At 48.0% G+C, this 51992-nt stretch overlaps 2 protein-coding genes and 1 non-coding gene across 7 annotated transcripts; 2 read left to right on the top strand and 1 right to left on the bottom strand.

Moving 5' to 3' along the window:
• Positions 1-14211: 14211 nt before the first annotated feature.
• Positions 14212-19806, top strand: Atp6v1g1 (ATPase H+ transporting V1 subunit G1). Its single transcript, XM_021160185.2, has 3 exons — positions 14212-14435; positions 18163-18263; positions 19525-19806. Exons 1-3 carry the CDS (start codon positions 14354-14356, stop codon positions 19696-19698), a joined length of 357 nt encoding a protein of 118 aa, XP_021015844.1. The 5' UTR covers positions 14212-14353; the 3' UTR covers positions 19699-19806.
• A 278-nt stretch (positions 19807-20084) lies between these two features.
• Positions 20085-51782, top strand: Tmem268 (transmembrane protein 268). Of its 5 annotated transcripts, none has more exons than XM_029476255.2 (11): positions 28263-29716; positions 29818-29976; positions 30243-30326; positions 31770-31961; positions 34551-34660; positions 37391-37498; positions 38852-39001; positions 43164-43274; positions 45358-45438; positions 45723-45902; positions 49197-51782. In XM_029476255.2, exons 4-11 carry the CDS (start codon positions 31853-31855, stop codon positions 49374-49376), a joined length of 1029 nt encoding a protein of 342 aa, XP_029332115.1. In that variant the 5' UTR covers positions 28263-29716; positions 29818-29976; positions 30243-30326; positions 31770-31852; the 3' UTR covers positions 49377-51782. The 5 variants fall into 5 exon arrangements, with proteins under 5 accessions (XP_029332116.1, XP_021016181.1, XP_029332115.1 ...); XM_029476254.2 differs by having other exon boundaries at positions 29818-30042; XM_029476256.2 differs by lacking the exons at positions 28263-29716; positions 29818-29976 and adding an exon at positions 20085-28027.
• On the bottom strand, positions 36584-36690 carry LOC115031072 (U6 spliceosomal RNA). Its single transcript, XR_003836637.1, has one exon. It is a non-coding gene; the product is annotated as a U6 spliceosomal RNA (small nuclear RNA).
• Positions 51783-51992: the final 210 nt, after the last annotated feature.

Here is a 51992-nt window from a genome sequence, read left to right as displayed (position 1 = left end):
GCAATCCCACACCCCTTTGGTGAGAGTTTCTAGTCCCTAGCCTAAGAGGTCTAACAGAAACCAGTCTAAGACTTTCAGTCCAAAACAAGATAAAGCCTACCAAGGAGGAGTTATTTTGCAGTGACTTTCTTCTTCTGGAGATTGTTCTGAAAGTTGGTACCCTGTGAAGTAACATAGAGAAGGCTGGCGACACAGGTGGTAGATGAATTTTCTAGAACACAGACACACAAAACAAGTTTATTGAAGTACACTGCAGGACAGAAGCTGGCAGGTTCACAGAGGGGACCACATGAACGAAAGGAGTGGAAGCTCTTTTATCACAGTCAAGAGGAGTGTACTTTGGTTTTTCTCCTGTGCTATCTGTGCGGATCATTCAGGAGTCAGGCAGGCAGGCAGTTGTCTTGCAGGCTTATGAAGTAATACATTCCACAGCCTGCTGTTTTTTTTTTCAAAACTGCATTGTGGTGAGGCACCATAGTATGGCTCCAGATGTCTGCATATAGCATCATACATCACTGGGTGTCCTGCTTCAGGTAGCATGGCCTGGTTGTTAAAGTGTAGGGATTTTGTTTTTATTCTTTCCCTTTTGTCTCTGTAGTTAATACCTAACCACTATGACCACCCTGTGACCTTGAGATGGCAAGTGGAAAAATGAAAAGCCAGCCCTGCAGAGGGAGGAACAGGAAGGTTGGAATGATTTCTGGAAGGGGTATGTAGTCAATGCACCATTAGATCTTAAGAAAACTGTAATTCATTGTCCTTGAAGGAAGGAGATATTGGGGAATACACGAAGAGGTGGTGGCCTTGAGACAGGCAAAAAAAAAAAAAAAATCCACTCTTTTTCCTTCACTGGATTAGATAAAAATGACCAGTGCTTAACATGGGACAGTGCTCAGTACATATTTGTTAAATGATACATAAAATGTACTTGAGAGAATGAACAATACAGTGTTTAATGTTAGTTTCTAGAACATAGTGAAGTCTCACCAAGATGTGTAGTTTTGTCAACTTGACACAGCCTAGAGGGGTTGTCAACATTCATTGACCTGTGGCCATATCTGTTAGGGATTCTCTCTCTCTCTCTCTCTCTCTCTCTCTCTCTGTGTGTGTGTGTGTGTTTGTGTGTGTGTGTGTGTGTGTGTGTGTGTGTGTTTGGAGATTTTTTAAAAAAAAGATTTATTAAATTTATTAAATCTGTAGTTGTACAGATGGTTGTGAGCCTCCATGTGGTTGTTGGGATTTGAACTCAGGACCTTCAGAAGAGCAGTTGGTGCTCTCACCCGCTGAGCCATCTCGCCAGCCCAGGGATGGTCTTAATTAAGTTAATTGTTGTGGAAAGATGCAGCCCACTATGGGCAGTATTATTTCTTAGGCAGGAGGTTCTGAACTGTAAGAGTCTTAAACTGAATCGAACATAATCATTCAGAACAGCAAGTGAGGGTGCGTGTAATTATTTTTCTCTGCTCTAGATTGTGGATGTGACGTGACTCACTGTTTCAAGTTCCTGATACCCTGACTTTCCCCTCAGTAATGAACTATAACATGAAATCATGAGCTAAAGTAAACCCTTTCTCTTCTAAGTAGATTTTTGTATTGGGTATTTTATCACAGCAACAAAACTGGATGCTGGGTGTGGTGGTACACACCTTTAATCCCATCACTTGAGAGGTGGAGGCAGGTGGATCTTTGAATTTGAGGTCAACCTGATCTACACAGCCGGTTCCAGGTCATCGAGGTCTATGTAGAGAAATCCTGTATCGAAAGAACAAACAGCAGAAAAAGAAAAGAAGCTAGAACACTCACCCAGGGTTTCTGCCCCTAGGGGATTATCACATAAGCCGGTGGTAGACTGTCTTCTCTCCTTCCTTCTAAGCAGCAGGACATCCCAGTGGGATCCCTGCTCTGATCCTGTCCCTCCAAAGCATGCCTATCCCCACCACCTTACCTAGAGAAGATGGAACTGATCCATATCTTCCCCAAGGGATCCCAGAAAAGGACCGAGTGTGGGAGTGACTTGGACTGGGGGCAATGCACTGCTTCCATAGGGTGGCCACCTGTTTCCTCCCTAAGATCAAAACACAATTAGAGAGCCAACCCGGCATGTCTAGAAAAGTTCTACAACTGAACTTCTGTTTAGTCAGGCGATTGCCTAACTTTCCACTTAGTAACAAAGTGGGAGAGAAGAAAACCTTTAGCGATGGTGCCTCTAATGTGGCTGACTTGATACATCTGAAGGGAGGAGGGAGGGGTGAACTCATGCCTCTGTTTCTAGAAGGGGAGGGGGATTTTTTTCCCTTCCAGACAGGGTTTCTCTGTGTAGCCCTGGCTGTCCTGGAACTCACTCTGTAGATCAGGCTGGCCTCGAACTTAGAGATCTGCCTGCCTCTGCCTCCTGAGTGCTGAGAATGCACTACCATACCCACCTTGGGGGCGGGGGGGGGTGGGATTTTACCTGCTACTGAGATCTGACTCAAACCATTTGTCTGCTTTAGATCTCCTAGAGGGGCCTATGATTAAAACTTGAAGACCTCTCTGTGGTTCTCTGTCACAAACTAGGAAGGATCTGAAGACTTCATCCTTATGAGACTCCACAGACTAGAGGCATAGTGCTACAACACTTCATTTAGGATGTCAGTTGAAGAAGTATTAAAAAAGTATAGCAAAGTAAAAACAAAATTTGAGGCTTTTGGGCCCAGGCTTGGGAGTGTAGCCTTTGTGGCTTAGTGCTCCAGGTACTGGTCATAAAACAGATAGCGACATTCCTCCACCTACCCGCTTCCTGGGTTCAATTCAAAGAATGGCACCCTGACCATTACTGGAACCTGCAATGCAAATGTGCTATCTTTAGGGGCTCTTAGATTGTTAGAGGCTCTTAGAAACTGTCTTGAGAGATAACCTGACACTTGTGACTTTATACTTCCTTGTGACTCTTAACTGGTATTTTTGGTATTTTCCAACAACGCCCTCCCCACCTCCATGAATTGTGGTTTCTTCCTTTAAATACCCCCTTACTCAGCTACTCGGCGCGCCATGGTCCTCTACCCCTGCGTGGTGTATGACCATGGGCCCGAGAACGCTCTCGAATAAAAATCCTCTTGCAGTTGCAGCAAGACCGTTTCTTGTGGGTGATTTTGGGGTGTCGCCTCTCCTGAGTCAGAACGTGAGGGAGTCCTCACGTTGTGGGTCTTTCATCAGTCACAAGTCCTGGGTCTCTAAGCTACCTACATGTCTGTCCCAGTTGTTTATGGATTCAGGTAATTTTTCTGTGAACTCTTCCTCCTTTTGGTTCAGTAATATGCTGGAATGAGACACACAACTAAGGAAATTTTTATATACTACTAGAGTTTATTATAAAAGATATAAATGAATAGGCTGAGGTAAATAACATGAGGTCTGGAATGGTGTTGGGTACTGGAACCTCACTCCCCATAGCATCAGGGGACGAAAACACAAGGATGCATTTACCCTCCTGAAATCTTCTAGATCCTACTGTTTAGGATTTTTGTGTGTGAGTGCATCTCTGTGTGTTGCATGAATAGTGTGTACTTTACCACTTGTGTGTGTGGGTGCACATGTCTGTGTATGCATTCACAGAAGCGACATCAGAGAAGGACATCAGACATCTTTCTTTATCAGGATCTCTTAGTGATCCTGGAGTTAGGCTGACAACCAGTAAGCCCCAGTGATCCTCTTGTCTCTACTGCCACAGCACCCAGGTTGCAGGAGGCACACACGTGGGCGTGTCCACCAGCTTTCTCTACAACTCTGATGTGTGTATGCTGAGTGTGGGTTTGTATTCACATAAGTGCAGGTGAGGCGTGGGTATCAGGAGCCCAGGTCGACACACCTGATGCTTGCCTGGGTTCTGGGGATCAACTCAGGTTCGTTGACAGAGCAAGTCCTTTACTGATTGAGCTGTCCCTCCAGCTCCATAAAGTGATTCTTCGGCATACCAAAGCCTCTCAGACCCTTAGGAAATTTCAAGGGATTTAGGAGCCCCATGCCAAGAATCAGAGACTAGACAAAGACCAAATACATTCCTATTATACCACACTTGTTTCTCTGAATATTTATGGAGGAGACTTAGCCTTGTGGAATACAGACAGGCTTGCCAGAGCTCAACCAGCAACTCTCTGAGCAAACTGAGAATGCGGTACCCTGTGGAAGCAGTTTTGTTCCATCCAGGAGGGCGTATACACCAGTACCCTCTGTCACCCTCCTGCCCCCGCCATGGCCCCGAAGTATCGTGGTCTCCTATAGTGAGATATCTTAATTTGCCTTCTCCTTTGAGCAAAGCTTTTAAATAGTTGGCTGTGAGAGTTTGAGGACACATGGAGAAATGAATGGACCCCCTTGACCCTCAGAATAGCTAGGAAAGGTTTGGACACATCCAGAGCTTTGGATCTGTTGCCTTGGATCGTCAGTGTTCCACCAAGGTGAGTCTTTTCCAGTAAGTTTTAGAAGTGCTGCTCCTGTTTAGTGGTTAAGTCTCACCGTACAGTTCTGTTCATTCATTGAGTTCAGCACAAGGAAAACATGCCCTTCTATCTGGAAGGGATGAGACTGAAGCAGGTACCCCTTTGGGTAGATTGGAGAGAAAGTGCTGCAGGTTTGCTGGGTACTTGCAGCCTTAGGGAGCATATGCTGCAGAGGATGCTGGGTGCCGATTGTCTCCCACAGGTGTGCAGGAAGGACCAGCATCCCTGGGCAGCTTCCTCTCTAGAAAGCTCCTTAAGTGCCTTTGCTGGTACAGTCACTTCTGCTGTAACATGGTATATGTGGTAAAATTATTGTGTGCCATAAAACTGTGCAATTAAAAATGACAGTTTTGGGGGAAATGGATTTAGGACACATTAAAAAGAAAAGGCAAGAGGGTTGAGTGGGTAGTTTAGTGGCAAAGTACATGTTTAGCATGAAAGGCAATCCCCAACACACACACACACACACAAACATACGGTAGGGTATCTTTAGTATTGCTGTAAAGAGACACCATGACCAAGGCAACTCTTATAAAGGCAAACATTTAAACTAGGTACAGTCCATTATCATCCTGGTGGGAAGCGTGGCAGTGTGCAGGCAGACCTGGTGTTGGAGTCTAAGAGTTATACATCTTGGTCTTAAGACAGCCAGGAGAGGACTGTGTTCCACAGGCAGCTAGGAGGACGGTCTGAATCAAATTGTCCCATCTCTGCAGTGACACACTTCACTTCCTCAACAAGGCTATACCTCCTCCATTTTGGTCGCACCTCTAATAGTGCCATTTCCCATGGGCTAAGCATATTCAAACCAAACCATCACAGAGGGATTATAAAATCAGTAGTCATTTTACATATTCAGTGGTTAAGAAATACAAACACCACAGGAAATATGTCACTTCATTTTGGAGAAGATTTGAAGTCTGCCTGTCCCAAAAAGAAGTAGAGTCAGGATGAAGTCAGGATGGTAGGTGTCACACTAGGTGTAGACAGATGTGGCTCATAACACACATGGAGAACCAAGGCAGTGGAAAGAGTTTCCCAGTGTTCGTCCAAGAGGCATATGCTTCAAATGATGATGTCAGCTTTCACTGGAGAATGATGACCCCAAAAGACAGAAATGGGGAGAGGAATTCTCTCTCCTTTCTCCATTGCAGACCAGTTCACTGCTGACAGCTACATCTTCTGGGTGATATAGGTAAGCCTCGTGAATGCCCCATACTCTTGACCCTTGGAAGGATGAACTGTCAACTCCAGACTCCTGTTTGTTGTCACACAAATGATGAGCTGAGTTGCTTTGTCTGCCCCAATCAATCGGAATCAAAACACTTCTAATCACACTTTGGTTACTCTTCTCTCCTCCAGAGTCCTGACCTTTGGGGGCCACCCTCAACCCAAGGCAGCATCCAGTTTCCATAGGGACACTTTCCAGAGTAAGCTGACTTTCTCTGGTCCACTCAGCAACCACCACAGCAACCGCTTCCCTCCCTTCTCACACTTGTTTCTTCTTAGTTGTGTTTACTTGTCTCTAAAGGGAAGGCTGGGTTTGCTGAGGCTTCTGATGCTTACAGCCTTATGCTTGAGACAGTCACCCTTTGCAACAGCCCTTCTGCCTTCTTCCCCCCTCCTGTTTGCAAAGTGTGCTTGGCGTAAAGGTTGTCATGAACTAGATTTTTGATTTGACACAGCACATCTCAGTTTGACTGCATGCATCTTTCTGCTTTTCCCTAGTGTGTCTCGTGGGTGAAATCACACAGAGGCAAAGACAACATCTGTAATGTGCTCAAATTGTTCTCCAGTATACTAATGACATTAGAAAAAATTTGCATATTCAAATCAGAACTGAGTTTAGATGTTTAATTCAGACATTCTGGACTTCAGAGGTAAACTCAACTCCTTTAACTTGCTGGGTCTCAATATTGAGGTTGCTTTATTTGTTTGCTTATTTGTTTTTTCTTTCTTGTTATTATTGACCTAGGGCCTTCCCTATGTAATCTAGGCTATCTTGAGATCATAGTGTAGCTCAGGCTGGCCTCAAACTGGGACTCTTTCTGCCTCAGAATCTCGAATGTCAGCATCACAGGCATGCTAGGTCTTTCATATTTCTAAAGAAGGATGCAAGGGAGGATTTCATAATATTCTTGGAAGCACATGACCTTTTGATTCTTTCCCATCCTTATCTGGATCTTCATAGATGCCGTTTCCCACACAACTTCTGCTAGAAATTGATTACACATCCGTAAAAGCCACAGACACTCACAGTGTGAAAGAAGTTTTAAAACCACTTGATCCAACACCTCATGTTTCAAAAGACCAAAAAGGGGTACTGCTGACCCCATGTACCTCTAGGCAGATTCAGGCCCTGATTCAAAGTGGAAAATCTAAGAGCTTGCTGCACTCAGGGTTTGGTTCTGCACGGACTCCAATGAATCATACCCAAGAGAGGTGGAGCCACGGTCTAAGAGGCAGAAGGATGTGTTTGGTGGCCTCTTGAATGGCCCCAGTCTTTTCTTCTAAAGCCAGTATGGTTAGGGTGTTACTCAGTGGGAGAGTGCTTTCTTAGCAAGCATGAGGTCCTCTATTCTACGCCAGCATCCACAAAAACAAGTCAAAATACATATACAAACAAAAGCCTTAACACCAACCACCAACTGCTGCTCTCATCTAAAACAGAGGCAGGTTCATGCCTAGGGAAGGCTGACTCTACCTCTCTCATTTGGTAATTTTTGCCTCTGTCCCAGTCAGTGATGTAGATTATAAATGGGCAGACTACACACTCTAAAGTGATACTCCTTAGAGAGTATTTTAATCTATCCAAAACCCAGACAGACACAGCAGGGAAATGTGAAAATATCTCTGCTTCATTAGAGGAATTTTATAGCTTGCTTAAGGTTGCCATGGTGACCAGCAGACAGGAGCTATTTGTAGATTCAGGACCTGTGGAAGATTTCAGGTAAGGGACAGGAGGAAGAGGTTTATTGACAATAAGCTATGTAGGTACCAGATTGCTCAACGTATGTTGATTTGACTTAATACAAATACTCGTGAGTGACTGGTATCCTACTATCTTATTTAGAGCTGAGGATACTGAGGCTCAGAGGTACTAACTGACAAGTCACAAAACAGATCAGGGTTTGTGTCTGTGTGACTCTGGAGCTTTTCGTGAGTTGAACTTTTTAAGATATGAGGAAGCAGAAGCTGGCCCAAACGGTGTTAGCCTTAAAAAGTTGTATCCCAGAGCTCGTGTCTCTAGCTGCATATGTAGCAGAAGATGGCCTAGTTGGCCATCACTGGGAAGAGAGGCCCCTTGGTATTGCAAACTTTATATGCCCCAGTACAGGGGAATGCTAGGGCCAAGAAGCAGGAGTAAGTGGGTAGGAGAGCAGGGCACGGGGAGGATATAGGTAACTTTCGGGATAGCATTCGAAATTTGAAATGTATATAAAGGAAATATCTAATTAAAAAAGTGCAAAAAAAAAAAAAAAAAGAAAGAAAAGAAAAGTTGCACATGCTTTGGACTACCCCAAAGAAACACAGCAAGAAGGAGAGTCTCAGAATTATAACCTTTTTAGAATTCTCACCATTCCCAGGATACATCTCACCTGGTCTCTAACCATCACCATACAGAGAAAGAAGTCCTGGCCAAGGGACTTGGGTCAAGGGTCAAGGGTTTTTCCTTATCAGTTGAGCCAGGTGGTTGGTATAGGCTTTTTGTTTGAAACAGAATCAAAAGCAAAGGTTTGAGCACAAGTCTTCAATCTGTGATGTTCGAGCAGAGAGGCAGGAGAGAATTTATGTCAGAAAGAAGAGCTGCATTATGGCTGTTTTTACTCCATACTTAATTACTACATTACTACATAATTACTCCCATTCCCAATTATCTATGGTCAACTGAACTCTAGAAATATTACATGGAAAAAAATCCAGAAATAAAGAATTCATACGTTTTAAATCACACAGTAGTGAGTGTAGTTTGATGAGTTCTTATACTGTCTCGATTCAAAATGCAGTAGAGAGTAGCTGACCCCAAGTCACAATGCCTGTCTTAGGGTTTTATTGCTGTGAAGAGATACCGTGACCTTGGCAATGCTTGTAAAGAAAAACATTTAATTGGGGCTGGCGTACAGTTTCAGGGGTTTAGTCCATTATCTTCAGGGTAAGAATCATGGCAGCATCCAGACAGATGTGGTGCTGGATAAGTCAAGAGGTCTACATCTTGAACCACAGGCAGCATCAGGAGATTATGTGTCATACTGGGCATAACTTGAGCATGTCGAAGATTGTCTCCACAGAGAAACATTTCCTGCAGGAGGACCACACCTACCCCAATAAGGCCACATCTCTTAATAGTGCCACACTCCCTATTAGAAAATATTATGAATTATGTTTATCCCAGGCTAGCTTCAAATGGATGAGACTCAAACTATGATTTATTTATTAGGCTCTGTGCAATTACCTGGGGATTATCCTTAACCTAATCCTCTAACAATAGACTGCCTTCTTCCCCAACTGTGTTCCCCAAGTATTTGCTGTTTGGATCTTCCTGGGTCATTTCGGCTCCAGCAATCTGGTGTCCTGGGGAGGCATTTCACTTGGACACATGCTGCTGGTCCATCATAGACACCTCCCGTTTTCATCCTCTTCTCCTCCTCCACACTCATTCTCTCCTCCTTTCTCCTTCTTCTTCGAGGTCCCAACCTGCAACTCCAAGCCCAGTAACTCAAACTCTACCTCTCTCTCTATTCTCACGAGTAATTGGTTATAGCTATTTTTATTTAACCAATGGTTTTAAACTGGGGAGTAAGGTTTGCACAAAGGCTGGTGTACATGGGAATTTGATCATCTTGGGGCAACTAGATCTTGGGGTACAGAATTTAGCATATGAATACAAGCAGCACCAGCCCAACCCCCAACCCCCTCACCCTATGTTAAAGCACACAAACACATGACTCTCTGGGGCCATTCCTATTCAAAAGAGCATGCCTTCACATCATCTTAACACATGGTGCATTGTATCATCTTGCACCGTCTCAGAAGGACAAGGACAGTGTGCTGGCTGGGCTTTTGTCAACTTGACCCAAGCTAGACTCATCTGAAAGGAGGGAACCTCAATTGAGAAAATGCCTCCATAAGATCTAGCTACAGGCATTTTCTTAATTAGTGATTAATGAGTGAGGACTGAGTCCATTGTGGGTGGTTCCATCCCTGGGCTGGTGGTTCTGGGTTCTATAAGAAAGCAGGATGAGCAAGCCATGAAGAACACTTTTCTTTTTTTTTTTTTTTTTTTTTTTTGGTTTTTCGAGACAGGGTTTCTCTGTGTAGCTCTGGCTGTCCTGGAACTCACTTTGTAGACCAGGCTGGCCTCGAACTCAGAAATCCGCCTGCCTCTGCCTCCCAAGTGCTGGGATTAAAGGTGTGCGCCACCACGCCCGGCGAAGAACACTTTTCAAATGAACACTTTCTCCCCAACTTACTTTTTGGTCACAGCATGGTGTTTCATCACAGCAATAGAAATCCTAACTAAGACAGGCTTCAAGCGCTCCTAACTGCTGAGCCATCTTTCCAGCCCCTAACCTCCAGGATGTTTTCATTTTGCACAAAGAGATGCTGAACAATACTTTCCATTGCTCTTTCCCTGCAGATTCAGGAAACAGTCATTCTATTCCCTGTCTGCATGAGTTTAGCCACTTTTACAAGTGAAATATCTTGTCCTTCGTGACTGACTTATTTCACGTAGCACACAGACCTCATGATTCCTCCAAATTGCAGCATGGATCAAAATTCCCTTCCTTTTAAGGTTGACTAATATTCTCTTCTCAGCCCACACCATATTTTGTTTACTTATGGGTCAATTCCACTCATTGGCTACAATCAACAATGCTGCTGGTACCTGACTCAAGCCTGGCCTGCTTACCACTTTAAAGCCAATACTTGGAAACTGATGGTGGGAAGCAGGTTTATTTAAAGGTCAGCATACTGGAAGATGGGGAGGTACAATCCATAAAGCTCTATCCTGGAGGACTCAAGCATAAAGGACTTTTATGGGAAAAGAAAGACGGCGCAGAGGACAGTGGACAGGAAAGCCATGTGTTAATGAGGTCTTTGTGTTATCCAAGGGTGTCTCCTCTTTTCTTTTTCTTTTTTTCCCTGGTCGGATCATTCACAGACATCAACTACCTGGGACTAGTCCCCATGTGTGCCTTCTTAAAACCTTTATGCTAGTTTTCTGAAAGGTAAACTTACAGAAATTTACATGATCCCTATTAGCTGTTACATAGAACTAAAGACCAAGGGGTGCATCATACATCATACATAATTAGCAATTAATGACCTTGACTTTAGGTTACAGCTCCTCCTTAGAAGTTAGAATGCTGGCACAGGGGAGAGGAAGTATTTAAGAGTCACGCGTATGGAAGGAAGAACATGGTAGGTGTCAGCATGCAAGCACTATGTGACTCACTGGGCTTCTGAGTGTCCCCAGGTCTCTCTGCCAAAATCTACAGCAAGATCACCATCACCAGCTGGAATAACATGTCAAGATAGACAGGTTATTCTCTTCCTATGAGGCATGAGTGGACGTTGGTTAACCTGAAGGAACACTGCATGGTGTGGCTCAGAGAGGCCTGTGACAGCCCCTGAGCTGGATGGACTCCAGCAATGAGTGTTGTTAGTCTATCTATGGCTGGCTTAGGTGACAGCAGTCTTCCTCTGCCCAGGTGCTGGGAATTACTAGTTACTTTTCTCAGTGCTGTGACCAAATAGCTGGCAAGAAAGAACTCAGGGGGAGGGAAGATTTATTTCACTTACAGGAATACACACATCAAATAAATAATAAAAACATATGTAATATAGTAAATAATAAAATGTATGTAATAATAAAAATGCTTATGAGTGCTAGGCATGGTGGTGCATGAATTGTGTCTCAGTACTCAGTAGGCAGTGGGAGGTGAGTGGATTTCTGTGAGTTTGAGGTCTCTCTCTCTCACACACACACGTGTGTGTGTGTCACGTGTGTGTGTGTCACACGTGTGTGTGTGTGTGTTTATATGTGGTTATGCACATGCCACAGCATGTGTGTGGAGGTCAGAGGACAACTTTGGGAGTCTGTTCTCTGCTTCCACCACTTGAGGACCTGGGGATGAAACTCGGTTCTCAGGCTTGTCCTTGTCCTTGTTGCGTCATCTCACTGGCACATGACTGAATACTTTTCTATGGTACAATAAGCCACATTTATTTATCCACTTGTCTGTAAGTGGACATTTGTTTTCTCAATCATCTCTTTTGGTTTTTCTTCCCCCTCTACAGTGCGTATTGTTCTCCATCGATTGTCTGAGTATATTGTGTTTTCTGGGAACACAAACATTCAGTCTTCCCGAGAAAGAATGTCCTGGATTTAAAGGTCTCAGAGACTATTCATTTCCTGGTTATTATGCCGTCTCCAACCTGAATCAAGTGGAAAAGCTTTGAATCACCAAACTGCTCTCATCCTCCAATGGAGAGACAGTTCTAGAAAAAAAATATCTTGGCATTACTTTATGTACTCAGCATTTCATAGACTCTCAGAGGTCATCTGATCCTTTCCAAAGCCCACAGGAATCCCTTCGAAGAGTGCAGCTGGCTAGAGATGTCAGTGTGCAGCTTGACAAGAGGCAGGCATCCCATTAGGCAGTCAACAGGAGTGTGACGGTGGACAAATCACTTAACCTGCTGAGCTTCCATTTGGACGTTATCAAATGAGACTGCTATTTCATAGCACTTCTGAACCTGCTGGCGGGAGTCATTCCAGAGACTGGCACGGTGCAAATGCAAGCCCCACTTCCTATCTCGCCTGCCCTATCCACTGGGGACAAAAGGAAGGCCTGGCACATGGTGGTGGTGACCTCAGAAGAAGCCACATCAGAGTGGAAGGTCCTGAAAACTGACAGACTGGAGGTTCATGACTGAAGAGAGACACGATTTCTCAGACATAGTGCTAAAATCATCTTGGCCTATCTTTAGATCCCTTAACAGCCATTTACCACCAACCTCCACATCTGTCCTGACAGCTCTGTGACCACTAGATGTAATATTCAGAATGAACTGTTAACAGTTGGCTTCCTCCAACCCTAATGCTAAGGGTAGTAGAGAGCAGCATGCTGAACCCATTGATAAGGTTTTCCAATACTGCCATAATCTACCTGTTGTACACACCCAAGTATTAGGTAAATACACTGAGTGTATGCATTAGGTAAAAGTATTTACAACCTCATGTTGGTCTCTGACCATAAGTGTAACCTCTTCCTCGGTGGTGGAACATGGTGTTCAGGGGAATCTGAATATGTCCTTCCTGGGCCATACTCATTTGGGCTCAGAATATTGGGCTGTCTTGTATTCTCTTTGGAACAGGAGCTCTGTTTTCTGTCTACAGTACATGAGGGTTATAAACAGCCCTGTGCTGCTGATACAGCCCTAGCATCTCACTTTAGATCTCTCCCTTGGGAGAGCCTTCATATCCATTCTCTCCTCATGACTGGTCACACGGTTTATCTTCATTAACAGGCATGTCTTAAAACACTTTGCACATTTATCATGCTACAATTATTTGCTTAATGTCTTAAATTTTCAAAACCATATGGGTGGGTGGTGGTACTGCATATGACACTGTGTTTGTGGAGGTCAGGAGACAGCTTGCAGGAATTGTTTTTCTCCTTCCTCCATGTGAGGTAAATTTCTATACCCTGAGCTATTACAACTCTGTCTCCTTAATCTGTTTTCAGGATCAAAGGAGGTGTGCACACCCACTGTGCTTGCAGCAACACTTATGGAAAACAGCACTATTTATTCCTAAGCTTGGTTCAGAAAGGGATGGCAGGTCCAGGGATACAGCTCAGAGGGTGGAGGGGACTCACCTACAATGCTTGAGGGCCTAGGTTCCAGCCTTAGCACCATGAAAAAGGATGGCAACTGGCTCACAAGTCATAGGGGTTAGTAGCTGACTTGATGCTGAGTCCTTGTGTGAGCGTGTCTGAGCATTTGCTAGTGTCTGAACCTAGGACTTCAGATGTCTCTCCAGAACTTCCTAAACTTCTCCATGATAGATGTTTTCTTTTTGGTTTTTCGAGACACGGTTTCTCTGGGTAGCTCTTGCTGTCCTGGAACTTACTCTGTAGACCAGGCCTGCCTCGAATGAGAGACTCAGTTGCCTCTGCCTACCTAGTGCTGGGATTAAAGGCATGTGCTATGCCTTCACTACCTGCTTTGGTTCCCACTCCCCTCCCCTGTCAAACAGGGTCTCACTAGCCAGGCCGTGAACTCAATCAATCTTGTTTCAGCATCCTGATACGGGTGTGCTGGGTTTGCAGCCTGTAGCACTAGGTGCAGCATTGCTTCCTGATGGGGTCTAAGTTCCAAAGAAATTTCCAGAAAGGTAGGAAGTCTAGCTGGGTGAAGAGAGGGGGTAAATAATCAGGTTTGGATCCTTGTTTCTGGACTTCAACGTGGGCACACTATTAATTATGGGAAGAGAGAAATAACCACGTGACAGGATTGCCACAGGGATAATACCAGCTAAAAAAAAACCAGCCTTTGACAGTTGCAAAAGAGCAGGAGTAGCCATCTCTGAATGCGCAGGCGTAGTGGAACAGCTTGGCACTTCCCTCCTTGCCCCTCCCCGCCCCGTCCCCACCCCGCCCCGCCCCGCCCCGCCCCATCTCCTGGGAGTCACGGGACTCAAAGGCAGTCAGCTGAGACACCAGGGCGGTTCTTTTGACGGTGGGGCGGGGCTCCTGCGCGCTGCGCAGGCGCAGAGTCTGGGTGGTGGGTCAGGTGACCCGAGGGGCTTCGGAGTGTGTTTGAGCAGTTGACTTAGGCCGTTTGCTCGGCCCAAAGTCCCCTCAGCAATGGCGAGTCAGTCGCAGGGCATCCAGCAGCTACTGCAGGCCGAGAAGCGGGCGGCCGAGAAGGTGTCCGAGGCCCGCAAGCGTGAGCTCCGGGACGGGGCGGGATGCTAGGCTGGGACGGCGACTAGGCCGCGGGCGGAGGCCGGGGGACAGTGTCGGGGCCAGAAGCTGCCCGGGCGGTGTTTGGAAGCCTCGAGGCTGGACCTCAGGTGCCTGTGGAGACAGTTGTGGGTTCGTCCACTTCTCGGGGTGGAGGGCGTGAAGTGGGCCACCCCACAGAAACTGCTCCCACCTGATCCCGATCCCTTGCTTCCGGAGCCACCTCCACGGCCGTCGAGTCTGCGAACCTAGGTCATTCTGGCCACCTCTCCCTCTCGTTCGTCACTTTAAACGGTCCGCCCAGCCTCTCTAACCTGACCCCCGTCCATCTTTTTTTTTCAGCACCATAGTTGAACTCCCTGAGTTCATGTGGCTACGTAACTCGGTCGGTCATTCCTTTCTTTTCTTTGTTCCCCTGAGAATGTATTAGAGAAGTGCCGAGTTCATCTTCATCACAGGGTATTTCATGTTCCAGCGGAGGCGCACATACCAGTTAGGATGTGTGTAGCAGTGAAAGGCCAATATTGACAGGGACAAAGTGGCCAGAAAAGTCAGTTTACCACGTGTGTAACTGGGAACAAGGAGTGGAAGAAGCCAGTAATATTCTGCAACTCATTTTTTCCCCCCACTTAAGTCACCTGCTTAAAATTCGAATATAACTTTCTCATCACACCTGTCCGTCCACTCGGCACTCCTCGTCCCCGCAGAATGGAGCTGGTATTTCATAATGGATTAAAGGAAGTGCTTTCATCAATCAGGCTTTTGTATTCTCTCCTAAGCATGTCCCTGTGAGAAATTCTCTTCCAGCAGTACTGCGTCGCTGTGAATCCTAAAGGCAGCCTCATTTCTGGCCCTCCAGACTTTTGCACGTCGTTTGCCCTGATGGTTAGTTTTGGATCTCAGAATGTAGGCAGCGGTTCCTCATTCAGGCTCTTTCCCTCACTAATGCTTGTTTTTGACGTAGTGTTATAATAAGCTGTTGGTTTCCATGGCCTTGCCGCTAGAATAAGCTTTTGGCAACTGGAAACTGTGTCTCAGGACCTTTATGAATCTAGTTTTCCAAGGTAAGAAGACACTGCATTTGCTCCTGTTTTTTTGCAGGAGGAAAAAATGAGACTCAGAAGGTGATTTGGCCAGACTCTGGCTTGAGAGGCCTTTCTCATGCAAGGGATTTTCCTTAGTATAAAACTTGCAGTACACTTATGTTACATACTGCTGGCGGGCTGAGACCTCTCAGATCTGCCTGCCTCTGCTTCCCAGGGCTGGCCTGAAAGGCATGTGCCACCGTGCTCACCCCCAAGTAGATTGAAGTGTGGCCCTGGTGGGAGTTAGGCGATTCTTTATTTCCAGGAGATGTTTTCTGTGAGAATGCTGGGGGTGGAGAGAAGCCCTTTTCTTCTCAGGTGGCTAGAAAGTCCTGTGTTGTCATGCTCTTCATCCAGAATTTCCAGACTGTCTTGTCAGTTTGTCCTGTGATGACTCAGCCGCAGTAGCAGGTGTGTGTGTTGGGAATTATGTGAGACTGTTTGGAGGAGGTGCAAGAACAAATACTTGGACTGTGGTGGGAATGACCGTGTTCCTGGGAGATTTTAAACCTTACTTGGCTGCAAGCTTGTATGTATCAGATAGCTGAAGCACTTTGTTTTAGAGGGGTTAGCTTACAGCCAACTCACATTTTAATATTTTCAGGGGTTGGGAAGAGAGGCATTGAAAAGAGCTGAAATATGAGAACTGTCGTCTTTCTTGATTTGTGATCACACTTGTTCAGTTAAGAATTGGGAAGGAAAAGCTGTAATCTCAGCGTTCAGAGGCAAAGGCTTGTGGATCACTGAGTTCGAGGGCAAGTTCCAGGACAGCCAGAAGAATCCTGTCTCTAGAAACCAGGAGAAAACACACATACACACAGAGACTGGGAAGGGACAGGGTATGTTGTAAAATAATGAAGCCCGAGTTTCTCATGAAATCATTACTTTGGGATATTTCATGTGAAACAAGACTCTGGCTCCCATTTGTAAGGTCTGAGAAACTTGATTTAAAAAAACTGGGGCTGGGAGCAATTATACACGACTCTAAGGGAGACTGACCCACACAGCAGAGTCCCAGACTGAACCAGCACAGGCTGTGTCACCCCCCCCCCCCCCAAAAAAAAAAAATAAGGCTGGGGACTGGACGTGAGATTGAGTGGTAGAGTGCTTGCCTAGTGTGAATACTTCCCTGCACTGGGTGGGGGTATTGTAGTGTGTATTTATATTTGTGTGATCTGCTTGTCCAGTAGTATTGATTTTTAGAAAAGTGTGTCAAAACAGCTTTGAGGATGTTTGCCAAAAGGCATTGGTGGTCTGGTTAGGGACTGGTTCAGGGCGCTGTGGGAGTTGGGAATAGTAAATTGTGAAATTACCTTGGAATTCCTGAATAATGGTTGGACCATGGGTGTCTTTGATAGACTTGGTTTGGAAAAGGTCTTTGGCTTTAAATGTAGCCCATGTAGCTGATAGGGGAGGACTCTCTGAAGGACTGGGCTTAGCACAGGAGGAGTGAACTTAAGGAAGTGCTGTGTTTAAGTGTAGGCTTGCGAAGTAATCCTTGAGGTGTGTAGGGACAGACTGTTTCATATGGCGCTGGTGCCAGAGTCATTACAGGTCCAGAATTGCCCTACTCAGGAACTTTGATGTGGCCACTTGGGTAGAGTGTGCTTTGGACAGTTGATACTATGTCTAACAAAGCTTGAATTCTAGATGCATGCTACCTTTTGCTATCACCTATTTAGGTTGATCTTCTAGAACTCTCTGTTGGTGACACTGGGCATAGTAGTACTTGTCTTTACTCTCATAACTTGGGAGACAGGCAGGGAGATAGATATCTGTGATTTTCAGGCCTATTTGGTCTATGCATACTGAATTTCAGGACATCTAAGGCTACATAGACCCTGTCTCAATTTTGTTATTTTTTTTGTTTGTTTTTTGTTTTTGTTTTTGTTTTTAGCAGAAACTCAAAGCAAAGATTGTTGGCTGAACTTATGGTATGACAACCTAGAGACTTTGCCAATCTGTGTTAAACTGGCTATCTTCCAGAGACCAGTGAGACCAGAGCCTCCGTTCTCCTCCCTTCCAACTGTGTGTGCTCTGGCACAGCATTTAGCATCCTCCCTCACAGCTTTGCCTCTGCCACTGCCCTGGTGCCTAGTTTGCAGGATTATGTCATCTCGTTTCTTAGCTGCATCTTAGGTGATACCCTTTGAGTGCATTAGTTCTCAGCAAACTCTAAAGAGAGCCTGCAGCAACACAGCACAGCTAGCTGTTGACTATTTGGGGTGAGGAAGAGCTCCCCAGATGGCTGTCACCTATCTTATGTTAACAGGGTTTTAATATTTATGAGACCGAGACAACGCCATGACATTCCACAGTATTTTCTTTGCTTTCACAGGTTTCCTTTTGAGTGTGTGTGTGTCCATGTGTACAGTTCTGGACTGTGGACTGCTCATACACTGCTCACAGCTCTAAAGGACATTCCTTTTTTTGTCTCCACTTAAAGGCTTGAGGCAGAACCTATGTTGTTGTTTAGGTCTGCATTCCCTCTTTCCTTTGTACTTTTCAGTTGTTTAAATTATTTTCTTTCTTGACTGCTAAAATTCATTATCAGTATCTATTTGGCTGTAGATACTGCCTTGAGACAGTCTCAAGTCTTGATGTCTTTCTCTTTTTTGAAAACAGGAAAGAACCGGAGGCTGAAGCAGGCCAAAGAAGAAGCGCAGGCTGAAATTGAACAGTACCGCCTGCAGAGGGAGAAGGAGTTCAAGGCCAAGGAAGCTGCGGTGGGTGGGCCTCCCTCTGTCTGTCTTCACTATTGCCTTCCTTTCTTGTGCAGATCTGAAAAGAGTGCAGTTTTGAGAGATTGGGGTTTGTTTGTTTTTGGTGGGACTGGGGAGTGACTCTTTGGCCTTTGCATGCTAACAAGTTCTCTATCAGTTAGCCCCTATTTCCACCCCATCCCGGTTTATCTCTTGGGATAGTCACATTTATATCAAATTCTAATTTTCATTTATTTGTTTAGCATTTTTAAAAGCGCTTGACATATGCAGGTACCATGTTAGATGCTGGCAGAAATAGTAGTTTCCATCCATGCCTTCATAGAGTTTAGCTTACCATAAATCCTACAAACCTATAGCTGTGAACACTGCTGTGACAATCTAAATGGGATAAAATGGGAGACCTGCCCCTCAGTATAGTATAGAGATCTATCACTGTAGTAGCCCACTGTGATTCATAAAGTGATGGACAGAGACAGATCTTGGTGGGGAAGAAAGGACACAGAGGAACATGTAGAAGCAGGAAGGGAGAGCAGAGCTGTATGGTGTCCCATACAGTTAAGTGGTTCATAGTTTCTTTGCCTAGTTGAACATCCAAGTGAAAGGTTTGAGATTGCCCACATCTAGGTGTTGAGGGCATTGGATCCCCCGTAGCATGAGTTACACATGGTTGAGAGCCACCATGTGGGTGCTGGGAACTAAACCTAGGTCCGCTGCAGTAAATGGTAACATCAGTGATACTGTTGTATTGTTTGTCTATAAACTGCTTATTTTACAGTCATATTGCTGAACTGTTCTCTTGTATAGATGCGTCATAGTTCATAACCACTTTCAGTTGTTAGATTGTATGTGTGTACATGCTTGCACTTGCTGGTAGTGGTGCTACTGTTGCTACCGGGGATTGAATTAAGTCAGTTGTTACCTTCTTTGTTTTCTATTTTTTCTCTTGTGCCTAAGCAGTTCTGTTCTTACCCCAAGTAGCTGGAATCACAAGTGTGCATCCGTGTGGTGGTGCCATAGTTGTTAAATCTTTAGGTTGGTTCCAGTCGTTATTCAGGACTGTGTACTGTAGATTGCAGTGAGTGGTGATGGAGTGTGCCTGGTTCGTCACACAGCTTTTCTCACAGGTTACTGTGCCTGCTGCTGATGTGTTGCATTCTCTTACTAAGTTGCTGGGGCATTTCCATAGGCCAGCAGGTTGCTTGTTAAATGGCTCCACTGGAGAATCTTCCTCATGTTCCCTTGTATCCTGTTTCTTCCCCTGCAGGCACTGGGCTCCCATGGCAGCTGCAGCAGTGAGGTGGAAAAGGAGACCCAGGAGAAGATGACCATCCTCCAGAACTACTTCGAGCAGAACAGGGATGAAGTCCTGGGTAACCTTTTGGCCTTTGTGTGTGACATCCGGCCGGAAATCCATGAAAACTACCGCATAAATGGATAGGAGGTGGAAGCGCCTGCTCTGTGGGTTGGCATGAGATCTGCCCCCATAGAATAGGAAACCTCCACAGAGCTGGAGTTCTGTTCTGGAAGGCATTAAATTATTTCTCTATGCTGTTGTAGGACCCTTCACTTTTTGAGAGTATCAAATCTAGCTTTTTGTACAGACTTATTATGTACCTGAAGTTTCATCTTCTTATCTTGTATGTCTTTAAGGAGTATATGTCACCTGTTTTCCTGTGTCTTCATGCAAGTAATGGATATCAATGTTGACTTTTTTTTTTTTAATTAGTCTAGTAGAAAAAATTCTTTGAAGGAAGAAAGGGAGTAAACTGTTCCCTTCTCCTTTCTTACAGGTCAGGGGCGTTATCTATGAAAAAGTAGACAGTAGCTATTAGTAACTCCTATGAAGAAGCAGCCAGCCTTAGAGTACTCTATCCTGGATAATTTAGGACAGTCAATACAATATGCTTGTTCCGGCTGTTGTTAGTGTAACCTAACCCAAATCACTAGATGCTAGGACTTAACTTGTTACATGTTTATGGTGTGCTTATAATCATTTAAAAGTAAAAATTTGTCTTGTTCTTCACCCTCCTGGCTCCTCTTTTTGGTAATACAAAGTATATCTTGACCCAGATGTTGAGCAGAATTTCATCTAGGAGTCAACAGGTGTTGGATGTAAATGCATACCTTATTAGTAAATACTCAGGGTGTTCATTTGGGAATGAAGTTGCTTGTGATTTTAACCCTCTGGTTTAGAAGCAGCAAGCAGCTAAAGAGCCTGTAGTCTGCCTTTTGTCTAGAGCAGTGGTTCTCATGACCCTTTGGGGAGTCACATATTAGATATTCTGCATATCAGATATTTATGAGTCCTAACAATAGCAAACTTAGAGTTATGAAGTAGCAGTCAGTAATTTTATGATTGGGTGGGGGTTGCCACAACATGAGGAACTGTATTAAAGGGTTGCAGCATTAGGAATGTTGAAAGCTATTGGCCTTAAGGACCCAGTGTCAGGCAGCCTTGGGCAAATGACCATGCCTCTCTGATGAGCAAAGTGAGTGATTTGTAACTTCACTGCCTAAGTATGAGATAGATACCTGGTGGCTCTCTGCAGGCTAACAGACTTTGTTTGGTTGCAGAGTAATTTGTGGTAGGTATAAAACGAAAGAACATTAGGGATTCTCCTTTTCCCTCAGCAGTTTGAGATAGTAGGCACATACTGTTTTCTGTGTCATAAGGTCCTTTGTTTTTAGGCCACTTCTGGTATCTGGTCACTATTGTGTTCCTGTGCCCCTCCTCTCCCCTTCCCTCCCCTCCCCTCTTTTTTAAATATTTGAAGCCCTCCAAGGTTTCCTGCCTCAGCTTTCCCTTTGTCCTGTTAAAAGACCTTGCTGGAGCAGCTTGGCAGGCTCAGCTGTGTATGTGGAGAAAGGTGGGCTACCACTTGATGAGGGTGGCAGTCCCTTGCTGGCACATGGCATGCTGCTTGGTTCTCTGTCTTTGCCCACAGTTTGGTTCTTGGTCCTTTACGTTTCTTTAGTGAGATCACTACCATGTCCTAGTACCACCATCCACAGTGGAGACCCACATTTCATTACTCCAGCTTACCTCTTTCAGATTGTCATGAAGTTGATTGGCCTTTTGTTCTCTCTGTATAGCCATGATGTCTCTCTTCCTAAATGTGTTCCAATACACCATTTTGTTTAAGACTTCAGTCTCTGTACAGCTAAGTGTAAGGCTTCTAACCTCCACCTTTTGTCACCTGTTGCTTCTCTGAAACTGGAGGGGCATGCAGCAGCACTGGTACTCACTGGTTTAGACCTGTGTGCTGTGGTACTGGGAATGACTAGGCAAATATTCACTGATCTACATCCTCAGCCTTGGTTTTGTTTTCAGACAGCATTTCACTGTATACCTTTGGGTGGCCTCAAACTCACAACCTCTTGGCTCTGTCTTCCCAGTGCTGGGATTAAAGGCCCGTGCCATCACTGTAAACCGAGCCTTCATATTTTTAACCTTGCTGCCCAGTTTGTTTAACCTGTATTATTAGAATTAATGGTCAGTTGAGAGGCAAAGGTGTATGTGAGCAGGCAAGGGTTTGGTGATTTCTGGGGAGAGGAACCTAAAGTGCTATGAAGCGTGCCTCGGAGAGAGATGATGTGTAGGTTGATGGTGTAGGTGGTTCAAGGGAGTTGGTGGCCTGTTCAGATGCTGCTGGGGAAGGGAATAAAGTAAGGTGAGACATGCTCTTCTGGGAGGAGGGGGTGGGTTCTGGAGGTCTTGTCAGTGGGAGTGCCGTTGCTCTAGGCTGAAATCCTGATTAATGTTCCCAGGCAATTTGTAGGTGTTCACATTTCTCCTAGGCCAGTGGAATCAAGGGTTGGGCCATGAGTGAGCTTGCTTGAAAGCACTAGGGTTTCTGTTGTGGGATACTGAGAAATTTACATCTGAAAGACTGACTGGTCAGCCACCAGAGACCCTTGAGTGCAGAGTGAACCCAAGATGCACACAGCTGAGCATTGTGTGGGATTTGTTCCCATTTGAGCATAAAAGGAAATGAAATTTGGGTGTATATGTATAGATGCACATGCATATAACCTGTGTTTTAAATCTCAAAAAAGAATGACTTCTGGAGAGAGACCTGGCTGGGCTTCAAAGGGAGAAGTTTGACATTATTCAGTACAAGGGTGTTTAGCAATGTCTTGCTCTTCATCCACTAGATGCTACTAGGAACACCTCAGTAGTGACAACCAAAAATGTCACTGGACATTGCCATAGCTCCTGGGTGCCAGAAGTGTCCCCAAATCAGAACTTCTGTTCTACAGTAACAAGAAAAGATGTATTAAAAATACATCAGAGCACTGCATATGGTGCCTGGAACATTCTAGGTGCTCCACAAATGTTTCCTGTGTCTGAAATACAACAAAGACCTACTTAAGAATTTGATACAAGTTGGGTGTCTTTGGGGCAGCTGTAGGACATGTGGTGAGTGGGTGATGAGGCTCATTCTTACCTCAGCACACAGTCTGCACCATTGCAGAGGTTGGAAGGAAAAGGTGAGATCAGCCAGTTCTTCCTAGCTTCACTCCTCAGATGGCACCTGGTCACTTGTCTCTCATTGATTCAACATGTCTGCAAGGGGAGGAGGGATCTATGCACAGTGAAGAAATACTTCTGCTATGGTTAATTTAGGAGCTTTTACATGGCAGCCAATGCATTAATGTTTGCATCTATATTAATTTACTAGTGAAACATATTTTTAAGACTTAAAATCTTCAAAATCAGTGTTGGAAACCAAGCTTTGGTCCTGTGGAAGAGCAGCAGCTAGTACACTTAACTGTTGAGCCATCTTTCCAGCCCCTCACCAGAATACCCCTTGGCAATTTTTACCAGATTTGAGGTGTGGGCATTGAGGAACCAGGCAAGGGTGTGTGGTAGAGCCAAGATTCTTAAGTGCCTTGTGTAGTCCTTGCCAAGCTTTCTGTATCTCTTGTTCTGTATCTTTTCTATGTGCATCCCTTCCCCCAAAAGTGATGTTCATTAGTTCCTCTGGGTAATTGTGAAAGGATTTCCCAATCACCTGTTGCAAACATGAGAACCTTCTGTTGATGCCCTATCTTAACCTTAATCAAAGCCTTCTGGTGGAAGACATAACATAGCTTACAGTCAGGTTGTGTAACAGCAATCTTAACAGTTCCCTGAATGGCCACTCTCACTTTGGATTGGTGATAACTCAAGAGAGATGAAGTAATTTACACTCCACATCCTAATCTCTGCGAGCAACTAGTCTGGAGGCTCACTTTTTTTTTTTTTTCCTTTTGAGGTCTTTAGATTCTGCAAGTTAGAGATGTGATCCCATCTCCATGCATGAGAAAATGCAGGCCTAGAGGCTTGCAGGATGTCAGAGGTCATGAAACAAGAAAGAGTCAGTTCTGAGCAGTATTGTGTGTTGCAAGCCAGAAGCTGCCAAGCTCCCAAGTGAAGCGTGCTTTGTATACTATTGTCTCCATTCACCTGCTCGTAGGCCAGGGAAACAAAGCCTGCAACAAACGTTCTGCACTTCTGGGCACATTGGACCTGTTGCCACTCAAGATGATTGATGGCACCAAAGCCAGCTGAAGCTTCCTTCCACAAATTGCAGCTTTTATGAGTTATATGTCATTTCTACCCTCCTCTCCTTTAGGAACAATGTGGCAGATGCCAAGAGTATTTTTTTTTTTTTCCTGTCAGTTTGCCTCCTATCACTTCAATGGCTCTGGAGTTCATGTAAAAGCTTATGTGCCACCAAGTAGTTTATTCTCTCTTTGTTCTTTGTTTCCTGCCTGTGCAAACAGGCAGACTGGGCACCGTCTTTATGAAAAGATTTGGCTAGTGTTTTCTGGGGAAGATGCTGGGCTAGAATATTGTGTCAATATTTGCTTCTCTGTCTCTTAATGTCAAGTGATTTTGGCTAGCTTCTGCATCAAGTGTGAACTTTAAGGATGTGTTTACTTTGTTGGGAGCAATAACTGACGGAGGTCACCCACCTCCAACCTTTTCTACTTGGAAATAACAAAAAAGTGGCAGCATTCTAGCCCAGTTGGCAACAGCTGCAGATAACACCAGAAAAGAAGCTGGGCTGCTAGTCCAGTGCCCACGAAGGGGCTGGGGCTGTCTTAGGATTTTAAGGATTTTGCTGTGAAGGGAGACCATAACTGACTTAGGGTTTTACTGCTGTGGACACCATGACCAAGGCAACTATTAGACAGCATTTACCCTAGACAGCATTTAACTGGGGCTTCAGATGGAGTGAGATTCAGAGGTTCAGTCCATTATCAAGGTGGGACATCGCTTTCAGGCAGGTATGGTGCTGGAGGAGCTGAGAGTTCTACATCTTGTTTCGAAGTCAAACAGGAGAAGCCTAGCTTCCAGGCAGCTAGGAAGTGTGTCTCACAGCCCATGCCCACAGTGTTACACCTACTCCAAGGCCACACCTCCAAATAGTGCCACTCCCTGGGCCAAACATACTCAAACCAGAACATTTAATTAGGTTTGGCTTACAGTTTCAGAGGTTCAGTCCATTATTGTCATGGAGGGAAACAGCAGCCTGTAGGCAGACTTAATGCCTACATTGAAGGAACTGAAAGTTCTGTATCTTTTTGGTTTGGTTTGATTTGGTTTGGTTTTTCAAGACAGGATTTCTCTGTATAGCCCTGGCTGTCCTGGAACTCACCTTGTAGACCAGGCTGGCCTCGAACTCAGAAATCCACCTGCCTCTGCCTCCCGAGTGCTGGGATTATAGGCGTGCGCCACTACCACCTGGCAAAAGTTCTGTATCTTGATCCTCAGGCAGCAGGGAGAGACTGTCACTGTGTAGTCTGAGCATAGGAGACCTTTCTCAAGGCCACATCTCCTAACAGTGCCACTGCCTCTGGGCCGAGCATTCAAAGGTGAATCTACGGAGGCTGTACCTATTCAAACCACCACAGGCTGCTTGCCGCCTTCCATATTTTAAGGATGAAAAGAGACCCACATACTAGCTGAATCCTCTGCGCAGCCATACAGTTACTGTCTTGTGGCCTCACTCCATTTGTCTGTTACCTGTCCCTGGCACTTAGCATTCTGCACCTTGAGTACCCCGGGGAGATTGTTGCCTTTCCTGACAGGTACCAAGGAGTTTGACTCAGTTTTCTGACAGATGGTATGTTGTTTGCCTCCCAGAACACTTGGCAAGGACAACAGCTCTGTGTCTAGTTCTGTGCTCTCACCTGCTGTCATATCACATCTCATAGTGGAGTTTACCAGGTCACGCCACTTCCAAGAGTTGAACAGATATGGAGCCACTAGCGGTGGCACCTTTTATAATAAATAAGTTTTTGAATAGTTTGTGTATTAATGCATTAATACTAATTTAAGGTGTTGATATACATACTGTCTCCATGTCTGCAGTAATAGTAACTTAGATTGCATAAGTTAGGAGACAGCCTTAGAGGGATGAAGTTCAGTTATTCAAGCACAGATAATAGTGGCAGAGTTGCATTTGAATGTGTGACTCTCAGACTTGTGAGCCAGAGCTGCTGTGTGATCTGATCAGTTTGTTCAGCCCATGGCAAGAAAGCTAGAAAGTCAGTGAATGTAACTGGAAGCCCAGTTAGCTCTTCAGGTGCTCTCTGAAGCTCCCTCCAATCCCATCTGCTGCTGCCGCATTTCTGGAAATTCTGTCCATTCTGGGGAGAATTCTTTTACTTCATCCATGTATTACGATGTGTTTTAACAAAAGACTGTGGGTTGGGCACTGGGTAGCTATGTAATGGCCTTAGGACTTGAAGTTTGTGCTGTCAGGGAAAGAATGAGCCAGTGGTCATAATAGGAATAACTGTAGGTTGAATGGGAATCAGTGAGGAAGAAAGCCCTTGGCCTAGGGCAGGACAGGGCTCTCAGAAGTAGGGCCTTGTCACCAAAGACCCAAAAATGGGCCGGTCAGGTGATGAGGACAGGTTTGGCACTGATCTTCCAGATGAACAGGGAAGACCTAAGGCAAACACTGGGACCTGGAAGTGAAAGAATGGAGGGCAGGAGGAAGTGAGAGGTGCTCTATTTATGGAGCTTGGGGTTTGGAGAGAGGGCAGTGACTCATCGGGGTAGGCTGCAGGTGGTGCACATCGAAATGCCCACAAACGCCCGAGACTCCCATCAAGCAGTCACTACTAAAGTCAGCTCTGCAGTCTGTTTCCCTGGTTGTAATGTCCTTGAATTTCATGGTCTTCCCTCCCCCACCCCCGCCCCTCTCCCAGGATTTCAGGTATGCAAACACTTGTGTTGCTCCAAGGGTGCACCTTGCTTGTCAGAACACTAAGTACTCAACGTTTCCCCCTTGAAGTCTCCCACATCAGCAGGTGTCCCTGACTTTCCTGAATGAGCTGCCCAAGCACACAGGCAGCTACGTAGTGCACTAGTGCAGCTCTGTCCACAGCTTCCCAAGTTCTGTTTGTGTACCTGTAGGAGGCTGGTGTGTCGACCTAAAACTGCTGGAGCGAGGAGAGTGAAGACAGGCTGGTGGGAAGGCAGTAGGGCATCTCTGTTGACATAGAGGAGGGTTGCTTCACAGGCAAGGTTGGGGGCGGGGCGGGGCTAGGCCACAGCTTGTTGCTGTTTCCTTTTCAATAGCCTGGTCAGCATTTAGAAGTCTCAGCACCCTTGGGTCTTTTGTTCCCAGGCCTCCAAATTACTGTTAGCAAGTTGATCAAACTACACAGGAGGCTCCCATGAACTGTTTTCTACTGCCCAGGGCAAGGCTGGCACAGAGCAGGTACTCAGTGCTGATTTGCTCACAGGTAAGTTCATTTTCTGTAGCCTGCCACCTTGATCCTCATTTGTCCCTGTGGGCACCTCCATGGGATATGCTAATTTGGGTTTTCAATTCATTCTTGCTGCCTGGAAACATCCTGCAGGCACATGTAAGTCCTGTGGTCTGGAAGTCCTCAAGAGTTGTTAAAAAGAAGAAATGTGTGTCTCTCTGTGTGTGCAAGACCACTTGTAGAGACAAGGGCAGTGGCTTGTACTGCCCTACTCCTTCCTGTAAGCAAGGGTGGGAACCACCTGTGCATTCATCGATCCCCTGAAAAAGAAACCAGGCTGTTGGTGCAGCAACCAAGTGCCCACCGTCTTTGTTGAAAGACAATGTTTGGTGGCTAATAGGATATAAACACGTACTCCAAAGAAAAGTACATGTGGTTAGCCAGGTCTGCTGTTGTCAGAACAACCCACCAAGGTGAACCCACGACTAGTGATTTACTTGGAAAAAGAAGCAGGCCATCGCAGGTCCTCTTAAATCTCAAGGAGTGGGGTGAGCAAGTGTGTTTGAACACCTCACATTATTTCGTAAAGATCTCACACAATTTCACAGCACAGTCTCAACTATAGATTTTTAAAGAAAACGCAGATACAAAGTGGAGACTACACCGACGCTTTCAATACTGAACACCGTTTTTCATTAAAAACAAGCCTGGAAGAAACTTCTGGTCCCGAGTGTGCCTCATGCATCGGATCCCATGACTTTGTCACTCGGGACAGGCCTCCCCGCCCCGCTCCTTCACTGCAGGGACGAGCTCAGATCTCATGCACGTGGCGGGCGCAGGGCCCCTACCGGCGCCCTGGGGGAGCGTGGCTGATGAAACGCTCCGGGCTCGGCCCCAGAGACGCTCCCGCCGTAGGGCGACTTGGCAGAGACCGGCTGGGGCGGCGCGCCCCAAAAAGGGCGCGCGGGGACGGCGGAGGCGGCGGCGCCGGGACGCCGCGGCGTACAAGGGGCATGGAACCTCCGACCCTGCGCGGCCCGGGCGGCAGCGCTGCGGTGAGTGTGCGCGAGCCGTGCGCGTGCCCGCGCGTCCGCGCTCCCGCGCTCGGGGGTTGGGACCGCGGGGCCTGCGTGCGCGTCCCTCCGCTCAGGCTCGAGTGACCTCTTCCCGCCCCACGCGTCAGGCGTGGGATCTGCGGGGCAGGGCGGGTGATTTCTGGGGTGAAGGAACCCCAAGGCCAGAGGGCAGAGATCGGGGAGCCTGCTGCCCAAGGCCGAGGCCAGGTACGGTGGGAGACGCCGGGCCGGGCCGCGCCGAGCCGGCTTTCTGTTTTGGCTCCCTCCGGGTTTGCTCCCTGACCTTGGATAGTCAGCTTTCTCTTCCGGGGCTTAATGTTCTCATCATTGAAATGGGGCGTTTGAACTCCTTGTCTAGCCAGGTTTTTTTGCCCTAAACTTTTGGGGGACTGCTGCTTCTCTGATGTGTTGGACTTGCATTGTAATTAATGAAGCTGAGTTAGAAGAAGGAAATCCTTTTTTTTTTTTTTTCTTTCCTTTCAGGATATGTTAGGGGCTCAGATGTTGGTGAGGCTGGCAGGCACTGTGCAGAGATGAGACCTCTTGGGGGCTTGAGTCCGCACAGCCCGCAACTGGAAAATCTGGTTGCAATGTGGGTTCCCAGAGGGACTCGGTCGGCAGTCACTTGCTCCCTCTGTGCTTTGCTTACCATGGTGTGGGGCTCCCTTACTTGTGTGCTGAAGATTGGAGCAGGGCTGAGGAGGTGGTAAATGGTTAGCATTTGCCATTGGGGTCCTGCCTGCACCCTCATGGCCCTGTAGCCTCGGTACTTGGATGAAAATGTACACGGGGAGCCCTGGACCCATCCTGACCTCTGGGTCGAGTCCATTCAGTTCTGTGTGGCTCCTTCCAGTCTCCTCCTTGGTGAAGCCTACGAACATCTAGGCAGCCCATTTAGGCAGCCCAACTTCGTCCTCCACTGAAGTTGCTCCCCTTTGCTGCCTGTTTCCTCCTCATCTCTCTGGCAGTTCTGAGTGTGTTTTCCCCAGTGGATGGTGATCCCTGCAGGGGAGGGCTGAGCAAACGCTTCATGCTCCACTCCTGGTTTTACAGTCCAGGGGCTGGCCCTGGAAGGTTCTCAGGGAATGTTTGTGGCATAGGTTGATGACAGCTACCTTCTCTCATTAATCAACCTTTTCCCAAGTGCGGATCTCGTGAACATGGAACCCATAGTGCAATCCTAAGTGTCTGTCCTTGTCTCCGCTCCAGGAAATGGAGGCAGAGAGAAGTCTTGTTACCTTGCTCAAGGCTACCCAGGTGGGAAGTGGTTGGGCTGGGCAGGTTACTTTTAGCTAACACACACGAACTTGGGTGTGTGACTGGAGTCTGCTGATTGGGTCTCTGTGGGCAGCTGAGGGGGCTGATGTGGGTGCTGTGATTTCTGCCCCCAACACAATGCTTCATTGTGGCATTTTGCAACCAGTGGATCCTTCTGTGCAGCCCCGGGCTTGAGCAACTCCAGCCTGTGTCAGCTCCTCCCAGCCTTTTCAACACTCCAGTGTTGTGAGGTTTCACTGAGAGGGCCTGAGTCCTCGGCCAGGAGTACAGATGTCAAGGTTGGGTTTGCCTTGCGGCCTAGCAGTTGCTCAGAGGCAGCAGAGGGGTGCATCCTTGTGGCCATTGTGTCTCTTGGGTCTATAGAAGGAGCAGGTGCACTAAGGCAGGCTGGTAAGTACTCCTTTGTTTGAGACCACTGTTGTGAGTTGGGCTGAGCATGAGCCGCAAGGAGACTCAGGCTGACTGGACTTGGTTTCTATATCACTGCCTAGGAATTGTGGTTTCTTCTGATCCACTCGAAGATGATTTCATGAATTAGCTGGACAGGAAGCCAGCCCAAGCGTGGGTGCTAAGGGCTGAGACCCTGGAGGCACGTGTACTAAAATCCTTCTCTGGACTCTTTGGCTGATAGCCACTCAGCTTTGGAGAGAGTATGTCTTGACCACGAAACAGGAAACCCATGTTGAGGAGAGGACGGAATCTGGGCTGTGGGCAGAGTAAGGGGAACACTGCCATTGTAGACGCTCCTGCCTCCTTATCTGGCTTTTTATAGGGGCACCTTGGGGTAGAACTTGGGGAACCAGGCTTGGGCAGCAAGTGCATTTTACCTGCGGATCCATCCCCCCCCCCCCCCCCCCCCGACGGCAGATCCTTCTGTTCTAAACAGGAGTCCCCTCCCCCCATTTTCATTTTGCAGGGCATCCCAGCCTTGTGCAGCTGTGCCTGTTGAAATCTGGAGAGAAACAGTGAAGAAGCCAGAAGGTTCAGTTCCTCCCTGAAGGTCAGTGGGCAATGGGGCTTGGGGGGCCAGTTTGGATTCAAGTAGGTGTGTGTCATCTGTATGCTTCCTGCCTTCCCCAGTGTCAACCTTCCTTGGTAGCATATGAATGATCTAGCGGACTTTTCTCAGGACTGGTGTGCCCTTCGTGGCATTTGATAGGACATGATCTTTCTTGGGACGCGTGTCTCAGCAGTTGGTGACTCAGGAGGTCAGCAAGGAAGCCCCCATAAAGGAGCATCCCCACTTTGGCTGATGATAATGGCTAAAGGCAATGCCTGTGGTGGATGCTGGCAGCACTGGCCACGCCTCTGGGACCCTGCAGAGCTAACTGCAAAGCCAGGGCTTGCTCTCCTTCTCAGATGAGCATTGAACTGCCAAGGTTTCCCTGCTGGAAACCTCTGACCACCTGGAAGCCCCAGCGAGCAAACCCCTGCTTCAGTGAAAGCGGCTGTCTGTAAGTGGTCACACCAGGAGAAACTTTCTTTTTAGGAGGCAGTGTTTACCTGGTAGCTTACACCTGTCTGAAACTCACTGTGTATCATAGGCTGGCATTAAATGTTTGATCCAGTTGCCCTGCCTCGGGCACTCCTCAGCGCTGGGACTATCAGCATATGTCATGAGGCTGGACTGAGAGTGTTTTGTTTTGTCTTTGAGACAGGGTCTCACTGTGTAGCCCTGGCTTGCCTGGAGCTCACTATGTTGACCAGGCTGGTAAACTCACATAGATCTGCCTCTGCCTCTGGAGTGCTGGCCTTGAAGGATTTAAAGAGCTAATACACACGGAGTGTGATATATGTTCACCATGGCCTTCCTGTGATTTTGATTCCTGTGTCCATTGATTCTTGGTAGTGGGCCTCTGTGGGTAGGCCTGATAGATTTGAAGAAGCCTATTCGAAGTTCAGAGGATGAGTGATATATCCAAGTTTACACAAGTAGGAGGCCGTAGGGCCACAGTGTGAATGAACCCTGAACATGGACTTCACCCCTTTAGAGAACTGGAATGTAGTCAGACTGTCTGCTAGTTCTCCTCTTCATGCTTGTCAGGACTTTTTGTGTGCAATCTGTGTTTCCTGTTCCCTGGTTTCGGTTTGTACATCTTGCAGAGCCTTGTACATGTAAACAGAGCTGTATATATGTGAACAGGCCTTCCCATAACGAACATAATACCTGTCCCAGGCTTGTTTGCCTGGGCATCTCAGGAAGGAATTGGGGGTGTCTGGTGTGGCTGAGCTGGAGAAGACCCTATGCTGGCTAGTAGGGAAATTCTCAGCAGAGGCCAGAGGAAGGTTTTAGTTCCTTCTTCTTCCTCCGAGAAGTTTCCTCAGTAAGATCGGAAAGTCAGCATTTAGACTTTTATGGTCCTCCCTGGCCTTTAGCAACTCTGGCCTCCGGGAAGGCCAGGAAGCCAAGGACTCAACTTCTTTCTTTTGTTGTTCTTCATAGGCAAGTGGAGGTGAGACGCTGCCCCAGCATGAACTGCATCCCCAGAAACAGGAAGTAGAAGCTAGAGCAGCTGTCTGTCTGCCATGGCTTGTGAGCCTCCCACAGATCCTGGTGGGGCAGCTGGTCCCCTGCCCACCTCTACCCTGGGCTGCAACACCCTGCCTCAGGGGAACCCTCCTGGCTGGGGGCAAGGTAAGGCCATAACTGACTCCCAGCCTTTCCTTCTCACCGAGTGCCGTTCTGTGCTGAACTCCAACACTTTGTAACTGGGGTCTCTGTGTAGCTGGGTGACTTTGGCATTCAGCTCGAGGTCACTCTCTATCATTTCTACCGTGTTCTCCCCGTCACCACCTCCTGACATCACCCTGAGCTTGACTGCCACTGCCTAGCTCCGTTTTCTCTCCTACCCACCAGAGAACCTTTTCCAGATGTGTAGCTTGCTGGTGCATTCTGCCTCAGGGCTTCCCACTGGGCATGGCATGAAGATCTACCATTCATTCACCAGGCCAGCCCTGGCGCCCCCTGCTGCCTTGTTGTTTGTTCTTTGTAGGACATTCTGTCTCAGGACCTTTGCACATGATGATCTTTTTCTCTTCTCTTCTCTTCTCTTCTCTTCTCTTCTCTTCTCTTCTCTTCTCTTCTCTTCTCTTCTCTTCTCTTCTCTTCTCTTCTCTTCTCTTCTCTTCTCTCCTCTCCTCTCCTCTCCTCTCCTCTCCTCTCCTCTCCTCTCCTCTCCTCTCCTCTCCTCTCCTCTCCTCTCCTCTCCTCTCCTCTTTTTCTTCCTCTTTCTTCCTCTTCCTCTTCCTCTTCCTCTTCCTCTTCCTCTTCCTCTCCTCTTCCTCTCCTCTTCCTCTCCTCTTCCTCTCCTCTTCCTCTTCCTCTCCTCTTCCTCTTCCTCTTCCTCTCCTCCCCTCCCCTCCCCTCCCCTCCCCTCCCCTCCCCTCCCCTCCCCTCCCCTCCCCTCCCCTCTCCTCCTGGGGGAGGTTCATCCTGTGTGGCGGGTGAGGGCACCAGGGGGAGACCCCACTGAATGATGGCTGTGTTTTGGGCACTGTCTCTTCCTCTTGTGGCAATATCCCCCTACCCTCAAGTCAACCTAAATTTTTTTGCTTTGCAGAGGCTCAGCTGCTGTTTCCTTGTGAACAGCATCTACCTCTTAGGACTCTCAGAGCAAACACATAGTGAGGCTCCAGCCCTTGAATGAGGGTCTCTCTTGTTAGCTGCCTTTGTTTCTTTTCTGCCCACCCCCTTTCATGTGGGCAGTCTTCAGCTAAGTCTAGGGAAGGGAGGGTAAAAGGTTTAGTAGTGTAGTCTTATCAGGACTTTGGAGCTCTAAACCAGCTTGCTTTCAAGTTCTGACCTCACTGGAGCAAGTAATTCACCTGCTTTAAGGTGGCATCCAGGCTGCCATCTGCATGGTCCACAGTCTCCTGCGGTGGCTGTGACCCTCTGTAGGAAAGGACACAGTTGACCTTCCAAGTTTACCTTGTTAGGAAAGGACTGGGTCACAGTTTATCCCTCAAGAACTGTCCTGTGTTTATTCTGTATACCACACTCCTTTAAGAAAGAGAGAGGAGAGGCCAAAATTGAAAGCTCCTTTGGACAGGACCTAGAGTTTACGGAATGGATGGAATCCTTAAGATTGTAGGTGCCCTCCCCTCCTGACCCAAGGTATGAGAAGGAAGACTATCAATGTTGAGGATTAGAGCCCTATCATATTAATCTGTTTTATGTGTCGAACATATGCAAGGCACTAAGCCAGCTCAGGCAACCCTGTGATGAAAAGACCAGTGTGGAAATATGGCCCAAATGCAGGCTTGATGAAAGAATTGAACAGTTGCACGTGCGCCTACACACACACACACACACACACACACACACACACACTCATTCTTGACATGTGCGAATGAGGCACTGGGGGGCCAAGGTTAATGTTTGAGTGTGTTGGAGGGCTGTACATGGATTCAGAGGATGCTTGACTGTCAACACAGGCTTGAAGGCCACCGTAGCATCTCTGCAATTCTGCAGTCAGAAGTCTAACTTTGCTCTCCCTGAGCTCACAGTGGAGGCCATAGAGGACCCTGCTCCTCTCTGGGAGCCCATCTAGACAAGGCTCTTTGTCCTTCCCCTTCCCAGTAGTTCAGACTACGGAGTACTAAGTACTAAGTTCAAGTACTTGGCTTGTGGCCAAGTCTAGCCAAGGTGTAGCTGCCAATGCCCTTCCTCCTTTTAAGGACCATTGTGATTCCATCAGCCCGAGTGGGTAATGAAGGCGGCTGTTCCTGCTTGAGGCCAGCTGATCTGTGCCCTGCTTACTGCTCTATATCCTGGCCAGCAGCATAGTCTGGGGATGAAGGAGTGGCCATCTGGGGGCTGATGTCCATGGTAACTATTTAAGTCTGATATCTGGCACTTTGCTGGGATTTAAATTATTCAGCTGAATTTCCCGCTCAGAGCTTGACTGAACAGCTACCTCACCCCTAATGGAATTGGTTGTTCAGCCTCTGTTTACATATGCCTTGTGACATGGAACTCAGGGCCACCCATTCTTTGTGGGATGCCTTTCTGTCCTGGGAAGCTATAAATTGTATAGTTAGGTCATCTGATCCTCAGTTTTGCTTCTTGGGGGCTCCCCAGTCAAGCTAAGTCCTCAGGGGTTAGGAACAGCTACCAAGTTCCTCATCAGGAGAGGGTGCTTCCAGCCTGGGGTAGATGCTTTCCATTCTGAACCTCTGCAGAGGTATTCGTGCGTGGCCCACTGATGCTCTGGTCTGCTTGCAGAGCTACACAATGGCCAGGTCCTCACAGTCCTCCGGATCCACAATACCTGTGCACCCATCTCCTTTGACCTGGGAGCTGCAGAAGAGCAACTGCAGGCCTGGGGCATTCAGGTGAGTTCTGGCTGACTGAGTCTTTGTTTTACTCTCTGTCAACCGGGCCATCTGTCCATCCATCAATCTCTTCACAAACATTTCCTTAACTCTTTACCTGCTCTGGCCTGGGCCATAGGAAATGACTAGAACTATTCTTTCTTCCTAGTGTGTTAACTCAGAATGTATGTGTTGAGGGTGGCCACTCTGTCTAAGCCCTGAGCTGGCTGAACTTTGCAGGGGTGAGCAGGACCCAGTGCCAGTGCCCAGCAGGAGCCAGACGTGGCTCAGGTGACAGGGTCAGCCAGATGTGGATGCTACAGTAGATTGCCACACACAGGTGGCATAGGAGGGAGTTTTGAACTTCCCTGTGGTGGGTGGTCACAAAAACTTCATGGAAGACTAGACCCTGACAGGGTTGTTGAAGGATGAATTCAAGTATGCTGGGTGGGAGGAAGGCATTGTAAGGGAGGGAACAGCATTTGTGAAAGTTCATGGAACTTACCACATGATGGATGTGGTACCTTCAAACAGTGAATTCAGGCCTGAAGTCCACAGACCCACTGTGTGGAGATGGATCCAGGCTTGTTGCTCGCTGCCTGTGCAACTTTAGGCAGGAGGCTCAAGTTCTCTGTGCTCGTCTGCAAGAGAGGCTGATGTTCATGTCAGGGCTTCCATCGGGATTACTTGTGTGATACCAAGGAGCATCTGCAGATATTCTGGGATGCCATGGGCTCTCAGTGACCCACAGCACTTACTATTGGTGTGGAGGGCAACGGTGTGGCTCTCTCCCCAGAGCCCTTGAGGTTTTCACAGGACTAGCCAGGAAATCGCAGTCAGGCTCACACGCAGCCCAAAGCTCTCCGAGTTTAACATACTGCTATTGAAAGAAGACTTTGCAGACAGCACTGAGCCCCGTGCTCCAGACAAGCTGGCTGTGCTCCACCTCCTCTTCCCTTCTCTCTCTCCCTGCTCTCTTTCTTCCCGTCCTTTCTCGTGCGGTGTATGCATGTGTATGTATTTATACTTGCATGCCTGCGCATGTGGAGGTTGATGTGTCTTCCTGGTTTGTTCTCCAGCTTGTTTATTGACAACAGGGTCTGTCACTGAACATGGAGCTTGCTGGTCTACCTACATTGGCTGCCAGGCATTTCCCCAAAAGCACCAAGCTAACACAGATGCTAGCAATCCAAACTTCTGTCCTCATGCTTGGGCAGCAGATCCACACACTGAACTATCTCCTGAAACCCCACCGCTTTCTTAGATTATTGTCTTGATTATTGAAGAGCTTGTGTGTCTATTGTTATATGTTCTTAGATGATTTTTCTGCTTTGGGGGAATCATACTTATGATGATGATTGTTCTCATGTATATGTTGGTGTGTGTGTGTGTGTGTGTGTGTGTGTGTGCCAGGATTGTGTGTGTGTGTGCCAGGATTGTATGTGTGTGTGCCAGGATTCATGTACGGAAGGCAGAAGACAACTTTGTGAAGTCTGATCTTTCCCTCTACCTTCTTCTGGATTCTGAGGAATGAACTTGGGTCATCAGGTTCACATCTCTGGCAAGCCCCTTTGCCCCCAGTTCACTGAGGTGTCCCGTGTTGAGATGGAAGAGGTGTTCCATGTTGAGATGGAATTTTTTTTTTTTTTTAACAAGAGCACAAATCTACTTTTATTTATTTACTCTCCATTAGTTGAAATCCGGGGTGGATACAGCATCACACGGATTCTGTGTCCGTGTGTGGCCTTTGCAGGAAGGTTGCTTCGGAATTTGGCACGAACCATACCGCTGTCTCCGTGGGCCCGGGTTACTTTTCCCCAGATCGCTCTGGTTTTGTTTGGTTTGCCTCCAGGAGTCACTGTATTGTTTTTTGCTTTATACACATAAGCACATCTCTTGCCTAAGTAGAACTCCATTTCATCTTGGGCATAAATGCCTTCAATAAAAAATATGGGATGCTTCATGAATTTGCGTGTCATCCTTGCTCAGGGGCCATGCTAATCTTCTCTGTATCGTTCCAATTTTAATATATGTGATGCCAAAGCGAGCACGAGATGGAATTCTTAAGTGGCTCCTACCCTTTGGTTGGCTCCTGTAGGGCTAGTGTGCTCTGAACAGACACTGGTTTGGACAGGAAGGTCTGTGCCCTCAGCACTTGGGACTCTGCAGAGTGTCAGATGGCAGCAGTGACAGAGGGTAGTAGTGGCACTGACAGAGGGCCGAGTGTGAGCAGAGTATCAGAGGGTGGCACTGACAGAGGGCCGAGCTCCTGGTGCACACTGTGCTTCTCTCTCTGCTGAGGACCCCCCCCCCCTCCCCACACACACACCGAAAATGCACCCTGCCCGATGGTGCACACACCTCTGACTTTGGAGAAGAGGAACCAAGGTTAAGGGCAGAGGTCACTTGGCCCAAGCCGCTCAGTACTTGAATGACATGACCAGAGTTTGGTTCAGGGCCTGTGCCTTGCCCAAGGCTGCCCCATGCTTGTTGGCAGGTTCTGAGAGTCAGGCTCTGTAGTTCCTCTGCAGGTTGCTCTGGCTTTCAGGTTGCCCCTTCCTGCAGTTAGACCTACCCTAGGGCTCCCAATCTGTGCTCCGAGCCTCTTCTTCTGCCCTCTAAGGTGCCTCACCTATGCCTTCTCCTCCTCCCGTGGGCTGTCCTGCGATCTGGAGATGCCATGCTTGCCATGGGAAGGAGATAGGGGGTGGTTGTCCTGTAACTGATGACCTCTCATCCTGCATGGCCTAGGTCCCTGCTGAGCAGTACAGGAACTTGGCTGAGAGTGCCCTTTTGGAACCTCAAGTGAGGAGGTACATCATCTATAACTCCAGGCCCATGAGGCTGGCCTTTGCTGTGGTAAGTGGCTTCCCCTTGGCCTCAGCCACACCAAATTCAGCAGTGTGTCTGGAGACACACACTGGGATGAGGAACCCCGTTGCCCAGGCAAGCCGAGTACCATGGATTTGGTACAGGATGGGAGTTGAGATTGGGAATCTATAGAACAGCAGACTCCCGACTCAGTGTTTGTCCTTGGCCAAAACTTTCCCTTCTGGGATTTGGTTTTTCTTTGTTCACGGCTAGGTGTTTCCTGTATTTATAGTGTGCATACACACAAATGCACGCATGTACCTGTGTGTGCACATGCTGAGAAACATATAGCTATGCCTACATCTCCACACACAGAGACATGCGCGTTTGTGGCCAGTGTGTGAACCAGGCTACCCAGCTGCTGCTGCTGAACCCTTAAGCACACTGATCTCTGCTTCTGGCTTCAAGGTCACATGGCCTAGCTGACCCCACCTTTCAGAAGAAGGGGAAGAGGGAGTCAGTTTTTAACAACTCCCTAAAAAGTACTGGGCTTTACCCTGTTAGCCCTGGAACAGCCCTGAGGGGTGGGCATGGTTATTCCCAGTTTACAGATGGGGAAACTGAGGTTTAGAGAGGTGCCATAGCTTATCCCAAGCCATGTTCCCAGGCAAGGATCACTGTGGGGCTTACACACAGAGTTCTTTCCAGAGTGTCCTGCCCCTTTTGTGTTTCATTTGAAATTGGGGTGAGGAGGGCTTAGGACTGACTGACCTCGCTATCAAACTTGAGGGCTCACAACCTTTACCCCAGCGCCGGCTCAGCCAGCCATCTTCAATAGGCCGACTAAAAGAACCAGTTAAAAATGGAATGCAGAAAAGGGAGATTTAGTCAACGTGGCCTCACTGGAAAGAGCGACACAGAGACTCAGCAAACACTCCAGAGGTCCTGAAGGGAGAGCAGAGTTTAAGCACACAGCCACGGCCAAGCACTTCTAAGCAGCCAGGTCAAGATGTGGCCCCGCCCACCACTTTCCCACCATCCTCTGGGCTCCAGTCTCATCCTGGAAGGTAGCCTGGCAAGTCATTAGAGCTGTGTGACATTTCCCATCATGAGATTCCCAGCGGAGTTCCCATTTCTTGGAGTCTGTAGTTTCAGCAGCCTGAGAGACACAAGTGTCTCTTTAGAATATCTTCATTTCTGCCAGGCCTGTTACAACCTGTTGTCAAGATTCACCCAATAAGCAGTGAATAGGAGCCATCCCAGGGTCCGCATGGTTTCCTCCAGGCCCCTGGGAGGCTGTTTGACCCCCGCAGTGGCAGGGATATCTGACAGGGTGCCCATGAGTGGAGCTGCTGCTCCTGACAGCTCCATGCCTTCTACAGCTCTCCTTGTCTTCTACAGGTGTTCTACGTGTTGGTGTGGGCCAACATCTACTCCACCAGCCAAATGTTTGCCCTGGGCAACCAGTGGGCAGGCGTGCTGCTTGCGACCCTGGCTGCTGTCAGCCTGACCCTGACCCTTGTGCTGGTCTTTGAGAGGCAGCAGAGGAAGGTGAGGCGTCCGGGGCCCTGTCTGTCCCCTCCTTAGGGCTGGGTGGTCTGATACTTTCTTTGTTCTAACTCAGCAGCTCCTTCAACTCCCCTCATGACTGCAGACCCATAACTAAGAGAAACATGAAGCTTAATCCTTTGTTGTACATTTTTTGCTCTTTTACACACACACACACACACACCCTTTCCATAAATGCAAAGCTTACTGGCTTGTGCCCCCATGCTCTTTCTCCCCTCCTCTGCCTTCTTCTTTCCTCCCCTGTTGCCCTGAAAGGTCACTCTGTCTCCCTTTAATGCTTTCAGTTCACTATCTGATGACCTCATGGCTTCTGTGGCTTGCTCACTGGGGCCATTGCGTGTGGTGTACAAAGCCACTTGCTCCTTGGCCAAGGAGCAAAGGCTCTTTGTTCTCTTCTTTATTTTCTTACTCAGTCACTGCAGATTTTTGTTGTTCGTGTTTTTTTTTTTCTTCCTGGCTGCCAGCTGTTTTGAGAGCAGTTCCCAGTAGACAGCATTCCTGCCAGGATTCTAGCTAGCCGAGCTCCCTCGCACACCTCTCCCTGGAGCTGCACAAAAATGTGTGATTGCCAGGGAGAGAAGGTTACAGCTCACCTCACTGTAGTACCTTGCCTGGAGATGAGGGTTGGGGAGATGCTGTTGTTTCTCCTGGGGAAGGTAGGTGCTTTACCCACAACAAGGCCTCAGTTCACTCTCAGTAGCCACCTGAGATGCAGGCAGTGAGCTTAGAGAGTTAGGGAACTTGTCCTAGATCTCACTGTAAGGGAAGAGCCAAGGTTCAGAGCCACACATATGACCCCCCAATCACCTTTAGAGAGGAGATACCTGCCTCCCAGTTCCCTGTGTCACTCACTCACTCACTCACTCACTCACTCACTCACTCACTCACTCACTCACAGGTTAGTGCCTGAATATGCCTGTGCTGTGTATCAAAACTTTTCACGGGAAGTGGATTATCAAAGGCTTTCCATGGTAACACCTTGTGACTCTGACCAGAGGCCTTTACAGATAAGGGGCAGGGCTTCATAAAGGCTCTGGGAGCAGCCCCCAGTTCACTGCTGCTAAGTGACCAGGCTAGAGCTCAAGCTTTGACTGGTTAGATTCCAGGTAACCTTCTTAGCACCCAGTGTGTGGCATCTGGCGCTGCTATTATGAATATACACTTAATTCCTTGAAATGCTGTGGTTAGGAATCCAGCGTGAGTGTCCCTGGGCCAGAAACTGGGAGGGCTCCTGTGAGTGTATTTGCTCCTCTTTAAGGACCCCCGTGCTTGTGTGACTTCACTGGGGTATGGCAAGGCCCTTTCTCTCTCCCTAGTCTAAGGTCAACTGAGTAGCTTCTGTTTAACAGTGCATTCTCAGGTTCCGGGAAGTGGTTCACATATCTTGTATTATTTTGCCTAGCTCAGGATGCAGTCTTTGGGTACCCGCAGAAGCGTCTCTGTCCCTGTGTTCTGAGTCCCTGGACCACTGCTTGCCGTTCTGAAGTCCTTAGCAGGTGCTCCGCTTCTGCTTGGCTTGGCTTCATGTCGCCAAACTCCATTTCATGCCTATGTTCACAGGGACAAATTGGGACTTTATGGCTTAATCATTCTGAAAGGATCTCTGTTGGGCTTTGCTTCGAGTCTGACAAGATAATGCTACCCCTGGGCTCTCTCCAGGCCTTTGTAACCCTTGTGCTTGGCCTGGAAAAATAAATTGAGCCTCTGGCTCCTGCTGGGAGATACTTCTTTTGAGAAGAGGAGAAAGCAAGCCATCAACCTAAAGAGGAAGAAGTGAGGAGAGCTGCTGGCAGGTGTGTCACAACGCTGCCATGACTCTCCAAGTCCAGGGCTGGCTGCTGGCTGCATGGCCTTCTTTCCACCCCTTCTGCTCCTATGCAGCTGTACTGTGAAGCCAGGGAGTGCCAGGTTGAGGTGCTAGACACAGTCACAGAGAAGGACCTGCTCTCTGCTCATGGGTACAGGTAAGGGCCTCAGGTGCAGAGCCTGGAAAGAGTTCTCCAGGCTCTTGGGTCACTCGAATCCCTGCCTGCCAGGACGCTCTCTTCCTGGGACTGAGCTCCATTCTCTGAGCACCCATTGTGTGCTCTGTGCTTAGGGCCCGAAGCCCCCTGATATCTGTCAGCTCTGCAGCCTAGGGCGAGCAGGGTTGCATCTCTTCTGAACCTCAGTTTCCTCATCTGAAAAGAGCTTGATAAATCTGGCTCTATCGTAGGATAGTCGTGAGGGTTAAAGGAGGGGAGCATTCATGCTCGGACTTGGCGTAGCATAAATGCTCAGTCAGTTGTAATTGTTACTGTTGTTGATGTCATCTGCCAGTAAGAATAGCTCAGAGAGGTTCAGGAACTAACCTGGGCTGCACATCTCCCCTCAGCTCTTCCTTTAGACCCCAGTTCACAGTCTCAAGCCCCTGAGATTTCTTTCTTTGTTTTCTACAGGGTATTTAACTTAAATCAGACTGGCCTCAAACTCAGATCCACCTGCCTCTGCTTCCCGAGGGCTGGGATTCATGGTACATACCTGGTCCCAGGGATTCCTTATCAGTATCCTACAGACCTGTCCTTCCTGATAGTGCCCCTCACGGGATTAGTAACCCTGCGTCACTTAGCACCTGGAAGAGCCTCAAGATCTCTTGCTCTCTCTCTATGATTTTTTTTACCCTCACGTGGTGAGGGACTAGCTTTTCTCAGGAACAAGAAGGAGAGTGGTGCAAGAGCCAAGACTGCCTCAGGCCCATCCAGAGTGCAACACATCGCGCAACACATGGCGTCCCTTGTGTGTGGCCAAGGTGACACAGAGGAAAATATGACATTTCAGTCCAGGTTTCCTGTCACAGTGACACTCGTGGCCGGCCAGCATGTATGGAGTGTCCACCCCTGAGGGGTGCGCATGCAGTGGCTCATTTTGGCATTAAGGCTCCTAAGTCAAGGGGAGTTTCCATCTCTGCTTTAGGATGAGAACGTAGAGGCAGGTGTCAAGAGAGGGTGACACGGGCAGTAGGGTCAGCGTCAGGGTCAGGGTCAGAAACTGAGCTCTCAGTGAGTCACTTTCTGACCAGATGAGCAAGACTCACCAGAATGCTAGTCATAGACAATGGAAGCCATTCAGTGCACTGTGACCCGTTGTGAACCCCAGCTCTATACCCCGGTGTGCAGTGTGGACTTAAAGGACATGGTAGAAAATTCTAGATAGATTTCCTACTTCATTCACGTCCAGTGATCTTTTTCTATGCCCAGGCAGACCAGAGAACATGCCCTTGGCCTATAAATTTTTTTCATGGGCCAATTGTATGCCAGCAACACTGACCCTCTTTCAGTGAGTGCCAGCATTGTCTGTCACCATGTGACCCTACAAAGGCACCTCTGCACATTTCCAGTTATCCTTTGGGGGGCCTGCTGCTTTGGGGAGCCCTTGGCTCCGACTAGTCGTGTAGTTGCCTTTGACGGCCCTTTGAGGGTCTCTTCTTCAGGCCATTGCTCTGAGTCCTGTCACAGCTCTCCTTAACCCTCTCTGGTGTCCTTAACATCTGCAGCAGACTTGACATTGGCTGCTCTGGGTGGGAGCAGAAGGAAACAGCTTCTCTGAGGGCCAGGTGCTGTGCTAAGAGCTTTAGGAGTGGGCCTGCTAGCATATGGCTTTATAGAACATGCCTCATTCATGGCTTGCTGAAGGCTGAAGCCAGGGGAATCTTAATTTTGAGTTCCTGTCTCAAAACAGAGAAAGGAGAAAAAAGTAGGTGTGTTGGTAACAGAGCTGTTTTTTTCCACACAGACTAGACTATCCCTTAACTTCCCTAAGTCATTAGGATTTCGTCCTAGCCCAGGGCTAAAGACTTCCTTCACAGCTAAGTGAGTTCTCTCCTCATTCCCAGGAGGCAGGGGTGTGCTCTCCCCCCCACCCCCTTAATCTGCAACCTAAGATTGCAAGACTCAATGGAGAGGCACAGGTACTACAGCCAGGAGGCAACAGAGCTGAGCTTGGGCTTAAGCGCTCTCACACTGAATTTACCATAGGGGAAAAGAGAGTTGCCTTGAGCTTGAAGGTTGACTTGCGGCCTCTGGGAGAAGGGCAGCTGTGGTGCTTATGGCTGAGGAACTCCTTGGCGTCTTGGAGGTCAGCCCTGGGCCTGGCACTTGTCTTTTAGGCCAACACTAACACAGACCTGAGGCTGGTGGCCGCCAATGGAGCCCTTCTGCGACACCGTGTGCTGCTGGGGGTGACAGACACAGTGGAGGGATGCCAGAGTGTGATCCAGGTACCGTGTCTCAGAGTGTGACCTCTCCTGCTGGCCTGCTTGCAGGTGGCCTTGTGTTCTCCTGGCCTGCCCTGTGGGGTCCAGTGTCTGCTGTGCTGCTGTAAGTGTCTCCCTCTCTTCTCTGTTCACCATCTCCCTGAGGATTCCTCCTCTGTGCTGTATCCTGAGATTGGGCACTGTAGGAATCAAAGTTCCTGTGCAATCGATCTTGCACCACCCATAGGATGGCAGGCACACAGTGGCCTTAAAGGGGCAGTGAGAGCTCATGGTGGCCCAGGGCTGTACACCAAATGACATGGGAGGAGAGATGAGCCTGGAGAGGTTGGTGTGATGCTAAGGCCTCATGTGTCTGGCTCAGTAGTTTTCTCACTCCCTAAAGCATTCGGGGGATCTTAAAGTAGGACATCATTCATGGGACATGGCTGAGGCTGGATTTGATCCTGGCTGCCTCTGCTCAGGGCTTCAGTGTTAAGTACTCAGTGCAGTTGAGTGTCTTATCTATAGTCCCCGTGAGATCTCACCTCCCTTCTTGTGTGGCATGGGTACATATTATTCTTAGTCTACAACTGGAGATAGCAAGGCTTAGGGAAGGAAAACAATCTACATAGCCAGGAAGTAGAGTTGGGTTGTAGCTCAGGCTATGTCTCTTTGGCATGTGTATGCTTCACTGGTCATAACCCTTTCCTTCAGGGGACACCCAGGGATGCCCAGTGTGTGCCTGCACTGGGGAACTAGAAGCTGTGCCTTCTACACATCTGGCAGACATTTGCTGAGAGCATCCACATGCCAGACACTGTTCTCTGGGTAGAACTGGGGCAGAGGATGACACACAGGTCTTTGCTCTGTGGAGCTGATCACACCTGGGATAGCTAGTGTGGCTTGTAAAGTTATCTTTCCTGAGATACTGGCACAGGGTTCCAGGCAGTTCAAATAGAACATTTGTATCTCTTGAGCCTACGGCTCCTTCCTAGTGTCCTCTTTCAGCACATAGGAGGGACCCTGGGATGTAGTTGAATTTGTGGTTGTTTGATGACTAATGGAGGGACATGGCTTTTCAGACAGTGGTTTCTTTTCATCTTCACAATGACATCTTGGAGTGAGATGCTGCAATGCCTGGAGGTCTTTCAGAATCCCCAGGGGTGCTGGGTGATGTGCAGGGCAAGGAAAGAAGAGCAGTCAGCAGGGGTGGGCATGGAGCAAGTTGCTAAAGCAGGATGGCAGAGAGTTCCCATCTCCTGTCCATGTGAGATTTTTTTTTTTATTAACAATAAAAGACTTAAAAAGTCATGTGAACAGATCCTTGAGGAGGTGACCTGGTGGAAGAGACTGTGACCTTCGGTTTCGGGGTCAGTCGCCCTGAGCGGGGGAGCAAGGTGGTGATTGCAGTTGTTAGACTCAGAATTTGACTTTTCTGCAGACCTTGATTCTCATGTGTGTGGCATCCTCAAGGCGCCTCACTGGTCATGGAAGGTTTTGGTCTAGTAAGAATAATCTGTCTTGGGGGCTGCTGAGGCTGAGGTGGAGGGAGAGGTTGGGGGTATGGACCAGGGTGCCTTTCTTACCTGAGTCCTTCCACTGAGAACACTGACAACCTGAAACCTAGCACTGGTTGGTGGAGATTTCCTTTGTGAGGACTTTTCTCCTTTGTATATTTGGGTTTAGGACAGAATGGTACTTATACTATTGAGGGTGAAGGTGCTATTCCCATGCCCCAATAGTCATGTGATGGCCAAGGGGGTTTGGAGTCTGTCGGGGATGCTCTGTGGGAGGTGGGGCCCAGCCATTTTTGTCCATGGTTGGACATACTCTGAATTTACTTGCAGAGCCATTTTTCTGGGTTGACCATGTGGCTCAGTGGTAGTGTACACACCTGGCCTTCTGTCCCGGGTTTGATTTCCGGCACCACCAGTTTTTCCCCCTCCCAGACATACATAGGAGCCGTAGTAACACCGTTCCTGTTCCTTCTGGACAGCAGGTGTGTCATGTGGTTATTGAGAGGTAGATGAGGACTGGGGGGGGGGAGCTTGGAGACAGACTTGGGGTCGGAAGCTCAAGGTCAGGCCTCTGCTGCTTCTCCCCACAGCTCTGGTTTGTCTACTTCGATCTGGAGAACTGTGTACAGTTTTTGTCCAACCATGTTCAAGAGATGAAGAGGAGCCAAGAGGTAAGACAGCCGCCAGCTCCTTTCCCAGGGCCAGCCATTCCCTGGAATCTCAACCTCCTGAGGTCAGGGTTATGGTGGCACCCTGCTCCTGGCAGGCCAGAGCCCGTGGCTGCAGGCAGGGTTTGCCCCCTGACCTTCAGCAGTTGCTGGGACCCTGCTTCCCTGTGGGGAAGAGTGTGATCTCACTTCACTGGTGTGCTCACTGAGGTCAGTGTCTAGCTCTCTGGCTGGTCAAAGCCTGCCAGACTTAGAACACAGCTGTGCCCCCTTTGTTTCCTTTCTAGTCCTTGCTGAGAAGCAGATTAAGTCAGCTGTGTGTTGTCATGGAGACTGGAGTGAGCCCTGTGGTGGAAGGGCCTGAGGATTTGGAGGATGCTCCCCTCCTGCCCAGCACTCCTGGTCCTCAGGAGAGACCACTCACACAGACTGAACTCTATCAGCTTGTTCCAGAGGCTGAGCCAGAGGTAATGGTGCTGCGGCAGTCAGTGAGGTCTTCCCTTGTGGGCCCCCGTGGGCCCCCATGTGGTTGTGGTCCAGGGATGGCTCAGATTTTAGGCTCTGGGGTTATAGCTTCTCTGAATTACTAGAGACCTTTCAAATCTTGTAGCTCAAGGTTATCTTTCTTCTCTGTCTCCTCCTCTTCCTCCTTCTCCTTCTCCTCTTCCTCTCCCTCCTCCTCCTCTTCCTCTTCCTCCCCCTTCTTTTTCTCCTCCTCCTTCTCTTCCTCCTCTTCCTTCTGTTGCCATTGTTCACTCCAACACTTTCTATTTTTTTTAAAATTCTGACACTTTCCTTTTTGAGACAGAGTTTTCCAAGTAGCCCAGAGGGTAAAACCATAAACCTTCCAGCTGCCAGGAGGGCAGGCTTCATCTTTACACCAGCACTTTAAGACATAGTTAAGGGAACTACTTTTGTATCTACTGGGACTTCTGGTTGCATTTTTAGTACCTTGGCCATTCGTTTTGATAGCTACACTGTAAGGATCGTTGCATGTTGATGAACTGTAATCTACCATCGATTTGGATGAATACTGAACTTTTAATGTCTGTTGCTGGACATTGCCTGTAATGCCAACACACATGAGCTGGAAGTAGGAGAATTGCAGGTCTAAGGCCAGTCTGGACTACACAGGGAGACCCTGTCTCAAAGAAAAAAGATCCTGTTGATCAACTACCAATTACATGTTCATGTTCTCATCTGATTATCCAACATATCCAACATGTATGCATGCAGCCATCCATCCATCTATTCATCAGCACCCATACATCCATCCATACATCCATACATCTCTATCATCATCCATCCGTCATCCACAGACCCGCCTACTTAAATCCTAGTCACCATTTGGATCTATGTGAATACTTTCAGTTCTGGCTTCACCAGCCCCACAGCCCCTGCCAGGATCTGCTCTTGGGCTGCATGTGGGGTCTGGCTTCTTGCTGGCAGACCTGTAAACTATGAGGACAGAACCATTCAGTAGGAGTGCCCTCACGTAACATTTGGAGCTTTGAGGATCACTTGCATTTTCCTTCCATTCTGGGGCTGGGAGTCTGGGGCTTCACAGTAGGAGTATTTAAGAGAAAAAATAATGGCAGTATCAGTCTCCTCACGTTTTCTTTTCAGAGCAGAAAAGACTGATAAGGCCTCGTGCTTTATTCAGGCAACTACGTGTCTGGCTTGACATGCAATAACCCATTAAATATGGGCTTTTCACATTATTCTTTACAATTTGCCCAAACCCATAGAAACACAATTTCTCATCAAGTGTGTGCGTGCACATGCATGCATGTTTTGAAAGTAGCTTATCAGTTAGCTAGAGAAAATATAACCTCTACTCAAACCTCAATGTGGGCAGCTGGATCATCTGTGTCTGGAAGAGCCCAGTCTGTGACAGATGTAAAGTCAGAACAACCGCTCACATTTTTAAGGATTTTTATCTTGGAAAGCATTCTTGAGCATGTCCCTGAAGTCTGCTTCACCTTTTCTTCTTGGATGGGGAGAGTGACACTTGCCCAGGCTCCAGCACAAAGGAGAAGATAGGGGAGTTGAGTGTAGAAGCCTCCTGTGTAGTCTCAGCTCACAGCTGGGCTGGTTATTGATCTGGGACTAAACTGATGCAGCCAGGCTGGGTTAGTGAGAGGTACATTATTTGCATTTTCAATATCCTCTAGCCTAAAATAAAAGACAACTTAAGAAAAAGCCAGTCCTTGGGAGCCATTTGGAATTAACTTCTTCTTGTCCAGGACCAAGTTTTTTGTTTTGTTTTGTTTTGTTTTTCTTTTTTTTTTTTTTTTTTTTTTTTGAGACAGGGTTTCTCTGTGTAGCCCTGGCTGTCCTGGGACTCACTCTAGACCAGGCTGGCCTCGAACTCAGAAATCCGCCTGCCTCTGCCTTCCAAGTGCTGGGATTAAAGGCATGTGCCACCACTGCCCGGCTGGAACTTTTTATATTTTTGTTTCTGTGTTGTTTTGAGGCCGGGTCTCACTGTGTAGCCCAAGCAGGCCTTGAGCTCAGTCTTAAGTCCAGGCTGGCTTTGAACTGGTAGCCACCCATCTGTCTTAGCCTCCAAATGCTGAGATTGTAGGAGTGAGCCTGGCTTCTGGTACATAGTATTTCTGATGGATCCAGTGATGTTTACTGAGGGGGACTAAGTGCTTTTTTGCTCCTGCAGCCTCCCCCCACCTCTCCACAATACATGTTACCAGTGTATCCAGTCCCTTAGCCAGACAGGGACTTGCCCAGTGAGCTGGGGGGTTGGAGGAGCTGGGATTCCTTTGTGCCCTTGAGCTCAGCACCTGTTTTTAATTACCTGCTCCTCACACCGAGTCTCGATGGAAGGGACCCACTCGGTCTTATTGCATTTAGGTGGACACAGTGAGGGATTTAAGCCTCTTCCCTGCATTCCCAATGGCCGGCCAGTGAGTGAAACCACATGTGTTAAGAGAAAGCATGGCCTCCAATTTCAAGTTTTTTTCTTGATGCTTTGATTCTCCATTTCTGTAAGACGTATGCGTGAGGTTTGCCATCTCTGTCGTGTGTTGTGTGACTTTCAATCACCATCCGTCTTCTGCATGCTTCCTCTACTGGACCCACACTCACTTCACACCGACTTCCCTCTGCCTTCGCCAGAACCTGGGACCACACTTCCTTAATGTGCAATATATATATATATATATATATATATATATATATATATATATATATATATTTGTGGTAAACCAGTTTTCATAAGCAGACTTATGTCTGGTAGAGACATATCAGGTTCAATATGTCTGGTAGAGAGATATCAGGCACCATGTATGAACTGAAGGTCTCCCATCATGGGACACTTTTCCCTATCTGGCCCCAATTTGTGATTTTTCTCTAAGGGAGTCAGTCTGACCTCATGGATCTTACAGACTCATGGCCTTGGGGGGGTATGATGGGTACTAACATTCCCGGTGTTTGGGATGGAACTGAGGGCACCAGGCATGCTAAGTGCAGGCTTTGCTTCTGAGCAGAACCCTTAGTCCTTGTGTGCCTTGTTAGTGAGGCCCCTTGGGGATGATGGCACCCAGGCTACAACAGCTCCTAGCCAATGAGTTTCAGGCTGCATCTTCTAAGAACCCCAGGCTTGTTATTTCTATTGAGCCTACTTCCTGGGCCTAGGGTAGGATGATGGTTTGGGCTTCTCACGTGCCTAAGCTCTATTACCCTCAGGTCTGCCTGCAGGGCTCATGCTGCTCTCCTCCCCCCATCCCACCCCCTCCTCCTTGCAGGAGATGGCCCGGCAGCTACTGGCAGTGTTTGGTGGCTACTACACCCGGCTCCTGGTGACCTCTCGGCTCCCTCAGTCAATGGGAACACGACACATGGACTCTGCAAGGATCCCATGCCCATGCCAGCTCATAGAAGTACACGTTCTGGGCACAGGGTGTTGCCCGTTCCTGGCTAGGTGACCTAGGGATGAAGATGTTCCTCTTCCTCCAAGACTGAGAAGTGGGGAAGGAGTCAGGAGCCCAGCATGGCAAACAGCGAGCTCAGATGAGGTCAGCATTTGGGAACACTTTAGCGAGTCTCAGTCATGTAGGCCTTGGGATCATCAAGTGCACACCAGATGCCTTCTTGGCATCATATGCTGGCCTGGCCTTGTTGAATCCGGTGGCCGAGCTGGAGTTACCTGGGCTTGTGGCCTGCGTGGAGGATCCTTTCTGTTGCCTGAAAATCCCTAGGGAACTGCAGCAGACTCCGCAGGGCAAGTCCCTGACTCTTGGAGTCAGAAGGTGAGACTGAGGCTCCGAGAGGATGCTGCTCTTTCAGCATGCCTCAGGCTGCCGATGTCACAATCCTAACTGCTTCCAGCGGGAGGGAAGATTCTCGGCAGGGTGAGCTAGCTTGTGAGCTACAGTACTGTCTGGGATTGTTTTCTCTTAGCACTCAGGTTATAGAGGACCAGGGTTGGAGGACGGGGGAGAGGAGGAGACAAAAAGCCGATGCCCGTCAACACAGAGCTGGAAAAGAAGACCCGTTGGCCTCAGACTGTCTTTGGGTGGCAACACGCTGGCTTGAGATGTGTTTCTGTCCTGCTGAGCAGCAGTGGTGTTTTCAGACACTAACATTGTTCTGGAATGACGTGTGATCAGACACTCTGAGCTTGTATGAAGAACTCAGAGACTTTCCCAAAGTTTGAAGACTGTCCACAGCCCTATGCCCAAAGCCCTGGTCTGGTGTGAAGGTCTTACTCAAAAACCAACCTTTGTGGTTTTTGTCCCCCACAACTCATCATTATAAGTTGGAACTCTTCCTTGAACTGGCATATGTATTCATTCCTGTTGGACTCTTATTCCTCCCTCAAAATCCCGGTCTCTGTATCCTTCCTGCTGTTCTCTGTCTCATTGAAGTCCCCTTATGGATGTTTTATGTTATTCCACGTTTCTCCTGTACATACCTCTTTTTCTGTCAAGACTGTAAACTCCTCAAGGCCCAACATTGTACCCATCTTCCTTTTGTGAATGACCTGGACTTGCTAAGAAAAAAGAAAAAAGTCTGAAAAGTCCCATGGATTGGTTGCCTTACCCGCTCCACTGGTTTTGGCAAATGCTTCTGGCAAACATGGTTGAGTGATAAGACCCAGGTCACCATGGACCTGAGATCTGGCCTTGAGCTGCATCACTTTACTTGTGTGTGCACCCTCTGATTGCCCATCTCGACGGGCTGGATGGTTTTGGTAATTTCCAGCTGCTTGTGCTGTTTGTTATTCCTAACTTCTGTGCACAAAGTGCTCCCTGGACCCCAAGCTGAGGTGTCCCTGGTGGGAGCCTTCAGAGGGAGCACCCGCCCGAGCTGGTAACCTGGATACTTGCTGCCCACCTGCAGTCTCCGGCTGGGGCTGTAAGTGACCATGGCTGAGTGCACAAATTGATTCTCAGTGTGTCCACTGACTCCTTTATAGGGCGATGCAGTGGACCAGAACTGCGCAACTCAGGAGATTTTTCTGGGGGAGACAAGTCCTAGCTCTTGTGTTCTGTGTCCAGAATGGAAGCGTCCCCCAGCCGTGTGCCAGGGAAGCCTTCCTCAGTGGGGTCGTTCACTGTCTTTTGGCCACGGGAAATGTCACTGTGAAGTTGATCCAGGGAAGCCCGTGCTTGTCCTTGGGTCACAGGACTCTTGAGCGTAGGGATGGGAAATAAAACTGTTTGATGAGTGATGGAGCAGCTTGCTCGTGGAGGCTGGGTGTGGTCCTTCCACATTCTCCCTGCCTGCTGGATGGGACTTGTGGAGTGAGCCCACGGTGGACATTTCTTTGTGTGTGCCTCAGTTTCCTCCCTTTGTAAAATCCACGTGTCTCACCTGCTTCACAAGGTTGCCAGGAGGCTGAACCATCCAGCTTTTATGTTAAAAAATATTATTTTTAATCCTATCTCTGTGCACGTGAGTTCTGGGAATTAAACTCAGGTCCTCTGCAAGAGTGGTTCATGCTCTTACCATCTCTACAGCCCAGCGCTCACTCCTAGGTCTTAAGGTTCGATACCCATCAGAGGCAGGAGCCAAGGACACATTGCTGCCATGCAGGTAGGAGTGTTCAAGGCCAAGTCCTGCCTGCCATCTTGTCTCTGTCCCACCAGTCACCAGGGAGGAGAACTCGTGCCTGGAAGATGTTTCAGACTGAATGGAAACAACCTCCAGTGCTTGCAACACCAAGTCACGAGCTGGAGCAGGGACTTGACAACCTGCCACCGTTCCTCTTCTAAATTCTTGCCGTCTGGTATACAGTAGGTGCTCATATGTGTTTGACTCTTGTCTCATGTTCAATTGTTCCAGCACCTCAGGGGTGTGTATACAAATAAAGAGTTGTCAAATCTCAAGCTCAGTAAGGGACCATGTTGTGGCGAAGGGAGGCTGGGAGCAAGCTGGTGACCTTGGGTCAGATGCTAGCCTTGCAAGCTGGTGACCGTGGGTCAGATGCTAGCCTTCTCTGCGCCTCACAGTTCCTCATCAGTCAGGACAGAGTTGTGTAATGAGGGGACTGATGGAGCCATTGTCCCAGGCCTGTTTGTCTCCTGGTGTGTCCCTCT

Source organism: Mus caroli, unplaced genomic scaffold (genome assembly GCF_978045245.1).
Source record: "Mus caroli unplaced genomic scaffold, Mus_caroli_1 scaffold_6, whole genome shotgun sequence".
Classification (NCBI taxonomy): Eukaryota; Metazoa; Chordata; class Mammalia; order Rodentia; family Muridae; genus Mus; species Mus caroli.
Note: the sequence above shows the minus strand (reverse complement) of the source record. Positions and strands in the feature narration are given on the sequence as shown.

What these genes read in the sequence shown, in the direction of transcription:
- Tmem268 (XM_029476256.2), top strand. Translation starts at nt 31,853, where the DNA reads ATGGCTTGTGAGCCTCCCACAGATCCTGGTGGGGCAGCTGGTCCCCTG. An exon ending in CCCTCCTGGCTGGGGGCAAG is followed by an intron (nt 31,962 to 34,550) that starts GTAAGGCCATAA and finishes GTCTGCTTGCAG; the next exon opens with AGCTACACAATGGCCAGGTC. An exon ending in TTGAGAGGCAGCAGAGGAAG is followed by an intron (nt 39,002 to 43,163) that starts GTGAGGCGTCCG and finishes CTTGTCTTTTAG; the next exon opens with GCCAACACTAACACAGACCT.
- Atp6v1g1 (XM_021160185.2), top strand. Translation starts at nt 14,354, where the DNA reads ATGGCGAGTCAGTCGCAGGGCATCCAGCAGCTACTGCAGGCCGAGAAG. An exon ending in GGTGTCCGAGGCCCGCAAGC is followed by an intron (nt 14,436 to 18,162) that starts GTGAGCTCCGGG and finishes TTTTGAAAACAG; the next exon opens with GAAAGAACCGGAGGCTGAAG. An exon ending in TCAAGGCCAAGGAAGCTGCG is followed by an intron (nt 18,264 to 19,524) that starts GTGGGTGGGCCT and finishes CTTCCCCTGCAG; the next exon opens with GCACTGGGCTCCCATGGCAG.